The 67,622-nt window shown below is 39.0% G+C and overlaps 1 protein-coding gene across 6 annotated transcripts; it reads left to right on the top strand.

The window, feature by feature from the left end:
• The first annotated feature begins 25,638 nt into the window (after positions 1 to 25,638).
• On the top strand, positions 25,639 to 44,742 carry LOC143887680 (mitogen-activated protein kinase kinase SIPKK-like). 6 transcript variants are annotated; one of them, XR_013254335.1, is made up of 9 exons: positions 25,639 to 25,844; positions 25,934 to 26,018; positions 39,117 to 39,251; positions 40,683 to 40,907; positions 41,011 to 41,193; positions 41,646 to 41,865; positions 43,961 to 44,006; positions 44,130 to 44,227; positions 44,389 to 44,742. XR_013254335.1 is itself a non-coding variant. In XM_077391807.1 (9 exons), the coding sequence occupies exons 1-8, from the start codon at positions 25,771 to 25,773 to the stop codon at positions 44,211 to 44,213; spliced, it is 1,056 nt and encodes a 351-aa protein (XP_077247922.1). In that variant the 5' UTR covers positions 25,647 to 25,770; the 3' UTR covers positions 44,214 to 44,227; positions 44,321 to 44,742. The 6 variants fall into 6 exon arrangements, 3 of the variants coding, with proteins under 3 accessions (XP_077247922.1, XP_077247921.1, XP_077247920.1); XR_013254337.1 differs by lacking the exon at positions 44,389 to 44,742 and adding an exon at positions 44,321 to 44,338; XR_013254336.1 differs by lacking the exon at positions 44,389 to 44,742 and adding an exon at positions 44,311 to 44,329.
• The last annotated feature ends 22,880 nt before the right edge of the window (positions 44,743 to 67,622 follow it).

The following is a 67,622-nucleotide window of genomic DNA, read 5'->3' as shown; positions in this document are numbered from 1 at the left end:
ATCTCCAACAGGTATATAAATATAAACTTATGTCTAATTTGATTTCATGAGATATATGCCTACCAAAACATGATCGTGTTAAGTGTGAAATAATATTAACCTTGCCCTGTTTTAATATTTACACTACAGCCTAACATTCAACAAACTGTCAAGAGATTTTTATCCTAGCCATATTTCAGCTTTCATCAACCAGAGTTAACAAGATTAATCAAATTGGAATACCTAATCAAGAGTACTAAACATGTTCTCATCAATAATAGTTCAACAATTCAATCTGGATAAAGGAAGAAGGCCTTTTGTAGATTTTCTTGTAGACATAATTCACATGTAAAAGAGAACTGTGACCTAATCAAATACATGTCAAAAAAAAAATTTACAATATTCATCCAATTAAAAGGATTGATAAAAAAAAAAGAAAAAGAAAACAAGGGCTGAAACTAGGACTGTAGAAAACAGGGGTTGATTCAAAATTTTCACAGATTTGAACACTATACATGGGGTTCTATGTCATTTTGTTTAGATCAAAGCACTTGTACCACTTCATATCACCAAATTATATACCATAATTCTTTCTGTGGGCAAGCGTGCAATTCTAGATGGTGGAAACCATAAATTTTACATGTTGGTAATCATAATAAAATAAAAAGTGCTACCTAAATCATTGTAATAATATATCCCTGAATTTTCTTCAAATAAAAAAAATAGCCTCTTTTCTAGTTAAAAAGGGGTTAAAGAATGGAAATGCTTTTTTAAAAAATAAAACACCTAGAAAACATTATGGAAAAGATGCAAGACAAGGCTAACCAATTTGAAACAGTGAGTAAAAGTTTATAGGAGGCTAACTTGAAGCTCACTCAAGAACTAATCATATAAGATCAAAATAAAAGGGATTTCACTTTTTGTCCAAATTTCAATTGATGTAATAAAGCTAATGATTCTTTTAGCAGACCATTTCGAGCATAATCATCACTGATGCAATTCGATAAAACAATATCTTCGCTGGGGAACTCTACCAAAGAGGCGACAAGCATAGACCATAGATTTGGATTTCCCAAAGAGATTAGCAAAGACGATTACTATATTTGCATCTAAATCTAAATCATTCTTAATCTAATAATCATGAAGAGATTTTCCTCCTAAGAAATCCCCCAACTGGCCACAAGCCTATAGAGCACTTAAAACTATCTTGGAGCTGCTCTCAAAACCGCCCACATGCATTGTCTAAATAATTCCATTACACATATGAGCTGAATTATTACAAAATAAAAGTCTTCAAGTCAGTTCTTGGATTATTTTTTACCTCATGAAAGACAATTTCTAAAGGGTCCCAAAAGCAATGAAAAATGATCATGATAACATGTCTAACATATGGCACCAACACACAAACAGATAGCACATAGATAAGGACAATAAGATTAATGCATTCAAACAGCAAGAGATAGAAACACATTTTTTTTTAGGTATACAAACAAGTGATTCAATGAAGTCACACATGCAACTAAAATACCAAAAACACAACTGTAGCATTCAACGAATATATTCACAAGGCTTTTACAAATATAGAATCATTTTCTATGAATTCAGCTGACATACAGGGCAGCTCAATAATGAATTTAATACCCACTTGAAAAACACTATCCAAGTTAAAAAAAAATGAGCTAACTGCTTGATCAATAGCATGCACCTTCAATTGCATGCATCTTGAGAACTCAAGAAAGCTTAAACACAAGCCAATAGAAATACTATGATCTCCAGTTTAAATTAAAAAATTCAGCACAGAGCTCTTTTAATGTTGAAAAGTATTCCCTTACTTTCACTAAAGACATAAAACTGTGCTTGTCTTTTAGCTTTTTTTTTTCAAAAATGATCAAATGTTATAATAGTTTCCACAAACAAATTTTTTTTTTTTAAAAAAAAAGAGTATAACCACGGTCATCTTAGAAAATAATTAGAATAAGATAACAATTCATATTAATATGTTAGAGCACAAATATAGATACTATCAAAGAAAATCATCACTAAAGAAGTAACAAAAATAGTAAGACCAAATCAACTTTCTCAATGGGTCAGAAATTGGTTATCCTAGCTCAATTTCAAGGTCAACACTATTGAAACAACAAAATCAACATACATATACTAAGATCAAATATCATTCGTACAAACAAAATTCTAAATATAGAGGAATCAATTATCAAGACATGCTTTCCAAAGTCTAAACTGTAAAAAAAAATCTGAGAAATATATACATCATTCAACAAAAGAATTCTTAAATTTATTTGACATTATTTCAAGAATTTAAAAGCATAAGACATTAAAATACCTGTAATAATCTCTTCCTTTCTTCCTTTACCTGATTCTCTTGCAATTTGAGCGAAGATTCTTCAAATTTTCCTCAGATTTGAAATTGAGTTTCTTTACCTTGATAGATCTACTCTCTCAACTCAAACTCTCTGATCTGATTTTCCTTCTCCCTCATCTCCCTCTCTCTTGAAAAGAAACTGAAAAATTAGAACTGATAAGAAATGAAGTAGCTTAGGGAAGATTGTCGGCTGAATCTTGACCGGAACTCTACCGGATTTTGATCGGAGAAGAAAATCTGAACGGATTAGGGTTGGATCAGATGAGATCCGGTTTCTCTCTAAGGAAAAGAGCAGATTTGAAGTTTAGGGTTCTAGATCTACGGTTTAAAATTTAGGGATCTAAACTTCAAATGATAGCAGATGATAGTTATAGCAACATATCTGGTAAAAGTAAAGTAGGCTTTGAAGGAAGAAGATTGTTCGGAATCTCTGTCGGAGATCCGACGAGATCTAACGGAGAAGATGACTGGAAAACTAAGGTTTGAAGCTAGGATTCAAAATTTCTAGGGCTTATGCAATAGAGAGGTGAAGAAGTTAACAAACAAGAAAAACAAAGTCGTAGCTGGCCGGGGTTTGGCCGGAACTTGACCGGAGAAGGTGATCGGAAGAGGAGGGTTTCGGCGAGATCTGTTTTCTCTCACCTCAGATTTTCTCTCTCTTAAAAAATTAGAAAAAACCTTGATCCTCCCAAAATGAGAGCTTAAGCTGATATTTATATAAATTTGGGCAGTTGATATCGGCACTCCCATTTGATAAGCGCACACATGCGCGACCTCAGCTGGCTAATGCACCCTCCCCACGCTTGATAACTGCACTAACTCCACTTGTCTTTTTCGAATTTTTTCGACGGATCTTTCTGGAATTTTGCAGGGATTTTTCTGGGGTCTTAAGGTTTCCAAAAATGTATTTATGTGCACTTAAGGTCTTTAGATAACTTGAATTTTCCCTAAAATACAAGGTTTTTTTTAGGGTAAAATAAAAACCTAGTGGGCCACCTCCTATTACACTACACACCAATTCAGCCCGTTTGCTGGGCAAACGCGCTCAGATCAAGATGAAATTTTGCAGGGGGTTAAAAGAGACCCGAATCCAGCCTAGGGTGAAATTTGGGACCCTAATGCTCAGATTCGGATGGATGTGGTATGAGCCGGGAAGATTTAGGGCTTAGTCAAAATGGGGTGTCTACAGTAAGACTTTCTAATTTCTCCATAACTGTCTTATCAACCACGGACTGAGAAAGCCTACTGCGATCCTCGCTGTACTGCTCTTTTTCCAAATCTTCTTCGGTTTTATCAGTGATAGGGATGAATACTGGCTGAGCAGGTGCGGCTGAAGTAGCTGTATGGTGCATAGGCCCTTTATCTTTGGACAACGACGGCCCCAACTTCTTAGAAAGCTGAGCCTTGATAACTCGGTTCTCTTCTTTGAGCTCTTGAAGTTGATGGAGAATCAAGGTGAGAGTATCGGTAATAGCAGCGGGTGGAAGACTGTCTTGGTTGTCTGCCATTGGCGAGGATGAGGATAAGAAAGAAGGAGATGCTGGGGTTCTCAGAGAAGGTGGCGGGGATACAGATTTCCTTTCCAATCGTGAAGAGATCCGAACCCAAGGAGTAGTGGGGTTAGCTATGGTGTTTACTGTCCTGAAATATTTGAAAGACATATTTTAAAATCAGAAAGAAGTAGACAATGATGCACGCATAGACCAAGATAATGAGAGAGAAAGATGAACTTTATTGATCAATCATTAAAGCTTGAGTACAGGGTTCATTCTTTCAAAGATAAACGGATAAGATTAAACATGGAACTAAGCATTCTTTTTAGACTTCTTCTTCAGACGACAATCTTCCTCAGCTGACTCTTTTAAAGGTTTGATGATTCTGACATCCCAAGCAGATGAAAGGGCTTTGACAATCTTGGGCTTGAGATCCTCAGGCGGATAAAAATGATGAAGGGGAGGCACAATAGATTGCTCCCTTCCATACTGACGCAGGATCCTGGCAGGAACATAAAAGGAAGTCTTTTTTAGACCAAGAAGGCGAACGTAGTTAGCTTCTCCGGTGTTGAAGACAGCATCATGATGTCATTCACTGAAGGTGTATAACGTATGATCGAAATGGACAGGAGCTGCAATTTTTAGCTTGTGGCACAACCACACCTGGAGTAATGCAGGACATCCTGAGAAGGACGCAACGAAAGAGCGAACATAAGAGCCTGGACCTGAGCTGGCACGAAGGCGAGCCATATCATCCAATCCATTGAAGGTTCTGCAAGTATGGTAGGAATTGGATTGGCGCCCCGATCCATTTGATCCACGAGGTCCAAAAGAACAGCTGACGCGAAGCGAGAAGGCTGGACAGTGAGGAACCTGGCGAAGGAGCAGAATCTCACAGCTCGACGTCGGGCTTTTTGAATATCAACAGCACCAATGTGTCCAATAGGAGGGTAAATGTCAATCAGTTGTTGCATGGACACCTCTTGGCCTTTCATGAAAGAGTTCATGGATTCATCTGGATTATTTAGCGAAGGAACAAAGGACGATAATCTGGAACACAGGATGGCTTCACTAGAGGGCCATCCACAGGATATTCCAATAAGGCACACCATTCTTCAAAGGTGGGACACATTTCTTGGTTGCCAAAACGGAAGACATGATAATCGGGATCCCAACACTCTGATGCGGCATAGAGTAATCCCCAATCGAGTTTAATGGTTGCCACGTAGCCGAAGAGATTTTTCTCTTGCTCACTTATGGCATAGATGTGAGATTCTCTTAATGTACCACGGATCCAATCAAGAATTGTACGAGTAGACATGGTGCCTGTAAGCCAAGAGAAAGGATACAAGAATGATCAGGGTTATATGAACATGAGATTGGGATAAGTTCCTGCCAGTAAAAGAAAGTATGAATACATGATCGAATTACATGATAGAAGATTGAAAGGCGTACGATCAAAAGATGAGATGAGATAGCATAAGATTGCTTTTAACGGATAGATCATGAATGACTAATCCTATGAGATCTTCGAAAATGATGGGATTTATATCCTAACCCCAAAGGGAAAGTTTTTTTTAATCTTCATACATTTTAATAGTGTTACCTGAAGGCATCAAACCCTAATCCTAATCTAGCGGAGTGGAGAGAGGATCTCGACTCATGACTTTGTTTGTGCACTTAAGGACCGATCATAGCCATTGGAAGATGGACCACGGCCTAATCTAGACACAAATGGGTAGGATATCCTAAGCTAGGCTCACACACGTGATGCACATGTGTTCGTATACTACATGCATGTGTGGGTTAATCTAGGGGTAAGGCCAAGAGTTCCCTTAGCGCAAATCAGTGTTCAATATACTGTACCAGTGTTCGGCGTATCAGTACGTGAACAAGAGATCCTTTTACGTACCATAAAGGTACTAGGCTAAGAGTGGAATGCTTCTCTATCACAAAGGCACCAGGTGATGAAATCCCAGTCAACCATGCTAGATAACACTCCGGGTTCCTAAAATAGGATGTGTGTGCATGTGAGATGCAAGGGTTTAGATGCAAGTGATGTAAGTGTGTGCAAGAAGTTTGCGCAATCTATGATGCCTTCAGGTTTTGTTAGATTAAGTTTGAGTATTATGTGATGAGAAAGTAAACAAACTAATCTACCAAGCATATAAGATAGAATTTTCATGAGCCAATTAAAATAAATTCAAATGAATTATCCTTTAAAATTTTAATGAAGTTAGGTGGTCCCCAGCAGAGTCGTCAAACTGTGGGACCCGATCCCGCGAGAGGGGTGGGGCGCGAGCCGCCACGATCTCTCTTGGTCTCTCGTGCCCACGCGATTGGCGTGTGCTCTTTATTATTGATTTTAATTCATCTTTTATGTGAACTTGGGATCACTAAGGCAATCCGAATTCCACACAAAATAGACTGACAGAGTCGCCACCTAGATGTGGGATCTAGGACCCATAATTAACCAGAAATCTAGACTCGTTACCTGGTTACAAGAATGGAAGGTATGGGGAGTTATCCACCACATGCACCATTCATGCCCGATAATCGGTCTTCAATTCCAAAAGTTAAATCTTTTAAATTTATTTTAAATGGCTCATTCAACTCTTTGTTAATGTGCGAACTATGTGACATGCATCCTATGATCTAATTTCAATGTGAATCCTAAATGTGTATCTTGATTTATTAATTCGTCTGGATTCAATCTAAGTGAAAGTTCTCCTAAAATTCTAATTTCATGGAAAGTCCTAAGTGATTTAATTAAGAATTTACAAGAAAATTAATATACAAAATCCCACAATTTGTTGTGGAGCCGACTCGTGGTTGGTAGGCCATCAAGCATCCAAGCTGCCTACGTACCCAAGCCTTACTGGGATCAGAGTCGACGTAGTTCGGTGCACCTAAGCTAAGCTACTTATGCCTAATTCAACTAAGACACCGATCTAGACTAGATTGACTGTTTCAACAGTTTTAAGAGAAGTTATTTAATTCAAGTAGAAGATTTTATTATCCTATGACTTCATCTAAGATGCTATATGATCCTATCTAAGTGCAAGTTGTCCCTTAGACTAATGCAGGTTAACCTACATCCTAGGTAACTAGGCTTGTCCTAGGGAAAGATTGGGTGACTAGTGTAACTAGACCTATGGCACGGTTGCTATACATAGCAAACGCCCGTGATGAGGCTAGACTCCTAACTCTAGGACTACCTAAAACCTAGGACACGACATGATGTAAGTGTTCCTAAATAAGGCTCTAATGGTTCTTATGTCGGAAACCGTAATCCAACGGTTCCGAAAGACATGAGGTAAATTGAAGTAAATAAATTTCAGATTTCAAGGATTTTCGGTTTCTGAACATTTAAGGAATACCAAAGGTTCTATGGTTCACAAATTTCGGCCTCGAATAGCATCCACGGAAGGGACTCGTGCGCTCTTTCATTGTGCAATTTAATACTTAAGTTATAGCACCTTATTGCCTGGCATATCTCTCAGGATTTCCGTGGACAGTAAACCTCGGAGCCAACAACATGCTATAACTTAAATACTTGAATTGTCAAGGATCGATTGTAACTCGGATACGATTATGGATGCAATGGCTATTTTACAAGGGAAATCTAAGGCTCCTAAGATTTCTTGTAACTCGGATACGATTATGGATGCAATGGCTATTTTACAAGGGAAATCTAAGGCTCCTAAGATTTCTGTTTCAATGGATTAAAGAGTGAACATGTGACAGAAATTTAAGGTTCTTTAGAAATTTTCATAATGATTTTTGATTAATTTCAATTTTTAATGGATTTTATCAATTTCAGACCGCCTGAGTGATTTTACAAGTGAACTCATTGCAAACAAATTCTAAATAAATTGAAATTTTTACAGCAACACGATATGAAGGAATGTAGCTAACTAGAAAAAATTTACATTTTTTTATATTAAGCTCTTATTAATTCTTGATTTAATAACAATACGACCAGATTGTTAAAATAACACAAAAACCATTAGAAATAAAAATCCAAATTCATTGAAATTTCTACAGTAGTAAGATATAAGTAAACACAGTATCCTGTGAGAGTTTCACGAATTTTAGATACTATTTACTATCAATTTCGGATTTTTGAATTGTCAGACCAGATTATGAATTTAGACTATATCCCCTAGGAAAAAAATTCAAAATCAATTGAAAATTTTACAGCAGCATGAATTATGGAATATAAGACTATTGTAAAAAATCTGACACAATTTGGTTGTTTCCAAAGAAAGCATCAAATAATATACCAAATAAAATCCAAAACTCCTTAAAAAATCATGGTAGAATGTATCAGCATCATATTATGCTCCCACGAAATTTCATTAATTTTGGAACCTATTTAGTATATTTTCCATTTTTTCTTCTTCAAACAGATGTTTTTGAAGAGTTTTCTATTTTTAAAACATGCTTTTTGAGAAAATTACAACTTCGGAAAATGTCCTTTAACCTTGTTCTGTATGATGAACATAAAAAAATTTTAATATTCCAAAAAATAAATCATCCTGAGATAGCTATTTTTTTTAATTTCTCAATTTCTAAGTCATTATTTAAAATGAAATTCCATTCTTCACTCAAATTTTCGAAATCCTTTGGTCCAATGTCCGATCTGATCCGACAGTTCTTTTAGTGTATTCAAATAGATCAGCGTATTAAATTTTGAGACGGATCGGACTTGAAACACTCATGTAAAATACGATTTTTAGCACACACATATAATATTGACTTAAATACAATTAAATGTTAAAAACATGCAAAAATATATAAAAATATATAGAACAATTCTGGAAAAATATGAGAATAGTGCACCTACCTTTGATTGAAATCCTCGCCGAATCCAAGAGCCGAAGAATCCGAAAAATCCCGCCAACGCTTGATCCGATACCCTTTCTACTCTTTCTTTCTTTGTTTGTTTTTTTTTTCTTCTCACTGTGGATAGGGAGAGTGAGATAGGGAGAGATAGATGAGAGGGATAATAGAGAGAGTGAGAGAGATAGAGAGGGAGTGAGAGTAATAGAGAATGGGAGAAAAACAGAGTGGGAGAGAGGATGAGTGAGAGATTGACAGAGAGATGGAAACAGAGTGGGAGAGATGATGAGTGGGAGAGAGGATGGAGAGATCGAAGGGATAACTTGAGAGATGAGAGAGATAGATAGATTGAAAGGAGCTACTGTCCTTTTTTTATATAAAACGAGAGATGAGAGAGGCAGAGATACGGCACTCTGTTTTTTTTTTGGTTTATTATTTTTTTTTACTTTAAAAATGGAAATCTCGATGCCCTGTCTCGGGCGCCCTTGAAGCTAATTTTTGCAAGGGCACCCTTCATTCTATCAGTCCTAATTTTTTACTCAAAATCTATTTTCAAAATCCATAACAAAATTACCTTGTAGGTAATTGATTTTAATTAGCCCCTGAAAAGAAGGAGAGAATCGGTATGTGAATAATATAAAAAATAAAGGGAAAGTACCAAAATGTAACAAATTCTATCTACCTATCTATATTATAAACTTAACTTTCCAAGTGACATTCGTCTTTTCCAAGAAATTTTTTTAGAGATAACTTTTTCCATCCATTAAAATCATTTTTAATTGTTATGTTTTCTGCCCCTTTACAAAAATAAGTTTTGCCGATTTACCATGCGCCTATAAAATCTCTCTTGGTCCTGCCCACAAGAAAGTCGGTTTGGCCACTAATTTTGCTACTACTATTTTTAGTTCACTGCTCACTTTTAAATTTCATATGTGTTTTAACTATTCCTTCTAAACATCAATTTTACCCACTTTTAATTTTAGGTAGCAAATTTAATTTTGCAGTCATTCTCTCTAAAACTCAGTTTTGCCAACTTTTAATTATAGGCAACAAATTTAATTTTGCCCATTATCCCATACTAATTCGGGGTTCCACGGATGAGCAAGGCATGGGTTTCCTTTTTCATCGGCCTCTCTCTCTCTCATATTTGCTATTAAAGTTAGTGCCCTAAAAGCCAGTATATTTCTTATATCTTGTCACATTAAAATTAATAAAGGAAATATTTCATGACAATTATTGGGTATTAACTAATTGAATATGTGTGATGTGCTTATTATCTGACACATATTCATCCTTAGGTAGCAAAGTAGGAATGCCATATTCAAGGATTCACATATCCTAGGATGCAGGGAGATATGGTTTCCCGGTTCTTTGTAGACCTTAAATGTTCCTGGTTGGGGTTGAGAGTGGACATTCCTCCTGTACACAACCAGCACCAGTCTTGCGTACATGCACGTGTCGTGGAGTGGCTTATCTCAGTCACTTGGGTAGTGGACCCTAAGCAAGAAGAGTGGGTACAACGATGGGATCGTGCACTAAACATGATCAAACTAGAATAGCCTATGGACAGAAGTTAGTAAGGCTATTCTACCAGACAGGACCATTTACATGTCCTTAGACTTGAGGGATCATATTAGTCTGTGGGTCTAGCCTTGATTCTTGGTCCATCTAACTGTGGTCATTCTAGAGATCACCAGAGGGTAGTATTGGAGTCTTGGACAAATCCACAAGGCTAATAAGTATACCCGACATGGAATTCTTCACCCCAATTACGGGGATATTATCTATAGTTTCGGTTAGAGCAGTAGGCCTATAAAATAGCTTGGCCAAGCGGATTTGATAAATGGTTTATCAAATATTTTACAATCGCATGTTTTTGAAATGATTTTGCAAATTCATTTCCGGGCCTTAACTACTTGACTGGAACGTATATTGTGAGTAGGCCCAGGGGGTAGTATTTGTCCACTCCCCGTAGGACTCAACTCAGTAGATGTGGAATGGAGAAGGGACTTGCACATATTAGATGTGATTCGGGGTATGATGATTTGACGATCATCTTCATGGTTACGTCTCGATAGAAGCCACAAATTCAGTGTGATTGTAGTTGTTAACAACGGAGCAAGATCACAGTGGGGCCCATCATTGGGTTCTGCAAGATCGAGAGTCTGATCCCTGCAACGATCCCACTCATAACTCGAATGACCCATTTATATCCTTTGGATAAGGGTCCCGCATTTACTAGATTACACGTACGGACTAGATTCGTCACATTTGATGCGAGAAAAAAGATTTACGTAGTTCATTTGGTGTATACACACCGCATGACGCATTTGGAATACCCAAGGAGTTAAATGTTAACTTAAGGATATTTTGGGAATTATAGAATATTATAGATGAAACTTTTATCCCATTAGATTGGAGGAAATAAGTTTATTAGCCACGTAACCACCTTCATCAACTAAGCTTGTAATTTGCTTGAATTGTTGTAATTTGGAAAATGGGCATTGGCAATCGTGAGAAAATGAGGACATTGATAATAGGGAAATGATACGGTGGGCCCGTTTTCATCCCCAAGCCACCCTAGTGATAAATACACGAGAGTGGGTTGGCCTAGGGAAGAGAAGAGTGAGAATATATAACTTCCCTCATAAAATTTTGAAGAGAAAGTGAGTTCAGTCAATTTTTATTTTGATAAACATTTGAGAATCTTTTTCTCCATTTTTATCATTGGCCATATCAGTTTCCTTTGAAAAATATGTTAGAGTATATGCCCTGAAAAGCTAGTAGAATGACATTAAGTAATCAATAAAGATTTATTTCACGACATAAATGGGTAATACACTTATGAATGTGTGTGATGTGCTTATTTTATGACACATGTTCATCCTTAGGTAGAATAGTAGAAATTCCATGCTCAAAGGATTCACAAATCTAAGGGAGCAAGGAGATATGGCATTTCGGTTCTATGCAAGCCTTAATAGTTCGTACTTGGGAAAGAGACTGGACATCTATTTCTGTATACAACTAGCACCAGTCTTGCCTACATGCACGTGGCGTGAGGTGACTTATCTCGGTCATCTGGGTAATGGACCCTAAGCAAGAAGAGTGGGTGCAGCGATTGCATTGCACAGCCGAACCGGATCAAACAAAGAACAACTTGTGGACAAGAGAATGTAAAGTTGTTCTTCCAAACAAGACCCTTCACATGTCCTTAGACCTGAGGGATCTTATTGGTCTGTCGGCCCGTTCTAGGGTCTTAGTCTATCTCATATTGATTCTAGTTTAGAGTCACATTTGGATAGAGTTATATCCTAGAGCGAACCCTCGAAACAAATAGTGATACCCAACATGGGATTCTTCGCCCTAAAATTTAGGGATTGACATCTACAATTTTATCAGCGGTAGGCCTATTAAATAGCCTGGCCAGACGGACTTGATAAAAGGTTTATCATAATGTTTTATGAAACATTGAAATGTTTTCAAAAGATTTTACAAATGCATTTGGAGGCCGAACACCGCTTGACCAAAATGGTATACCATGAGTAGGCCAAAGGGATAAGAGGTGTCCACCTCTCGTATAACTCAACTCAGTAGATGTAGTCAAGAAGAAATGACTTGCGCATACATGATGTGATTAGGGGTAAGATGATCTGACAGTCATTTTCAGGATTACGTCTCGATGGAGGCCACTGACCTAATGGGAGTGTAGTTTAACTACAGAGCGAGATTGCAGTGGGGCCAACTATAGGGTTCTGCAGGATCGACCGTCAGATTCCTGCGACGATTCCACTCATAACTCGAATGACCCGGTAACATCCAAATGGATCAGGGTTCCGCATTTTATGTATTGCAAGGACGGATATGATCTGTTAGATTAATGTGGATATTAATTATATATATATATATGTTGATATATGCATCTATATATATACATGTCTTTGTTAAGTAAATAACAAGAGACATTAAGAGAATTTTTCGAGAGCGAAATTGGAGTCGTACAACTCCCATTGGATGCGGGTTAGTAATTAATTAAGTGAATAATTAATTATTAATTGATTATTCATTTATTATACATTATTAATGTAATTAATAATAAGTATAATAATGTGAAATCCAAATGAGGATAGTTATTCCCAAACCGGTTTTGTAGAAGTTGCGGAATTGGAACAGAATTGAGAATTGGGATAGTACTACACTTGATAAGGTTGGTGGGGCCCACCTGTAGACACCCCATTTTGACCTGATCCCCAATTTCCCCCAATTTCCAAAAAATTGAATATATCCCGAAATCGATCCCTGAAATCGAATTCAAAGTTCCTCAAATTCAACTTTCAAGTTCCTGAAACCGATTCCCCAAGTGTCTAAAACCGATTCTCAAAGTGCCCTGAAAACCAAGTTTGAAATTCTTGAAAAATCGAGGTCCAATTGCAAAGAAAAAAAAACCTGAAAAATTCGAAATTGCCCATTTGAAAATCATTTTTTGAAATATTCTGAAAGCCCGAGTGATCCCCGAATCCCATTGATGTTCCCCGTTCAACTGCCCCGACCGTCTCTTTCATGTGTGCAAAAATTAGAAAAACTTGTAAAATGCTCCACGGTATTGGTAATGGCACCCCCCCTATTTGAACCCCAGACTCCAATGTGTATCGGCACAGTTATATTTTTATATTTTCACTGGCCCGGCTTGTTTTGGAATTTAAAGGATTATCAAATGGTTTTTACATTTTAAACTACTCCATAAATAAGAAAAGACAAGCAGGGATAGTGTAATTATCAAAATATGGATGTGCCAATATCATTTTCCTAGAAGAAATAAATTAGAAAAAAATAATTCATTCTTCTCCTGTTCTTGCATAGACCACCCCCCTCTAGCGCAAAAAAATATGCTAAAGAGGGTTGTCCATGAAAGAAAAGGGAGGTAAATATGTTTTTTTTTTCTTTGTAAAAGTAGGGTGTAATGTAGGGCTGGCAATTTCACCCGGAAAAGCAGGGATCCGCCCCGCCCCGCTTGGGGAGGGGATTCCCCAATTTGAGTGGGGAAGGGGAAGGGGATTTAAAAAATTCCCCGGTGCGGGGAAGGGGAGGAGAAGGGGATGGAGTTCGCTCCGCCCCGCATTAATGCCATTTTTTTCTTGTATTTTTTTAAGTGTTTTTTTTTTTTTGGGAAAACTACTAGAAACCCCTTGGATCAAAACATATCTACAAGATTCCCCCAAAATTTTCATAATTTCCATTAGTACAGGTTTGTCCCTGAAATAGCTTTTTATGTTTTCTTTTACCCACAATCCATTGGGCATTGTCCCTCATTATATTAGTATATTACCCTTAGAAATCCCTAAAATCTCTCCATCGAACCATCACTATAAGGCAATATTAAATTCTTTGAAAATCTCCCTCCCCCAAATAAAGGCAACATCTCTCTGATGAGTGATGAGATTTTATATGGTGTGCGCTCGTATAGTCCATTATTTTTCAAAAAGTAATGTATGGACTACACCATAGGATGATCCAAACCGTCCATTTGATAGGCTACAATTTAAAAGTACTTTACAGGACACACAATAGATCATCCAAACCGTCCATTTGATGGGCCACAACGTAAATAGATTGCAGCCCAAAAATCATTTCCATAGGATGATTACACCCCTCCGATCTATAGAAGGTACCATAATATGCAATTCCTATATAGATCAGAGGGTTGGGATTATCCTATGGAAATGATTTTTGGGCCACAACCTATTTACGTTGTGGCCCATCAAATGGACAGTTTGGATTATCCTACAATGTGCCCATCAAGTGGAAGGTTTGGATCATCCTATGCCTATGGTAGTATGGTGTGCCACGGTTTGGATCTTCCTATGGTGTGGCACGTACAGTACTTTTTGGCAAGTGGGATTGGGAATTAGGGATCTGCTAGGGACTATTGATCAATTAAATGAATCTGAGAGCAACCACCTTTGTCCCCATGTTAATAAAATGAATAAGACAAAATCTTAGCCTATGTGGGTTGTGTGGCTACTCTCACATGCAACACCCAAGCCGCAACATGCCTGAAGTGATTGTCCCTAGCAAATCTTTAGTTTTAAACCTAACATTTAATAAAGTAAAGTGATTGTCCTCGAAGGATGCGGGGCGGGGAAGGGGAGGGGATGGGGATTAGATATTCCTTGTGAGGAGGGGAGGGGGATTCCCCACCATCCCCGCAGTGGGGAGGGGAAGGGGAGGGGGGAAATTCCACGCAGAGAGGAAGGAGTAGGGGACCCCAACATCTGGCCCCAACCCGCCCTGTTGCCAGCCCTAGTGTAATGGTAAGAGGGTAAAACACCTTGTCCATGGGGGTATTTTTGTAAAATAAGTATTACTTACTCTACAAGTAATGAACATGAGCTGTTGGACCAAAAGGGTGAGGTGTAGGGTTGGATTAGATTAGAACACTCTGGATCCTTAGGGTTTCTAAGATTGCATTAGGGCAAAGACAAAGATCAAGGGCTATGACCTACCCTGTGACCTTTTATCATATGATTATTCCAGTGTTTTGGGTTTATATCCGTGAGATTTCCTGATCTATTATCATCAGTTAGAGCTTGTTCATTCTTTCAGTTGTGGGTTTGGCCAATGGTTTTTGTCCATCACCTTTCATAGCCATGGTCCAGTCCTTGATTCCTTATTGTCCATTTCGTTCAAACTCTGTGATCCTGATCGCTCTTTGTGCTAGCCTGTTAGACCAGGGCCTGTCTGTCAGTGGAGTTTTCTGATCTAACTATCAGCTACATAGTTTCATTCTCCAGTCTTCAAATTGGTTTGTATTTTTCCTTGGTCGTTATCCTGACCATGGTCCATTTTCTATCTCTTGAGTGTACAGTTGTGTTGTTCCTTTGAACATGTCTTACTTGCTGAGTCGATGTACAGTTTTGCCATCTTCTTGTACCTTCCCTATTTGCCAAGTCGGTCATTCAGATCAAGACCCCTTTTGCAGTAGGTATTTCAGGTCTGATTCATCCTATTTACCTTCCTTCGATGCAGTCGATAGTATTTCTTTTACCATTGTTGGGACTATAATCTGTCATTTTGTCTTCAGATTGTACAAATCTCTTTTGCATATTCAGTTTTGTCGGTTGGTCAGATTAGAACCCTCTTTTCCAGTGAGGGATTCCTGGTTTAATCAATCATATGTACATTCTTTCAGAGTCACCTGATTAGTGGTCTATACTCGTCACTCTCATGGCCACGGTCTATTCATTGCCCTTTGATCGTGAGTTCATTCATGTTGGGTACATAGATCCTTACCGTATATGCATATTACCCTTCAACTGTGTACCCATTCTTTTGATGTGTCATAGATTTAGGCTGTGTCTATGTATTACCCATTAGGCTAGATTTTGATAGTTACCTGCTCTGTCTTAGATCTGGTTGATGGCTTGTCCGCTGTCTCTGTGACCATGCTCTATCATTATCGATCCTCTTGATCATACAGTTGTCGATGTTCATCGTCAGATTTGAGATCCAGTCTATGACCTATTTCTGTCATTTTGTGGTCGTGATCTACCTTTCTGATCTACCGATCATCCTTGATCATTGATGAAAGAAATTCAATGTCACCAGTTGTATCCTTTCCATATGATCGGTCAAGTTATCCCTATTATTTTGTTATTCAAGGTTATCTTCACTCTTTTCTGATCTTATCCTATCTATGATTAGGTTAAATCATGTCGAACAAGGTGATGAGGGATTGGATAATTGAGTCAACTAGAGCTCTCCCGCGTGAGCATGCAGAGTGGACCGTGGCCGACAGGTTTATTAGCACATTCAATCATTTGAGCGCATCCGGTGTGAATTGGCAATTTCTTCAAGCAGCTGCAAGGCTTTGGGATCACATCCTCCATGTTTTTCGATTTGGTCCCTTTGAAATCTGCCCAATATTCAAGGATTGGTGCGCCCTATTAGAACTCCCACCTGAGGGACTTTGGATCCAACCTTCGAGTGTAGAGTCTCCTTGTTCCCTTTTCTGTAAGCTTTTTAAAAACAAAACTGTTGATGCTATGCCCTATTTCAAAGACACATGCTTGCAATTTGATGACCTCATTAAGTGTTTTTCTAAAAACGTTGACCCTGCCGATTCCCATTTTCAAAGTTGTCGGCGCAGTGCCCTAATCTTTGGTGTCCTTGCACGTCACGTTATCCGTGAAGACTAGTATTGCCCCTGTGACCTTACTGAGTGTAGTCGATCAAATTAGCGAAGGAAGGAATCCTGTCCCAATCATGCTAGCGGAAACCTTCTCTGGGCTGGATCTTATTGCTCGACGAGAGGTTAAGGATAATTTCCATGGGTGTGTCAAACTGCTATATTTATGGCTTCGTGAAAAACTTACCATCCTTCGGCCACGGAGCTCCCTTCAGTACACCCTCAAGGATCACCTTTCATGGCAACCAATGGCCAATAAACCCCAATCCATTGATGAGTGGCATAATTGGTTGCAGCACATGGAGAAGGATCAATTTCACTGGGTGAGTCATTCATGCTTACAAGTTATCACTAGTACCTACCCGCATCCATTTGTGTATCTTATGGGTTTGGAAAAGTCGACCTTTTATGCACCCACTCATTTGCTTTACCAGATCACGGGAAATCCATGTCCTCCCAGATTTGTAACCCCTCCTCCTTGCGAAAGCTTACTCCCGGTCTCATAAAGTCTATTGTAGCTGCTTGGAGAAACAAGGTTACCGATAAGAGATTTGCTCTATCATCTAAAGTCCAACGGAAGGAGTTACCAGAAGAGCCTGCAGGGAAGAGAGCTCGGATCATGGAGCATTGAATACCATTTTCATACAATTGTCATTTTTAATTTCAAGTTTCATTATGCTCACTTGGTTTCATGTACTTGTAATTAAAAGTGACATGTTTTATCAATCGTAATTGCTGTTTGATTTGTGATCAATGAAAATGTGTTCTTTTCTATTTCTCTCATCTTGAATTTGTGTGAAGTATTCTATCTCAATTATCAAATGTGCAATCTAACTTATTAACTTCCATTCAGGAGTCTTAACTGAACACCATCGCTCCCAAGAAAGTCAATTCAAAACCGGCCTGGTCCCGTCAGTCTTCAGATTCAAGGCTGAGTAGACATTCTTCTTTCCCAGAATCCTTTACTTCTCCCGCGCCGCTTCTCTTTGGTCTTTCAGAAATACTTTCACCAATTCAAGTTACATCTGAATCAATGGAAGATACCGGAAACAACAGTCATTATATGAATGAGATGATGAAGGCTATTCTTCTTCAGCTGAATGCCATGAAGGATGATATAGCCCTCTTGAAAAATAACCGTCATTCTACGCCTAAAGAGCCTGCCCATCAGCAGCCTCCAATTATACCTTCCATCCCTCTTGTTTCTCCCAGGCCTGCTGTATTGCCTGAATTCGAAGACTTTGATGAGGACCAATACGCAAAAGAGAACTGTTTTCCTAACCTAGGAAATCCTAATAAAGCAAAAGGATTATCTGACCAAATTGAGAAGCTGACCCGGGATATGGAAACCATGAAATGCCAAGGTCCCAAAAAGTTAGATATGTCTGAATTTATGATAGCTTCAGGGGTCGTACTTCCGCCCAAGTTCAAAATGCCAGACTTTGACAAATACGATGGAATGGGGTGCCCTCGCAGCCATCTTAAGTTAGTCCTTCCTCTGTTGCAGCAACACGATTTATCCCCAGAGCAGATTGCTCTAGTGTTCCCTAGAACTTTGACTGGGACAGCCAAGAAGTGGTTTCTGCATCTGCAGCCAGAAGAGATCAGAACCCTTGAAGGTGTAGCTAACAAGTTTGTCCAACAATTCTTCATGGAAAAAGGGATTGACGTGACAAAAAGGGACCTAAAATCGCTGAAGTAAGGACCTAGTAAAACCTTTACTTCCTTCATTCGGCGATGGAGGAGAAAGGCAGCGCAAATGACCAACAAGTTGCCTGATGAAGATCTTATCAAAATTGCTGTCAAGAATCTTTCCCCTTTTTACTTTTCTCATATGTCAATCCAGTACTTCAATGACTTTGATCACCTGATCAAGACCGGGACGAGAATCGAAGATATATTGGCTAAGGGCGGTCTGAGAACTAGGACCTCCTCCTCAGATGTCAGAGAGGGAAAAAGGCCTATGGCGCCTCCGAAGGAAGTTAACAATGTAAATACTGCTTGTCCAGTTAAGAAAGAAGGTCCCGAAAGAGGTCGTCCGGAGAGGAATGAGCCCAGACACTTCACTCCTTTACCCTATTCCCTATCTATAGCTCTCAGAAAGCTGTTGAGGGACAAGATGAAATTCCAATGATAGGCCCAAGTGGCAACCTAAAAGGAGATTAGGTTTATAAAATTAAAATTTACCTTTTGAAATTTTAACCCAATTATTTAAACTCTCTAATGAAGGATTAAGAGATCAAAAAATAAAACAATTTAAGCAAGTAAGTTAAATCTAAAGTGCAATGCAAGAAAGGAGCAAGAGACAAGAAAGAGTGCACCTGAGATTTAAAGTGGTTCGGTCCTCAAACACACAAGGCCTACTCCACTCCACCAACCAAACTCGTTGATGGCTTCACTATGTTGATCTTCTTAACGTTGGCGAAGACCGGTGCCAATTACAATCGCTTTAACCTTGGTGGCAATCCTCACCACGGAAAGAGGGTTACGCTTCTCCGAACACTTGCCCAAATACAATGAAAGAAAATAGAAAATTACAACTTCCCTCTTCAAGGGTAGATAGCTCTCAAGCTCACACAAATTCCACTCTTGAAATGATGTACAAATTCAAGCCTAGGTTTAATCCCTTTAGATATCCCAAATTGAGGCACAAGGGTGATTACCACTCTCTAATATGTTTAGAACATGTTTAAGAATGAGAGAGCTATGTTCTAAGGCATAGAGAACACATATATATAGAGAAAACCCAAATATGACCGTTACAGGGGCATAGTCGTAATTCTGTGAATTTTCCCAACGGCTATAATTGTTTTTGCCGACACAGTGTTCTCGGAGTTCCGAGAGATTTTCTCAGAGTTCCGAGAAATTCTCGGAGTTCCGAGAATTTCTCTCGGAGTTCCGGGAATTGAAAGAAAAGTTGGAAAATAGTCCCTGGACAAAATCTTGGAGCCCCGAGTAATTTCTCGGAGCTCCGAGAATATTCTCGGAGTTCTAAGAAGCCTAAATCAGCAGATTTTCCAGATTTTTTATGCTGATAATTTTTGGGCTTCATGGGCTTCCAAATTACACATAGATGGGATTGTTATTCCAATTAGGGTCAGTTGTTTGGTGACTCCATTATGCCTCAAGGTGGGGTACCTAATAGGGATTAGATGTATAATCTAACACAAGACTTAAGCCTTCAAATCTTCTACTTTTGAAGCACATCTTCAAGTCTTGAACTCTTGCATGGATCACCTCCATTTCTTTGGCTCTTCAAGATCTCTCCTTGAATGCTCTAAGCTTTCATCATCTTTTGGCTTCAAATGGTATTCAAGGATGTACAAGCCTCGATCCATGCCGTTTTCCTTGATCTGAGTGTTTGAAATGCTTGAATCTTCAATACATGCACTTAACCATTAAACACGTTAGAAATACAACACATTTCAACTTGTGTTTAGAATCATCAAAATATAGAAGATTGCCAAGGTGAGAACCATTGGGCTTACACAAGAAGATCACTCTGCTAGAACCCCGGGAAGTTCTAAATCCTCTTCCGAAATATTGGAGGAAGGACCAATACTGCGAATATCACCAGAGTGTTGGGCATTTGACTGACAGATGTTTGGCACTAAAGCATAAGATTCAGAATAAGATTGAGGCAAAAGAAATTGCGGTGGAAGCTCTTCTTAATGTCGCCAGATATCCATTACCAAAGCATGCTATGCCTCCTCCAAATGTCTATGCTATTCTTACTGAAGAAGTTGTCTTGGATAATTCCCGTATATGTGCCGTTATTTCTGAAGAGCCGTACATCTTGAGATGGGATTCCGATGATGAGAAAGTTGAATGCGAGAACCCTTATGTCTTGTCCTCTAAGCAAGAAGTTGGGGAACCCTTCGAATGTCCTTATGTCCTCAGAAACGAGGAGGAAGAAGAGAAAAACCAAGTCCCATATGTCCTTAAGCTTGAAGATGAGGACTTGCTGCTATTGAACGATCCTTGTGATGAGGTTCGCCGTGTTACCCGTGGTGGACGTGTCTTTAAGCCTCCTGAAGTGAGAGCAGAGAATCCTGCTGAGATTGCCAGAGCAGTTGAAAACCAGAATCAGAGGTTGAGTCCTGACAAAGATGAAGATATTCTGTTGAAGTAGCTTAGGAAGACACAAGCTAATGTTTCCATCTGGGGTCTGCTGATGTCATCTCCTAAGCACCGTCACGTCATACTTCGTGAATTGAATGCGGCACAGGTGTCTGTTGATATAACCCCTGATGAGCTAGTGGGATTGGTATCTATGGCCAGAGTGGCTAAGACTGTGTCTTTTTTCGATGAAGATCTGACTCCAAAAGGTAAGAATCATACAAAATCTCTCCGAATTACAGTGTAGTGAAGAAGAAGGTTCCAGAGGTTTTGGTTGACAACGGGTCAGCGCTGAACGTGTGTCCTTTGACCACCGCTACCGCCTTGGGGTTTGGGCCGGATGACTTTATCCCGTTAGAGCAGGGGATACTAGCTTATGATGGAACCCGAAGGGACGTCATTAGGACTTTGGTCACCGAAATTGAGATTGGAGGTGAAATGTTTGATGTAGAATTCCAAGTTCTAGACATCAAGACCTCCTTCTTTCTCCTTCTCGGCCGACCTTGGCTTCATAGGGTCGGAGTTGTTCCTTCCACTATCCATCAGAAACTCGAGTTCATCAAGAATAACAGAATTATCACGGTTAGAGGGGATTCAGAACCAGAAGTTGGACAGATATCCCAAGAGCAGATCGGTTTGAGCACCAGAGATGTCAGTCTGACTGGGTTTTCACTCGAACTTTCACCATTACTATGGAGGAAGCTATGAGCGAAGAAATTCTGTTTCTGTCCAGCGCAAATGCGCAAGTAGCACGAATAATGCGCCGATATGGGTATAATCCTGGAATTGGTCTAGGGAGAAATCTGCAAGGTTTAACTGAGTGGCCGGAGCTTAACGTCGCAAATAATCTGTTTGGGCTAGGATATGAACCTACCAGAAAAGAGATCAGGGAAAGGAAGCAGTACATGCTGAAGTGGGCAGAGCTGCGTCGTCAGGACCTAGAGCTACCTATGGGACCGTTCAGTCTGATGATGAATGGTAAGTACAGGAAGGAAGGAGCTGATTGCCTGTTCTATGGTTTCCCCGAGCCGTGGTTTGATGAGTCTGGGAAAGAACTACAAGGTTTTGAAATTTTCTTCACTAAGGAATTACCAGATGAGTACTTCTATGGGCAGATTACAGCAGTTGAAAAACAGGAATCTGACTGGGCTGAGAACTTAGAGCCGCAGCTTCTAGGCTCCCTCTTCGAGGTTGAGGCACCGGTCATTGCCATGATTGGAGAAGATGCGCTCATCCTGAACCCTAAGGGCCGAATTACCCTAGCTGAGGTACCCCTTGATAACTGGACCTCTCAGGTCATTCCTCAAATAGTTCTTCAGTATGGTCATGTTCCTCCAAAAGAGTCTAAAGTTTCTAAGTATGTGTCTGTTTCCGAGTCGAATATAAAGTCTGTTATTTCTAACAATTCTTTGGATGCAGGTACCTTAGGAAGCTTATACATTCCTGGTGTAGATGGCAAGTCCTCCGGTATAGATGCTGTCTATGAAGATGAGTCCGTTATAGAATTTACCACAAAGTCTATAAATAGTCCAGTTGAGTCAGGTGTCAACATTTCAGTTGACGATACAAACATTTCTTTTAAACATACTGTAGAGCCTGCTATGGGCCAATTGATCAACGATGTAATTCTTTATTCTATGAATGAAATAAATGACTCATTTCAATATCTCCCTGTCTCTATTTCTGCTTCTCAAATTGATAAAACTAATAACACTGACCAAGACTCCCCTCTTATGAGGATGCCGACGAAACTCCCCCTGAGATCAAACACATGATTACTCAGGAGGAGCAGCGCCGAGCTAAACCACTTGAAGAAGAAATTGAAACTGTTAACATAGGTGATGAAACCTTAATCCGGAAAATACGGATTAGCAAAACATTATCCCCGGAGGAGCGTGAAGAATTAATCACTTTGCTTAAGGAATACAAAGAAGTTTTAGCTTGGTCCTATGATGACATGCCGGGATTAAGCGAAGATATCGTCCAGCATCGTCTTCTCCTAATCCCAGGTGCCAAGCCCAAAAAGCAAAAACTTCAAAAATTAAAACTAGAGTGGGAGTTGAAAGTCCATGATGAAGTCAAAAAGCTATTAGATGTGGGTTTCATTCAGGTGGTTGAATATCCAGAATGGCTGGCTAACATAGTACCGGTGCCCAAGAAGGACGGGAAAGTCAGAATGTGTGTGGATTTCAGAGATTTGAATAAGGCGAGTCCCAAGGATGACTTTCCTTTGCCGAACATTGATCTCCCGGTAGATAATACAGCTGGACATAGAAGAGAAGCAAAAACAAAAGCATGTGACGGGACTTTGAGAAGCGAGGTGGTGAGAAGGAGGCAGTTGAGAGCAGTGGAGTTTTCAGGAAGGGAATCCAGGGAATGCCAAACGGGCAGATAATAGGGTTTCGTTTGGAGTCTTTGGACAGACATGTAAGGTCATTGGAATTGACAAAAATAGCCATCAGAAATTAGATACACAGGGAACTTTTCCTAAAATACAATAGGATGTAAAAAGAATTTAATCGTTCCACAGGACAAACAACAGAGGTACTCATGATCTCTTTTGCCTCTCCTCTGTCTTCCAACTCCTCTTTTGGTTGCTAGTGTTCTCGTTACAATTGTGGATCTTGTAGGCAGAAAAAACATAAGCTTGATTTGTTTGGAAACAGCTCGATAAACTGAAGTCCCTGAAGTTTTGTGATTTGTGGGCTTTTTTCTTCTTCTCTTTTGGTTAATTATTTATGGTGGAATTAGGAAACCCCATCTATATTAGGTTTTCACATTGGTTGAGATTTGGGTGTATAGAGTAGGGGTGGACATGGTTCGGTTCGGTTATGAGGTAAACCGAACCGAACTGAACATTTTTATGCCGCCCCGTGCATCGCATGGGTCTGGAACTAGTTTCATTAAAGAGTACTTGCATAGAAATTTGTGCATTTCTATGAATGTTTTTTGTTTGTCCTTTACTTAAATAATTTCAAGAAAATACTTCTAAAAGGTAGTTTGTCGTGGAAAAGAAACTGATGACAAACTCTATCATCAATAAAGTCATCATAGTGACGGGATGCATCCAACAGTGATTAGAGTCTCTCTCCTTAGATAAGAAAGCCCGTTTCCAATAGTGATTAGAGTCTCTCTCCGTGAATAAGAAAGCCCGTTTTAGGATGAATTCACCCTGTATTTTTTCAAGATGAATTGCACAGCCCATACCATCGAATGATCCAAACTGTCCATTTGATGGGCCACAATATAAATCGGTTGTGCCCCAAAAATCATTTCCATAGGATGATCCCAACCGTCCGATCTATAGAAGTTTCCATAATATGAGGTCCCTCTTTAGATTGGAGGGTTAGAATCATCCGACCGAAATGATTTTTGGGGCACAACCTATATACATTGTGGCCCATCAAATGGGCGGTTTGAATCATCCAATGGTGTGGGCTGTACAGTCCATTTTGAAAAACAAGGGTGAATATACTTAGAAGGGGGTGAAATGCCCTTCCAACAATCATGAACTATATTGACCTGGTGGGGCAAATAGACTCTAATAGCAGTTGATTGTGATAGTTTGTTAGAGACATGTACCTATTATTTTAAATATTCACCTACTCCTTGGGTAGGGGGGATTTTGGTCATTTTGGTCACCTTAATTCGACGGTACTGTCGTATTTTTTGCCAGACGCGCGTTGACGTTCAAGGGAAGTGATATATTTCCCGGGCAAAGAGTGATAGTCTGCCTGAAATATATAGCTATTATTTGAAAGAGAAAACACAGTTACAGCCCCTCAAAGAGACGACGATTGTGATAGTCTGCCTGAAATATATAGCTATTATTTAAAAAAGAAAATACAGTTACACCCCCTCAACTTTGTGACACACAACCTATCGAAAAAAGAAAAAAAAACAAAAAACAAAAACTTTGTGACACATTCAACGATAACCTTATAGTTTCAAACTCATCACCCACACCCCCTGACTTTTCAATGCGTGTGAGGTAGAACCCTTTAGTTGACGGTCCGTCCACAAATCGAAGGGCTAGGATGATCCTATCGAGATGATTTTTGGGCACACCCTATCTATTTCAGGGCCCATCAAATGAATGCTTTGGATCATTCAAAACAATGTGGACCCACTTTGTTTTCGGTCGCCGGACTAGAGAAGGATCTCTACTCGACCGATTAGAGACGAGATCTTAATAATCATTGATATATTTTCAAAAGAAAGGGTCTACCTTATACACATTGAAAAGTCACAGGTGTAGTTGATGAGTTTGAAACTATAGGGTTATCTTTGAATGTGTCGGAAATTTGAGGAGGTGTAACCATAATTTTCTTCATTAAAAAAATCCACCTTGCCCTTGAGTATGGCATTTTGGTCATTTTTCTAAACTTTGGCCCCACGAACACGGTGCTCTCTGTCTTTTTTTTTCTTAGTCACGTGTCACCATTCCAAGCCACATTTTTAGGGACCTATGTATTCGTTCCTTTTGACAATTCCCACAGTTTAAAGTCAAACCTTTGCTTTCCCTTTACACCTTTTACTTTCCTGGGCCAGTCTTTTGGTTGGTGTATTGGGTGTATTTATGGCCATAAATTAGTAAATTACACCAGTGGGGCTGGCCCACGGAAGAAAAGGGGCCAAATAATATCACTCCCCAATTTTTCTTTCCCATGGGGCGTGCTGAATTTAAAGATAGGGAAATTCGATCGGCCACCACCAACCTCGCAAGTCTAATGTTCTTCCCAACTCAATAAGGGCGATTCTTGAGAGCAGCCATGAAAAAGAGAAGATGCTCAAACCCTAAGCTCAAGCTCTCTCTCCCTTCCACTGACTCCATTGAGAAATTTCTGTGTGTCATAAAATCTTCTCTTCCTCTTTCTCTATACGCTTTGATCTTCTTTTGTTAAATGCTGAAAAATTTCTCTCTACATTATCCAGGACTAAGACCGGTACATTCAAGGACGGAGATCTTTTGGTCAACAAGGATGGCTTGCGAATCGTTCCACAGGACGAACAGCATGAGGTACACATGATCTCTGTTGCCTCTCCTCTGTTTTCTAACTGCTCTTTTGGTTGCTAGTGTTCTTGTTACAATTGTGGATCTTGCTAGTGTTCTTGATTTGTTTGGAAACAGCTCAATAAACTGAAATCCCTGAAGTTTTGTGATTTGTGGGCTTTTTTCTTCTTCTCTTTTGGTTAATTATTTATGGTGGAATTAGAAAACCCCATCTATATTAGGTTTTCAAGTTGGTTGAGATTTGGGTGTATAGAGAGTGACACCTGAAGTGGAAATTATGAAAGAGCACTGTTCTATCAAAACAGAAATTAGAGAAGAAGATGATAGAGAAAGAGGGAAACAAAGAGTTAATTCGAGGAATCTCAACCTCCAATGTTCTGACTGCACCAATTGTGATTATTCCTTACCAAATAGCTATATGGCATCTACATTATATAGGAATTGCTGAAAACAAAATAGGAAACAGAAATCAGCAAGTAGGGAAAAGAAATTAAGGAAACCTAATATAATATGGAAATAATTTCAATAAGGAAAGCAATCTAAATAAGGAAATCTGGTTCTAACAAATTAGGTCCATAGTTAGCTCAAACCAACATAAAATGTGAGTGATATTTTAACGGATCAAACCAACATACAATGTGAGTCATATTTTAAGGGATCGGAGGACGATTATCATGGAGCATGGTGGGAAGCCTAAAATTTCCCCAAAGGGGTCTGTAGTAGGAAATATGTATATTAGGTAATGGTAAAAGAAATCTAATAGGAAGCAGGAACCTATTAGTCTGCCCCTCTACCTGGATCGATCAAGGTCAACTTTGACGGAAGTTCTAAAGGCAAACTGGGTTGGGCAGGGATTGAGGGAATCTGCTATGATTCTAATGAACAGAAGATTTTATCCTTTTCTGGATTTGTTGGCATATGTGATTCAAATGAAGCTGAAGCCCCGTGCCTTGCTATGGAGGCTGAATTGGTACTCAAAATCTAGATTGGATCCATTGATTATCGAAGGGATATAAAGAGAATCATTGACAAATTCATCTATTGGAAAGTTTCACATATTGAGAGAGAGAGAGAGAGAGAGAGAGAGAGAGAGAGAGAGAGAGAGAGAGAGCAACAAAATTAATTACAAAGGAGGCATTTCATTCATAACAATTAATTACAAATGAGGCATTTCATTCATAACCTATTTGCTAAGCCATTCTTCTCCCTGTGAATATGAATACATTAGTATTTAGCCAACATGGAAATGATATCATGCATCTCAAGAAAGAGTCTCCAAAATTTCCTAGGCAGAAAGGTTTGCTTGTTAAGCCACCAAATTATCACCCTTGATCCAAAGATTCTGAACTTTTACATGCTTAAGCAGTCTTAGACCGGTCCAGGCTGCCATGACTTCAACTTCAATTTCGTCGGCCTCACCCCAAGGGCCTGCAAAATCCGTAATCACTTCACTACCTTCATCTGTTTTGATTCCCCCAATACTTGCCAATTGCCATCCTAACTTCCGAAGACTTAACTTCAGTAACTTACTGCCGTCAAAATTAAGCTTGGGTTAGCCCATAAGTCTGGACGGGAAGGCGTGGGAAGGAAATCCTCACTAATCAGAACCCAAGCATTCATAATATCATTAAGATGAACGTTAGTGAAATGCTTAGAATTAGAAGTTCTTTTAGAGACTTAAAAAATAATCATGTTAATAAGCTGCGCAAGATTCCTTGATCCTTTCTTTCTTTCAAAATGAGCCTGACACACGATTGAAAAATAATTTTTCACACATATTGAATCCTCTTATTACCGACATAGTAGCCCTACAACTGCTAGAAATCAAGAATGTTGAAGGGTTCTGAGATAGGATAGACTTGGAACAAACCAAAGAAAAAACTCCGAAAGTGTAAGGTCCAAGGACATTGCAAAACAACATGGGTTGGAGTTTCATCTAGGAAGCTATAGAATGAGCAATCTCTAATCCGACAAATATGTCTTCTGATGAGTTGATCCCCAATTAGGATCTTACCGTGCATTAAACACCATAAAAATGCAAATGCTTTAGGCAAAGCAGCTGATTTCGAGATATTTGGAAAAATCTGAGAATAGGATCAGGGCAGACGATAGGGTCGTAAGATTTAACCAAGAAAGTTCTCGACTGGTCAGGGAGCCAAACAATCTAGTCCTTACAATTCGAGGATGGGATGTAGAAATGACAAAGCATATTAGTCTACTACTCATGTCAAGGAAGTTGCATAAATCACTAGGGGAATCTCCTTGTCTAAGAACACGGAGATGGAGGGAGAGTCGAAATGACCAAGCCTCATGTCAAGGAATTTACAGAAATAACTACAGGAATCTCCTTGTCTAAGAAAGGGGAGATCGAGGGATACACACTGTTTCTGCTCAGATAAGCGTTTAAACTAAAGCTTATTAATTTTATGGTTCTGTTGCAAAATAGGGTAGTAAGATTTAACCGAGAAGGTGCTCGACTCGTCAGGGAGCCAAACAATCTAGTCCATGCAACTTGAGGATGGGAGCATGGTTTTAAATTTCCACGGAAACTGATAGGAAATGAACAAAGTATTTTTGTTTTTATCCCCACCGAAAAAGAAATCTCAATGATCTTGTCCCACTTCATTATTTCTATCGCAATTTCGATCGAAATTCACAAAATTCAACCAAAATTTGACAAAAAAGTCTCGAAACATCGAAATGGTCGAAATGATAAAAAATGGAAAGATGTTATGAATTATGATTTACTGTATATAAAGCTATTATCGTATATAAAGCTATTTCTTCTCAAAAGTAAAAAAGTCCTGCTCAAATTTGCTGTAAATAAAAAAAACACTGCAAATCAAATAAACACGTTTTTCCTGCTTTCCATGGATTTTTTTTCTTAAAAATAATTTCTTTGATTTTTTTTTTCTTAAAAGTTCGGATATAAATGATGCAAATAATAGTGCCAATACCAATTGCAAAGGTAGAAAAACATTTAAGATTTTTAATCCGTGTCAACATACTTTGTGGGCCCATCCTAGTTGAATTGAAGGTGGGCCCACTTTTCATTTCAACGTAAGAATCACGGGAATTTCATATTTTAAGACCTAACCATCATCATACAAAAGATGAGTCCAGCTAAGTTCATAAAGGAGACATGTTTTTTTTAAAAGTCATTTTATTTTGCATTTCATTTCATTAATACAGAGAATGATATTTGGTAGGCAGCATCATTGAGCTGCACAACTAATGGTGCGTTCGCAACCATTCTATTGATTCTTATTCTTGAATCAAGAATGGGCATGCATTCTTTTGAGCGATCTTGGCAACAGAATCCCGTTTGGCAAACTCACATTCAAGAATCCATTTGCAATTCCTTTGAGTAGAATCACGTTCGGTTGTGACAAATGATGGATTCGATTTTTTTTTTAACCCAGAACATCAACCGTTGTCCAGAAATAGCCATGCAAACCTCACCTCCATCTAAAATAGCTCAAATCTTACGGAACCCAATTCAACCCTCTCCAAACCCATCAAACCCACCACCAATTCAACTAAAACAACCCTCTCCTAGCCATCAAACCCCCCACCAATTCAACAAAAACCCATCTCAGAAACCTCACCTCTATCTCAAATAGCTCAAACCCTACAAAACCTAACTCAACCATAGCGAGAAATCCCTAATATACTTAAAACCATCTTCCCCAATAGTAAAACCACAATTACCACCAAATAGTGGCAGTCATCCTCTAGGAACCCAACTCTCTGCCAAAAAAAAAAAAACAAACAAACATTGAGTTTGTTTCAGGAACCCACTTCTCTCTGCAAAAAGCCCTTGATTTCATTCCAGGTATGGCAAGAGGCAGAAAGAGAGAGAAAACTCAGAGGGATGGATAAGAAACCCCTTTTTTTCTTCATGGAGAGAGGGAGATGCTCAGGAAATGGAGTTTAGTTGCAGGTTGCTGGGTAGATGCTTCAGCTGGTCCGTTGAGTTGAAGGAGGAAGACGGAGAGACCTGTGGAGGAAGAGGAAAAGAGCTGTGGAGAGTTTACAGGAGAGGAGAGCGAGTGGGTTGTTATGGGACTTTCATGATAAACTCATTTAAGCAAATTTTGGAAGCGATAAATAGTGTCTCCATAAAATTTGGGTTTAGAATCGCCATGTCCGATTAAAATTGGGAGAAGAATGGTTGCCGAACGCGCTTCTTCGGGATTATTCAGTTTCTTTATTCTAGGCAACTAAAAAATCAGGTGAAGAATGGTTACCGAACGCGCCCTAAGTAACCTTATCTTTATGTGATAGGATGTCAGATCGGCATGTGGCCAATAATACCTCGTAACTCTATGTGGTATTGACATAGAGTTGGGGTCCTTGGAAGGAACACCGATCATTGTACTTTCTTATACTTCATTACATTCTTTTGAATGATTCATTACATTGTACTAATTTATTCACTTTAGTGTTCCAGACAACGCATGTCAGTAGGTGTTTGATGTGATTAAGCAATTATGTATGGATTTTTTTCTTGTGGTGGTTTCTAAGTTTGTATTTGTGCTTATTTTAGCATTTCCCAAAGTTTCATCTTAAAATTTCACCATTTGTATATGTTTCCATACGTTTCCATGATTTTATAAGATTTCTATCGAAATTTTCAATCATAACCAAAATTTTTCGTTTCCGTGCCGGCCAAAATCAAAACCGAAATTGAAATTTAGAACTTTTCCAAGGTTTGAAATTTTCACTGAAACCGACACAAAACAACCGAAATGTTTCTGTTTCCATGCCTATCGAAACGAAATCCCAATGGTTTCATTTCACTTTATTATTTCTGTCAAAATTTTAACTAAAAATTGATTTGTTTTTATTAAGACCCTGCATTTCTGTTTAGAACATTTTCAATTTTTACAAAGGCCATATTTTGCAACCTTTGATTTGTTGCATTTATAGATAAATTTCCATTCGTATATAAATGGTGCAAATAGTGGTGTCGATACCAGTTGCAAAGGTTGAAAAATATTTAAGATTTTTAATCTTTATCAACATGCTTTGTGGGCCATCCTAGTTGAATCGAATGTGAGCCCACTTTTCATTTCAATGTGATTAGTCGTGGGAATTTCATATTTCAAAACCTAAGCATAATACAAATGATGAATCTCTGAGTAAGCGTAGAAAGGAGAAATGTTTTTTAAGCCATTTTACCTTGCATTTCATTTCATTAATTTAGAGAAGGATATATGATAGGCTGCATCATTCAGCTGCACAACAAAGTAACCGTATATTGTGTATGGGTATGTCAGATCAGCATGTGACCAATAATACCTCTTAACTCTATGTAGTATTGACATAGAGTTGAGTCCTTTGAGGGGAGACCAGTCATTATACTTTCTTATACTTCATTAAATTGTATTTCTTTATTGACATAACTGTTCAAACATGTGCGACAACACATGTCACTAGGTGTTCGATGTGATTAAGCTATTTTGGATGGCCTTTTTTTTCCCTCGGGTGATGGTTTCTAAGTATGTATTTGTCCTTATCCTAACATTTCCCAAAAATTTTCATCTTAAAATTTCATCATTTGTATATGTTTCTGTTAAACTACATGATATATAGAGAGAGTGTGTGTGTGCATGTGAGAAGGTGAGAGAGATGAAGAAATGGAGGCGTGAATGTTAACTGTTCTCTCCCACACGCATAATATTATATAAATATGTAATAAATTACATATTCCTATTATACCTCTTATTACTTTAATATTTCTAACACTCCCCCTCAAGCTGGAATGTATATATCGTACATTCCGAGCTTGTTACAAGAATCTTTCAACTCCGCACACCCTAATGGTTTGGTAAACATGTCCGCAAGCTGCTCTATAGATCGAGTAAACATATGCAAATTTCACCACTCTGAATCCGATGATGAATGAAGTGACAATCTACTTCAATATGCTTGGTTCACTCATGGAATACTGGATTAGTTGCAATATGAATTGCAGCTCTATTATCACAATATAGCTGTGCTGGAGATGTCGTTGAAAACCGATCTCAGACAAGAAGGAACGAAGCTAGATCAACTCCCCACTAGTATCGGACATAGCCCTATACTCAGCCTCAGCACTAGACTTAGAGATAACATCTTGCATTTTACTCCTCCATGACACCAAGTTACCTCCTACAAACGTACAATATCCTGTGGTTGTTCTTCTGTCTGCAGGAGATCCTGCTTAGTCTGCATCACTGAACCCTTCTACCTTTTTATGCCCATATTTTCTAAAACATAAGCCTTTACCTGGAGTACCCTTCAGATACTTGATGATCTGAATGACAGCTGCCCAGTGGGAAGTACGTGGAGCACTCATAAAACGACTAACCATGCTCATTGCAAACGCTATGTCTGGCTTAGTGACAGTCAGATATATCAACTTACCAACCAGTCTTCTGTATCTACCAGGATCATCCAACAACTCTCCCTAATCAGGAAGAAGTTTCACATTTGGATCCATAGGAGTAGCTGTAGGTTTTACCCCCATTGATCCAGTCTCCAAAATGTCTAAGACATATTTTCTTTGTGATAGACAAAGGCCATGACGAGTGAGAGCTACCTCAATACCAAGAAAATATCTGAGCTGACCAAAATCTTTATTGGAAAATTCATTCTAAAGAAAGGATTTCAAATTTTGTCATCTCCTGTAATCACAATATCATCAACATACACTATCAGAAGGATATATCCAGCTGATGATCTGTGACTGAATGCGGAATGATCAACCGCACACTGCTTCAGCTCAGAACGCAGAACTGCACTACTGAATCGACCAAACCAAACCAAGCCCTTGGTGATTGCTTCAAACCATAAATTGCCTTCTGAAGACGATATACTGAGGTGCACATCTCCCCCTTAGCAACATACCCAGGAGGTTGCTCCATATAAACTTCCTCAGAAAGATCACTATGGAGGAAGGCATTTTGACATCCAGTTGAAACAAAGGCCATCCACGGTTCACAGGCAAAGAGATCCGTACAGAAGGAATTTTAGCCACTGGAGAAAACGTCTCCTGATAGTCAACACCAAAAGTCTGAGTATACCCTTTGGCAACAAGGCGAGCTTTGAGGCGCTCTACAAACCCATCTGGAAGATAATTTATAGCAAAGACCCAACAACACCCAACAACACCCAACATGTTTTGCACCAGAAGGGAGAGGAACCAACTGCCATGTTTTATTTGAATCAAGGGCAGCCATCTTTGCATCCATGGCAGCCCTCCATCCCGGATGATTGAGGGCATCTGTAACAGATTTAGGCAAAGTAACAGAAGACAGGCTTGAGACAAAGGAATGAAATGAAGGTAATAGATGCTCATAAGAAACAAATTTGGAAATAAGATGTGTAACAGTGCGAGATCTAGTACGAGTGGCAATTGGAGAATTAGGAGGAAAACAAATACCTGACGCCGGACACTCTGACTGCGGAGGAGGATCAGCTGGCTGAGATGGTGCCTCATTTGTAGAAGCCGGTGGAGATGATGTCTCATTCGTAGGAAAAACCACCTGTCGAGAACCCCGATTATAAGTTAACACCTCAGGGTCCTTTGGTCTCTCTCAAGGACCTGGAGGAGGATCAGGGGCTGCCGATGACATAGATTGGGTAGAACTTATCGCAAATGGGACTGGAACACTAGGTATGTCCACAGATACGGGTAGAGGAGGATCAGCCGAAAACGGTTGGTCCTCAAAAAAATTGACATCAGCAGAGATAAACGTTTTCCCAAGGCGAGGGCTGTAACACTTGTAACCTTTCTAGGTACAGGAATAACCCAGAAAGCCCCATTTTTCTGCCCTAGGTTCGAACTTGTCAAGATTAGGGGACAATTTCTGAACAAAGCACGTACACCCAAAAACACGCGGCAATAACGGAAACGGCTCTCCCAAAGGATACAAAACTGAGAAAGGTGTTTTCCCAGATAGAATAGAGGAAGGAAGACAGTTCCCGAGATAGCATGCCGTAAGAGCTGCATCTCCCTAGTGAAGCTTAGGAACTTTCATCTGAAACATAATTGTGCGAGTCATATCAAGCAGGAATGAATCTTCCTTTTTGCAATACCATTCTGTTGCGATGTATATCAGTATATGCACATGTTGATTGATAAATGATACCACGAGATGCAAGGAAATCATGAAATCCATTATCTACATAAAAATATTCCTTAGCATTTTCAGTGCGTAAACAATTAATGGAACATTTAAACTGATTAACCACTTCAAAATAAAAGGTACGAAAGGCATTAAAGACTTGAGATCTATCTTTAAGTAAAAACAACCAGGTGACGTTGTTGATTGGTGCTTGTTGATGTTGGTGGCGTTGTTGATGTTGGTGGCTTTATTAGTGCCTTAGCTAATTTGTGGTGGCTGATTTGGTAGTTACTACTGATTTGGTGATTTGTGACTTCCGTTTCTGATGTTGGTTTGCTCAATAGGGAGAGAGTGTGTGTGTGTGTGCATGTGAGAAGGTGAGAGAGATGAAGAAAGGGAGGCATGAATGGGAGAGAATGTTAACTGTTCTCTCCCACACGCATAATAATATATAAATATGTAATATATTACATATTCTGATTATGCCCCTTATTATTTTAATATTTCTAGTAGTTTCCACATGTTTTCGTGATTTTACAAGATTTCCACCAAAATTTCCAACCGAAACCGAAATGTTTTATATCTCTTCCAATCGAAACTGAAACCGAAATTTAAAACCTTGGATTGGAGGTAGAAATGACCAAGCCTATTACTCATACCAAGGAACTTACAAAAATCACTAGGGGAATCTTAAGAATAGGGGAGATGGAGGGAGAGGCGAAATGACCAAGTCTATTATTACTCATGTTAAGGAATTTTCAGAAATCTCTAGGGGAATCTCCTTGTCTAAGAATAAGGGTTATGGAGGGATATGCACTGTCGTTGCTCAGATAAGTAGTTAGGTTATGTTGTAGAATAATAATTTTTGTTAAAATGAACAAGAAAACTACAGACAAAGTGGATCTGAACATACAAAACAACTACACTGCAGGCATCTCATGCCTCACCACTAGATCTGAGCAAGATAATGATGAATACGAGAGAACATGCACTCAAACTTTAACAATATGCCCTTCATTTTTCTAAAATAAAGTCGGAATCTCCAAGGATGCGTGGAGTCCTCTTTGAAGCTACAGGTAGTGTTAAGTGAGTTGCCTTTAATATAGATCTTTGGCTGGTCTAAATTTGATGTTAATGGACTCCACTCCATACCACCTTTTTTTAAAAAGAACAAAAGAGTGTTTATTTTTACAAAGAACTCCAGACCACCTTCACTTTTGCACTTTTGCACTTTTGCCTCTGTTGCATCCAAATCACCCCAAGGGCTTGCATAAGGCATAAAAAATCTACCATTAGAGTCCGAGAAAGCCCTCCAATGCCAATAGACTAAGTAGTAGAATTATCTTTATAAGATAAACTACCTTGTGGATCTATGATATTCCTATGAATTGGCTCAAAAGTTGCTCTTTATACTTTTTTGAAGGGCAGTTGCTCTTTATATTTAGATCAAGTGATGTATTAAATAAAAGAATCAAATGCAAGAAGGGTGAGAAGATCTGGGTGGCCTACATTAGACAAATCTACAAAACAAACATTTCATTCCACGTCAACGAATCTAAAAGTGCCAAAATTAGCAAGATTTTCCACATGGTCGTTTCCTTCTTGATGGATATAGGAACACCAGTACACTAAGGTAGTCAACATATCTTTTGTTTCTCTAAATAGGCACCTCGAGCTCGAGAGAGGGCACAATTCCTTCTTAAGCCATCTGATTGTGTTCAAATTTGGTGCGAAACAGATCAAGTTTGCTATGGTTTGGTATCCAGAAGTAGACTGGGTTATTAATTACTGCACATAGGGGCAAATTTGTCATTTTTCTTTAAATAACTTGTGAAGCCACTTTACTAATTTTATTTATTCATTTGCACGAAAATTCACATAGGGAAGGTGTAATGACCCGGATTTGGGGCAAATTTTTAGATATAATTTTTTTTCTTTTCAAAATCCTAAAATCCGAATCGCTACCCTAAAGAGGGAAACAACAACTAAACAATTCTATTACATTAACTGAATGTCTATTACATAATTTATTACAACTGATAATATCAAACTATTAGCTTAAACAAAATAATAACTGAATCCATGACTAAAACTCAATTTCTAAAATGAATAAAAACAACTGAACTTTCATCTGGTATGATAACAAGTCACCCCCAAAAGAAATCCTATAAGTGCTCTCTCCCATCCTAAGTGCTACCTAGACCTGTTCATCGGCAAAGGCTCATTCACTTTCTTCACCTACAAAGTCTGAAAAATAATCTAAGTCAAACAGGAAGCTCATGTGACTGGTTGAACCGTTGAATAATAAAAGTGACAAGAATGAAAATCTGCATTATAAAGGTGTTTCTCATGGTATTCACATGTGATAAGGAAAAGCAATTAGAATTATAAGATTTATTGCTAAGGATAAAGAATATTAATAAGCATGTGAGAATGTCGAGGGAATATATTAAAGATGGCAAATCATGGAATCATATAAGAGAGCCTCAATCATACAGAGTACATATAAAGAGGTAAACTACGAGAAGTATAATGTCATCTCGACGGGGTATACGGGTCATATCTATCTCGTCATAAGTATATACATGATGGAAATCCTCACAAACTCGTCAGTAAGTGGCCACATGTAGCTCTATGGCCTTCCCGTACTATAGTATGAGGCGTAAACAAAAACACTGTATATATAGATTATGGCCAAAAAATAAAAAGTCCTACCACAGGAAATTCTACGGGGATAATCAGTTAATTCAATGACATAGGTGCAAAAAGAATGCAAATAATCATAAGAAACAGAGATATAATCACTGAAATCATAATTGTAACTAATATTATAAAAGTCAGTCATCACTTGCCTTGATATTGAAGCCTAGGTGCTCGTACCAAGTCCTAACACTGATCTGAAGATGAGGATCCTGAGGTCCAAATTTAATAATTAGCTTGGTGTCAATTTCTTCTATCGGCCTTATGTTAAAGTTATTTAACCTATGCCTATTATTGTCCTATGATATGCCTTTTTATTTATTTGCTCAACTACTCTCTATGTGGTCCCCCAAAATCATATTTTTCTTTGCTCTAAAATATATATTTTCATCAAAATACTCTGAAATTTTGCAACTAAATCAGCCCTAATAACTATAAAAAATCTGTGACTAATCACGTAATAAAACTACGAAAATCAGCACTTAATCATGTGTTAAAAACCTTGGAAATTTGCACTTATTATGCCCTAAAGACTGAAAAATCAGAATCTATTTATGTGCTTAAATACTCAAAATCAGCACCTATTTAGGGGTATAAAACTATCAAAATCAGCAACTAATTAGGGGTATAAAATAATCAAAATCAGCAACTAATTAGGGATATAAAACAGTCAAAATCAGTAGTTTTCATGATACAAAAACTCTGCAAAATCAACAGTTTTCATACCTTAAAAACTGAGAAAATAAATATGTAAAGAGGGGACAAATTTATAAAAATCAGCGTATAATTAGGGTTTAATTAGGGCTTAAAAACTGAGAAACCTTAGTAATTAAATATGGAAAAACATGCGTATATGGAAACCCTAATTGATTAAACAAGAACAAATAAGTATATTATATTTTTCATGAAGTATAGAGAAGAAATCTAGTTTTTGGCAGTTACATAAAATCAATCCAATGAAACCCTAACTCTCTCCTCTTCTTTTCTCTCTCTCTTTTCTTTCTGTCTTTTCCTCTCTCTCTCTCTCTCTCTCCTTCAATTTTTTGGTGATTAAAAATAACCCTGGATGAGTTTATTTATAAACTTAGCCTAGAGTCTTATTTCAAGAAGGTTTCTAATTATTAGATTCCTAATTATAATCTAATACGAACTTAAGAGGGGTGGAAATATAAATATTGGATTTCATAGCTTATACTAATATGTTATTAGTATTTAGGTTATATTATGTTACTTTTAGATTTTATCTTTTTTAAATAAAACAACCTAAAAGTTGTCTATTAAGACAAAACTCGTAACTATGCCTAACCCTAACAGAAAAATGGTCATAACTTACTTAAATCACGTGCAAATCACTAAATCTTGTGTCCGTTTGATAGATATTCGAAATAACCATCTACCGGGACCAAAATCATGTCGAACGGACACGATTTGATGCCCCCAAAATAGGCTATACTGAAAGTGACGAAAGTACACTATGACCGTCGATTTTTAAGATCTTTTAATCTATTGCGAGATAGGAAATACACAAGAATCTTAAAGACTGGGGATGGATCCAATATCTAATTTACAGATTCTACGGTCCGAAAACTCAAAATCGAAGATCTAGCCGTTAATATTTGATCGAAAGATCTACGGCTTAGATTTAATTAGGATTTGTATCTATATAGGCCCTTGGTGGGACCGGGTCATTAACGAAGGGGCATCAAACCTACGGTTTTCATATATGAGAGAGAGTGAAAATGGGTTTCTCTTTGCTATTGTTTTCTTTTCTATTGAGTTTCTTGGGGTTTACGCTATTTATCTTCCTCATTGATATATTTTTCACAGAACGAATATTTACAAAAAATTCCAAAACACTATGACGGGTCAAATATTTACAAATGTTTCCAAAAGATTGATGGGTCCTATTCTACCTACTTTGCTAATGTCAAAAAACATACAAAAAGACTGAATACATAAACTTTTTTTTGAATGATTGAATGCTTTTAACTCTCGAACTTCTTCTATTAAAACATGTCATTATCACTTACAAAAAGACTTAAGTTTATTTTGAGCAGAAGAAAATCAATGTCTGTGTACAACACAAAGTACTACTAATCAAATTCTATAGTTTTACCAAAAGTCAGATTCTGCTTTTCATTTTTTTCTCATCAATGGTTTAATTTATAATATTACTTCTGTATGCACACTATCATAACCATGTTCTGCAGTACAATTTATGCTCTTGTATTACATAGCTTTCCAAATTAGATTTTAATTTCTTTCTTGCAAATGCCATGCTTGCGTACAGCCACGTCTTATAAATCCATCAGACAACCAGTTGACGTTAGCCGACATAGACACAATTAAAGTGATTGGAAAGGGTAGTGGCGGGATTGTGCAACTGGTGCGCCACAAATGGACTGGGCAGTTTTTTGCTCTTAAGGTATTGTTTGAATATAAAATTTTAACTTGCTTTATTGGCCCAGAATTTCATTCTTTCATAATCTCTTATCACATTAGGCATCATAAAGTGATTTGTTCTTGTCCCTAGAAAGCAATAATTTCACGGAAGTCACTTTATAGGGGAGTTCTTTTGTAGTCATGGGCTTTTGACATTGAGCATTTAAACTTTTAATTAAAATTACAAACCACCCTGAGTGGTGTAGAGAAATCTGCCCAAGCTGTAAGAATGGAAGCAACGCCCACAGAGAAGACAGCTCTCGAGGAAAAAGAACAACATACGAATACAAATGACTCTTTTTATGGTAATTCTGTAAATACCTCAGGCTGCATTTTATGCCAAAAAGAAAAAAAAAAACCTCCTTTACTAACCAACCACCAAAATCACAATTTTACAGTTTCTTTTCATTCACTAGATCCACATAATAACCATGCTCCAAACTGGATCGGTTTATCTTGGGCATTTATACCTAAATAAAGAAAAAAGACAGACAGAGGAAGGAAAAGAATGAAAAATGGGAATCAGAGAAAAGAAGAAAATCCAAAATATAGTAGCTTAAAACTTAAAGTGCCAATGATGTTGTCCTGAATCAAAGTAAAGAAGAAAACCCATAATATAACGACTTAAGCTCAAATTGCCAAAGATGATGTTTTTTTGTCAGAATTCACCTTCTTTATTCCAAACAATCTCTATTCAACCTTCCACCATAGTTTGGGTGGAAAAGAATCTCTCAAATAAGCTAGAACCTGACTTTCGACGATCCTTGAAAACTTTTCCGAAAAAAATCAATGATATTTCACTCCAATAAATTTTACTGACTTGTAAACAAAGTGTTTTAAGTCATCATTTTAGAGCGTCAGGAATGAAAGCCCTTGGCAATTTACCTTCTTGAGAGGAGAAAATTTTATTTTGTATTGACTTGAAGTAGTAATTTCCACCCTAAGTCGCAGGCAATCTCTAGGCGCCAAGGAGATTGACTAGTAAATATAAACAAATGCCTGAAATTTCCCTAGCAACTACACAGACATTTTTATTTTGTATTGACTTGAAGTGGTAATTTCCACTCTAAGTCGCAGGCAATCACTAGGCGCCAAGGGGATTGACTAGTAAATGTAGACAAAGGGCTGAAATTTCCCTAGCAACTACACAGACTTTTTTCCTCCGTCAATAAAATCACACGTGCTTGCATGTATGAGAGACAGACATCTCTAGTTCAGCTAGATATTTGTTCTTTTGTTCCCTTGGCATATATCACTTTGGAAAATGTCAGAAAGGAGAAAGATAATGAGGATTGTGCCTTTTGCGAAGTGATCTCTTTAAAATGAATATTACAGGCTTTTCATTGTTTATAGGCCTATCACTGTTATTCACTTTTAGAGAAATAGTTCTAACATATTCTCCTTGAACATGCAGGTTATTCAAATGAATATCTTGGACAGTGTTCGCAAACAGATTGCACAGGAACTGAAGATCAATCAATCTTCACAGTGTCCATATGTTGTTGTGTGTTACCAGTCCTTCTATGATAATGGTGTCATTTCTATAGTCTTGGAGTACATGGATGGTGGCTCTCTTGCAGATTTTCTCAAGAAAGTCAAATCAATTCCAGAGCCATATCTTGCTGCCATCAGTAAGCAGGTCAGTGTTTTAAGGCAGAATCAATTCTTATTCCATTGTTTTCCTTGAGAGTTGCTGTACTTCACATGTAAATTATTTCTTTCCCATTTTTTCTTCTATGCAGGTGCTCAAGGGTTTGATATATCTTCATCACGGAAAACACATAATTCACAGGGATTTAAAACCATCCAATTTATTAATCAATCATAGAGGAGAAGTCAAGATAACTGACTTTGGTGTGAGTGCCGTATTGACAAGTACCTCCGGCCAGCGAGACACTTTTGTTGGCACTTACAACTATATGTCTGTGAGTAGATCTTTTAGTAACTGTAAACAGCCCATAATTTCATCTCAAGTCATATGAAGAATCTATATGTTTCTCTAGGGTTGAGTGCCTGTGAAATAACCAATTACTCCAAAAGCTTAAGCTGTTGGAAAAGGCATTATTTAATCTTTTATACTTTAACACTCCCCCACATGTGAGGCCCCTCCTTTTAGGGTTAGCCTACACATGGCACATGTGGCCCCTCTTTTGGGTTGGCCATTACATGTGGATTTTTAATATCAAGGAGTTTTGCTCCCAGGACCTTTGGCTCTGATACCATGTGAAATAACCAATTACTCCAAAGCTTAAGCTGTTGGAGAAGGCGTTATAAAATCTTTTATACTTCAACAGTGCACAAGCAACCTTTTCCATATTGTATTCATATTTGAAGCATAAGTATAGTTGTTTATATTGAATTTGTGTTGAATAGCCAGAACGAATCAGTGGAAAAACATATGGCTATAAAAGTGATATTTGGAGCTTGGGAATACTTTTGCTGGAGTGTGCAACAGGATGCTTTCCTTATTCACCACCTAACAAAAAGGATGGATGGATCAACTTTTATGAGCTTCTGGAAACAATTGTTGAGCAACCGCCACCATCTGCACCTTCTGATCAATTTTCTCCCGAGTTCGGCTCATTTATTTCAGCATGGTAAACATCATACTCTTTATATTTCACGCAATAATATGTCAGGATTACAGATAGTAACTTTCATAATCTTTTTTTGATGAGATTTCACTATGATTGAAGTTGGGCCTTTGCTCGAGTGGTGATACTAGGTTGAGGTCACAGTGCAAACTTCATCCTTCCAACCAGAAAAATAGATTCCATTAGAATTTATTTCACCGTATTCTTTATGCTGAAACCGATCTAATGCTATTCTTCTTTAAGCATTTGTCGTACCCTTCATCAAGTGATTTCAGCATTTGGTATTTCAATCATAGTTTTAAAACTCCCCGTGTCATCGTGGACTCCCCCGAGTTGACTCCATTTTGCCTTGGCCGTGTTCTGTGTTTTGCCCTACAGAGCCAATAAAAACTCCTTTGACTGTCACGAAGTATGACTGTGTCAACTGAGTAATAGACTGCGTCGTGCCAAGTCAACTAGAATATTCTTAGGCCGTGTTCCGATGCGCATCCGTGTTTTTAAACACTTTCAATATCTCACACACGCACACTTGATTGCATTCATTAGTAGTATAGGCAGATTTCCTAAATCATATATTTATTTATTTTCATTGGTTTTGCATCTGGCCGTGGGTTGCTCTGTTTTTTCAGTGGAATACCCGTATCATTTTTATTTAGTTTTTTTGGGAATCACATCTAGTGGGCAAACATTAATGAATTACTCCCAGTTGATTGTTTAGGCAATTTAGTTTAAGTTCAGTTGCATCTCTAGGTGGCTAGCTCTGTTTCATTTAAGTATACCAGTAAATGAGTCATATTGGAGAAGAACGCTTCACGTAGAAATATTAGTTGACTTTGTTTCCTGCTTCCCTTTCGTGTCTGGCTCAATGGATTGAAGAAGTGATGTATAGGACACCTAAATGGTGAGCAAGCTTGGTTATCTATCACATCTATCTCGGCAGGTTTATGTTTCCATCTTTACAAATTCAAACTTCTGATTTGGCAGACTTGTGTTCCCATCCCAACCAATTTGTGTCCTTGCCCCAACAAGTTCACATCTCTTAACATTAACAGATTGTGCCACTTTCTCAACAGAATTGCTTGTTAGCATATTAATGAAACAATATCAACCTTTACAGAATCTAAAATAATTGAACGATGACAATGAATTTTGCCTCTATATTCTTTCCAAAAATAAATAAATTATGCCTATATTAACTGATTTGTGAATGATGTTTTGATAATTTCTACAACTGATTTGAGCAGAACGGCCAGTTGACGTCAACAACTTAGCTGCAAGTTTTCTAGATGTCTTCGGTCAGTATACATGTGATGTCAATTTATTGGCTTTGATACCAAGTTGAAAACACTAATAGATCTAGGGTTTGGAAGAGTAGAAGAAAAAAATACCCCTACATCTCAAAATGATAAATTTATTATAAGCAGAAATAGATAAGTCTTCCCTTAAGTTATGAGTGATATTTGATATTTGCATGGGAGCCATTTCTATCAATATGTTTTGCAATAATAGCCTGGGGCTTTACTATATTTTTAAATATGGTGGGACAGTGTTTCGTGATGGTGGTCCCTAGTCCCAACACCGTTTATTAAGTTAGAGGAAAGTAGGATCCCCTTTCCGACATTGAATCGTATCTTTATGGAAGGTGAATCCAGTTATGGGATTGAGCAGAGTTTCATTCCCCGAGGCCCAAGGACACATCTGAGGTCTGATATATGGTGTACAAAATTCTTGTCCACGGGTCATCTGGATTGGAGAAAATCCTACACCGCCAATTAGCTAAGAGGGCAATATTTTGGGATCTAAATTTTACCAAATGAATGTCACAACTAGTAGCTGATGGTTGAATTTTACTGACATTTTGTGCAAATTTTATAGCTTTTAGTCTGATACATTCAGATTATCTCAAACTTGACATGGTCCACTACTGCTTCAATTCTTTGTTGTTGAGTTTTGCATTGGTGGAGCCAAATTATTTTTATCTTCTTGCAATGTAGACACTCTTTCCCTCATCAGAAATTTTTTCAAAGCCTAATATGTTGTTTTAGATTTTGGAAGTGTACATCACTAAAATGATATGGGTGTTCTGTATTTATTTCAGTGCCCAAAAGGACCCGAACGACAGAAAGTCAGCACAGGAACTTTTGGTAAGTCTACAATCTCTACATGTGACTTTGCTGATTCCATAGCATTCCTATTCTGTGTGAAATTGGGTACTTTTCATGTCACAATCTATTTCATATGATAATATATTTGTTCATATGAATCAGAAATATCCTTTTGTCAGCAAGTATGAAGATGTTGATCTTCCGTCTTACTTCACCAGTGCTGGACCTCCATTAGCCACTTTCTGAATATTTTCTATCTGGTATGTTCCAAAATTTACTTGTGGGTATGCCATTTAGCTTTACTTTATAGTTTTATTTGGTAATCAATCTGATTTTCACATAGTATGGGCCAGTACATCTTCTGGGTGTCAGCGGACAATTATTCAACATTGATTTTTTGTGATTTGGGAACACATGGCAGACTCAACATCCAACGAAGAGCATACTGAATTATACAGAAGCCAAGGGGTGGAACCCAAGCGACTTCATTCTACAGATGCAACGATCCAATCAATAGTTACAAGTCAAAGCTGGCGCCTGTGACCTAGAAATTTTAGACAAGTTTGACAAAAAGCCATGATTGATATTTGGTTAACTTCACGTCTAAGCTAATATAAAAAGCAGGGTAAAGAGTAGGAAATAAAAGAGAAAATTCAGAAAGATTTGTATGCTCTTCCAATTGATTAGTAGTAAAAGAGGCCTCTTCGAATCTCTGTAAACAACCTTTTACCCAATCATCAGGGATTTATAAATTTCAAGAGAAGTGTTGCTTAAAGTGTCTCAATTGAATTGAGGAAGTGCCATGTCGCTGAACAATCAGGTGACCGGTTTTTACCTCATACGGTGGCTGTTTTTAACACTGTAGGTATTCAGTAACTGTCTGATTGGCTTCTGCTAGTGACATGATACAACTGAAATTCCAAAAAATCACGAATAATTTGAAAATTTCAAGCAAATGTCTTCCCTCCTGAAATATTAGTTTTTTTTTTTTTGTTTAAAGTTTACACATAATTCATGGATTATTCAGGATTTCACAAATGCTCACTATTAGGCCACGTTTGGATACCAGCAAGATTTAGATTTGGATTTAGTTGATATTTTGAACTAGATCAGATCCTTAGAATTTCCAAATCAGTTACAACAGTGCAAAAATTATGATTTTCAAATCTTTTCTGCGAGACATTATTTGGAAATCAATATTTGTGGCAACTTCCGTCACCATCGTTGCTCCTCGACGTTGCTCCGGCAGCAGCGAGAGATCCCTCCCTCCCTCCGTCTTCTCTCTCTCACTGTCTTAAAACATGATCATGAAGATGATTGATGTGTTTTGTATCCAAAACTCAAATCCAAATCAAAATACAAATGCATGAGGTATCCAAACGGGCCCTTACATTATTTTGATGTCAACCATATTTCAGGAGAATGACATTTTTGATTCATTTCTTGTTGCTTGGTAACACATTATTAGGGCTGCTACATCTTTCTCCAAAAGAAACAGGGATATGCAACTGAATGTAGTTTATGTCGAGACATTTGCTGCAATCTGACTTGATATAAAAGGTCACTCTATAGGCTTGCTTGTGCTACCACCGATAGAAGGTCTAGCATATTATTGAGAGGAGGAATTAGAATTTTTAGTTGATCTAGCATATTATTGAGATGGCTTAGTGAGATGTGTCTTGAACAGATTCAAAGTGATTTTTTCCTTAAAACTACTCTGATCACCATGGTGGATGATCCTTTGATTGAAAATCTTTACACTATTTTCCCGACAGTTATTCACAACTCATCTAAATAACTTTGTTACCTTTAACCACACCATTCTTTGTTGTTGGAAATGCTTTTCAGCCTTAAATTAATCTTTCTCACCTTCTCCGTGTAATAAGGGCCAAAAAGATACACAAATCACGTGCTTACACATGGCAGTAGGACATGCCCGTAATAACTCGCTGGGCAAAGGATAACAAGGTAATAACGGTCCTTAATCAAAGGGTCTTAACCCAACTCCTATCCAATCACAGGCCAACACCTGTAAAAGGGTAAATGAAGCAGATAAAGATCAAACCAAATAAAAGAGTAGCACTTGTCCCCAAGGGCAAATGGATAAAACAACGCGAATCCTTGCTATAAATAGCCAGTGACAATCCCAAGGAAAAGGACCAAGAAATTTTACTGTTCATAGCTAGTACATAATATTTTTATTTAAAACTCTTCCAAAGCCACTTCAATAAATTACCATTTTCCGACCACAACATCGTGGATTTTTTTTTATGTTAAATTAAGTTACCATAGACTCCAAATGCTTCCTTAATCTTTAAATTTTTCTTTATTAGCCCCTTTGAGCTTTTCTACAGTTCTACTTACATAAATCATTTCTTAAGCTTCACTTTCACCCTTTACATCCTTTAATTTGAGATTCCATAGAAATTTGTTTATCTTTCACCTTACAAGACTTGTTTGCCTCCAGTTTGGTGGAACTTTGAAGGGCCGGTTTGGCAAACACGAAACAAATTATTTCTTGGAATGTTCATTGGTTTAATTGTGAGATAGTAGCTGAGAAGGAGTGAGGGGGAGGGACTTGAGAGGGAAGGAGTAGAGAGAGCATGAGAAATCCATTAAGAAACAGTGAAAAAATATTCACTACTTCAAATTGGGATTTTTTTTATTCCTGTTTATGCTCCCCTCACTCGCATCCTCTTAAGTCTCTCCCTCTTCACGCATATCTGACAACTAGCCCCGCTAATATTCCATGGTTGCCAAACATGCCCTTAGAGGATTTTTTGGCCAATCCTCATGGTCCTAATCATGTTCAAAGGCTCATAGTGATCACGACACCCACATTAATTGGGCAGTGATAAATCTACCCCAAAATATCTTTGCATCAGGTGTTCGATTTCTTTGGGGGTCGATTTATCACTCCCCTAATTGTTATATTTGCGCAAGGTGTTCGATTTCTTTCATCTCTGTCATCAAATGGAGGGTTGAATGAATATATCATTACATCTGCCTCGGCTTCGTTTAGGACCTGTTGATTTTGGATTTTGAGAATTGATTTTGGAAGCAAGGTAGACTTCAGGCCATGGAATTGAGATTTCATTAACAGGATAACCGATAATGGGACTAGCAATGGAATGGGATCACAATTCTGATTCCTGAGAGAGGAGCAAAACTAAAAACAAGGGGCTTGTTCGGGGAAGAAAAGCTGGTGAATTTATCACTTCCCCATAATTAAATAAATGTTGGAAAAGGGATTGACAAAGACAAAGCATACTAGGTGAAGGGGAGTGATATATCTACTTCCATATATCTTAAATCGACCCCAATGTGTCTCTCTCTCTCTCTTTCTCTCTCTCTAACCCAGAGGAGAGAGAAAGACATATAGCCATATAGGGGGTCGATTTAAGTGTTTGGGAGTCGATTTATGACTGCGTGGTGAAAGGGGATTTTTTTTAATACCCGCGTGTATATTTTTTTTTGGTACAAAAGAGTCTAAGATTTGACTTACATTGAGTTTGGAGGAATCACTTGTCATGCAGCACACAAAATTGGATTTCTCGTCTCCACTTGATTTGTTATCTGATGTGTCGCTCAGCCCATCCCAATTAGCACTAAAACTCTTCTTCTTCTTGTCATCTCTTCATTTTCTTCTATCTTCCTTCTTCTTTAATGATAGACAATGAGTACGAATATGTCCCTCTTTACAACATTCGAAAGATCGAATAGGATCATCTTCATTTTCTCTTCTTCTTCTGTCTTTATCTCTCTTTGGGGAGGTGCTTCTTCTTGAGCTCCTATTTTTCCGATTGAACTTCCCAAACCTCGAGATCCGTTTGGAGAGGAGAGCCATTTCCGAAGTTATATTTTCCATACTTAGCTCTCTCTCACTGTCATCTTCTTCGCTTTCCACCCTGGCTTTGAAAGCCACATCCTTCTTCCTAGATTCTTCCTTTCTTTCCTTTTCTTTTGCTTTCCCTCTTCTTCATCTTCATCTCATGAGTGATGAGGTTACCCATGAGGTCATTTAGTTCAAGGGTATCCGAGTCTTTTGATTGCTCTACTGCCGTGATCATTGGATCCCATGATTCAGGAAAGCATCTTAGGAGCCTTTGGACCAGTTCATAATTTGTATAGGTTTTTCCTAAAGCATTCAACTCATTCACAATATTAGTAAACCTTGTGAACATGTTGGAGATAGATTCTCCTTCATCCATCTCAAAGGCTTCAAAATCACTAATAAGCATATTTACTTTAGATTTCTTCACTTGAGTTGTCTCTTCATGGGTTGTCTCAAGTGAGGTCCAAATTTTCCTCGCCATCTTACAAGTCGAGACTCTATTGAATTCCTCAGGAGAAAGAGCACAAAATAGTAGTGTTACTCCCTTGGCATCCAATGTAGCCTTTCTCTTGTCGGCAGGACTCCATTCCCTCCTATCTGTTGTGGGTTCAATGTACCCATCTTGAACTAACTCCCAAATTTCAAAATCTACGAATTTTAAATAAAAGGTCATTCTAATTTTTCAATACCTGTAGTTTAGTCCATTAAAATACGGAGGTCTATTTGAGGCATGACCCTCAATATACCCCGAGGGAGCTACCGGAGGAGGAAGGGGATTAGATGAGGATAGAGGAGGATCGTTTGCCATGGATCTTTCCCTTCTAGATTTTAGGATATAAAATCTCTATTAAGAGCCTTTAGCTCTGATACCAAGTGAAATCCCAACGGGCAACAACCAAGAGGGGGGTGAATTGGTGTTTTCAAATTTTTCTATTTGAAAAGCTAGGGCAAGTGAGTTTAGCCTAATTAGTTCTAACCCTTGTTCAAGTTATATTAAAAATAAAAGGGAAAGAAATTACCAACTCCACAAGAGAGATGAGGAAGAGTAAGGAGACCACACGATGATTTATAGTGGTTCGGTCACAACTTGACCTACTCCACTACCCAAGTACTTCACCTTTTCCTGGGATTTTCTCCACTATGGTGAGACTCCTTGACGCCGTCTCACAAAGCGTATACACATTCAGCACCTCAACAAGGGGACACACTCTTGTATTACAAATTCACCTCCAAAGATGTTCTTCTTCGTTGCACTCCGACCTTGAAGCAAGAAAGTCCTCTTTGCAATCTCAAATACACATGAAAGGAAGAAGAAGGGAAAATGAAAAACACTCAAGCCTCTTATAGGCGTATACAACTCTCAAAGCTCACAAGACTCCCAATGATTAAAACTAAAAGCTTAGGAAAAACCTCTTGGCAAGAAATGAATGCAAGTTTAAAATGCTCAAGAGATTTGAAGAAGAATCCTTTTGATTTTCAAGAGAAAGCTCTAAGTTTGATATTCAAATATTCAAAAGGTATTAGAGAAGGTCTTTAATGGGGTATAAAAAACCCTAGTTCATTTGGGAAATAACAAGGGCAAAACTGTAATAAAACTGGGTGATTGCACTTACCCAGTGCAGACCCTAATGGCTAATTCGCGATATCATTACGGTCGACCAAGCCACGGCAGTTGCCCGCCTTGATCAGGCGCCCTTTTTATTTTCAAAATCTTTATCGTTGCGGTCGACCGAGGTAATCGCGGTCGCCCTCAGAGGGCTTACTGTTTAAAAATATTTTGGCTTAAAAAAGGCTTATGCGGTTGATCGGACCTTCGCGGTCGGCCTCCATGGGCACACTGTTTCTAAAAATTATTTTGCCTTAAAACTTTTCGCGGTCGACCGAGGCGTTGGCGGTCGACCTCTGATACCCATCTGGATGTTTTCTGAATTTTCAGAAAACGCATCCGCGGTCGACCGAATTGTCCCAGTCGACCGGCCTGATAAATTTCGATATGCCTTGGAATTCCAGTAAGCATCTCGCAGTCGCCCGGTCTATCCCAGTCGACCGACCCTGAGTGAAAATCTATTTTTAACTTTAAGATCCAGGAGCTTTTGGGCTATGGTCTTTGGGCTTTAAACATGTGTTTTCAAATACATTTTTGCACTTAGAAAAATAGTTTTAAAGATGATTTGAAAACACCAAAACATGCAAACACAAAATGCCAAGAGGACTCCCATGCATTCTAAGAACTATAACCTTGGGTCTTCTTGATCTTCAATCTTATTGGGCGATTGTATGATCTTCTCCTTGTCTTGAGATAGTCTTCGAACATGTTCTTGCACTTGTGGTTCCCTTGATTCTTCAACACACCATACGACTTGAAGGGAGACCACCAAGACTTGACTTTCCCCAAGACTAGCCCTTCGTTTTTCTTGCTTCAAGTGTTGACATGAATGAACCATGTCTTAATCACAACACTGGAGCAACCATTAGCAGACTACCATCAATTTGGGTTTGTTGATCATCAAAACAAGAGAGGGATGTACCCTTGGGCTTACACTTTTTTCATTTGATTTACGGAGAGGGGGCCTACTTTGGGATCAGTTTACAATTCCCTCTCAGGGTTTGTGATATACGGTCTCAAACAGGATCAAACCGAACCGCGCCTTTTTTTTCTATTTTTTGTAAATTCATTACATTTACATCGCAAAATAAGCGTAACCTAACAAGGGATAAAAAGATCAATTATCTTCTTTCAAATCTTTCAAAAAGGCCAATTCAAGTTAAGAAACCGGGTTAATCCGGACAAGAAGGGTGCTTAACACCTTCCCCAATTGTAACCACAACCCTTACCCAGATATTTGCAAGGACCACGCCTTAAAAACAGAGCAAAATATAAGGTTCACATGCCCAGAGCAAAAGACTCTTTCAACGAAATTCGAGCCCCAATGCTCATTTCCTTAAAAGAATAGACACGGGTCCTAGGCCCTATCCTAGGTGGCGACGGACTTCTGTCCCGAGTTCGTAAGATACGCAGATCAAATAACACCCCCTGAAAACTCAATTGTGGTGATCCCTTGCCATCCTGCTCAACGAGGGTAAAAACCGGCTCCCACAACTATCTCCAGTTAGCAGCCCTTAACGCCCAACTCAACACCCTCTATTTCTTCTCCAACCCCACATCACTCTCAATCTCCTTCCTTGCTCGTCCACCCTCCTTTGTTCATCCTCTTTATTTCATTTGTTATTTTTGTTGGTGCCCAAATACCACTCGGTGGCTGAGCATTTCCTTTCTGAAGTTGTGTCTCCAAGAGCTCCTTCTTTTTGCCAAGACTTTGGCGTGCAGTATCTTGTGGCCGAATCTTGCTGGTGGAGAAAAATTTCATGGAAGTTCTACCTTGTGGGCCTAATTCATCATCTCAAGCTTAGTCGAATTTTCCAAAGAGGTATGTCAAGATTTCTTGTTTTCTTTAATTGTAGAGCTGCATGTTCTAGGGATTTTGTTTCTTATGGTCTTCATATTGTAGTTTGTTTTTATGATTCAACTTTGGTTTCTGTTTATATTTTGCCATGATTTATATTCAATAAAAATTGTAGAACCTATTAGGACTTTCTAATTAGGATGGAGTTTTGAAATTTTGAAAAATTGATTTTGTTTAACTTAAAAGATCATAAATTGGACAGCCCACCTTCAATTTGTCACACACACACTTCCAATTGATATTCACAGCCCTTTCTTAATTGACATTAACAGCCCCATTCCACTTTGATAACAACAGCCCCTGCTTCAATTTTATAACCGTAGACCAATCCAATTCTTCCATACAAACTGCCCACCACTTCAATTGATAAACACAACCCAATGCCATTTGATATCCATAGCCCACCTTTTCAATTGATAACCACAACTCTTCAAATGATAACTACAGCCCCTTTTCCAATCATCCCCAAACATCCCATCAGAATCCAATCTCAACAATAAGCCCATTCAAGCCCCTTTTGATAATAACAGCCCATTGATCACAAAGATGACAAGAAATATAGGACAAAATGTGGTGGTGCCAATATCATTTTTGTCATAGTGTTAGTTGCTCGTCTTTGAAAAACAAATTGGCTTCTAAATGTAGGAATCGTGGAAAATGGTTAACTACAAAGTCGTAGATATTTTCGTTCTGTTTCCAAAGAGTATTCGCGCTTGATCAGAGGACGAGCGGTTAACTAGTTATGGCTAAAATGGTGAAGTGTACCCTTATGCGATCACATTTCCAAGTGTTGCTGACCTTATTTATAACACTATTTCGAACCATTAAACTATAGATTCACGGAAAATGGTAAACTACAAAGTTTTAGCCCTTTAATATATCTTTCTGACGCATATTTATGCTTTACATTTGGCCAAGCGGTTAAAGAATTATAATAGTTTTAGTGGGTTTTAGTGGGTTGTGTTCGTTAGATCTTTAAATGGTCAAGGTTTTGTCGAGTTTGTGCAATTGTCAAAACATGGTTGTGTTAATGTCGTTCTCTAAACCAAACCTAAAAGCCACCAATCTAAAATACACCCAACCTAAAAGTCACAAATCCAAAATTCACCCATTTAAAAACCACCGATCTAAATCCGTTAAAAGCCATTAACCAAAACACCACTAAAATGCACATGTGAAATTAAAGACAAATATGAATAAACAACCTAATAAGACAAAATTTTACTAAACAATCTAAAAGAGAAAAGCAACCAAATCAATAAAAGGCTCTAGTGATATTTTCAAAAATAAAAAGATTCAAAACAACTTAAAAGCTACAAAACACATTAGATTTCCAAGATAACTAAAAGCTTTAAGAAAATTCTAAAAAACTCAACAAACCCAAAAGAATTCAAAATTCCTAAGACCCTTTGGATTCGAAATCCCTTTAGGAACCCTTAGTCATTAAGCTAGTCCAACCTTAGCTATAGGTCGCTTGCGAACCCTCAAATCCCTCAGTTCAAGCCTAGTTGCACCTAGAACGTTAGGTCCCTTGCATTAGTTACATGTAGAGATCCTAGATGGAACCGTTAAGCACACATAGTCAATCACCAGTCCTAATCCCAGTCTGATAAGTTAGGCATTTAAGCATGTAGTTTAGGCGCCTTCGAACGTTGAACTACGAGCGACTTGATCCCCAGTGGTTGGGGTATGTAGGCAGCTTGGGTGGCCTCCAAGTTCAGACGCACACTTTTTCTTTTCTTTTCTTTCTCTTCTTGTATATATTATTTCATTGCTTTCTATCTTGTATATATTATCCCCTAGGTCATGTGGTCAATTGCTTTTTATTTTCTTCGTTTGTTTCTTGCTATCTGTATACATAAATTAAATTAAATGCTAGGTCTCACATCTAAATTAGATCTCTAGGTTGCATGTTTTTACAGAATTTAACAAGCTTTTTAAAATTAATTTAAGTGAATTATCTTTTGAAATTGAAGACCGGTTTACCAGGCGAGAATGGTGCCTAACACCTTCCATTCTTGTAATCAGGTAACAGACCTAGACATATGGGATCGCAGACTATTTTGCAGTGTCACTTATGGGTCATAGGTCCCTTACCTTGGTGGCGACTCTGGTCTTTTCTTTTGTGTGAAATTTGGATTGCCTTTGTAGTCCCAAGTTCACAGAAAAGAAAGCATTAATAAAAATTCATAAATCAGTAAAAAGCAATTCAAATCCAAGTTACCCTCATGGGTCATGAAGGAGTTTCCTCCTGGATCGGGTACCACAAAAGGTCACGGGGGGATTGACGTTCAAGGAGACTTTCATGTTACGGTCTCAAATGGCATGACGAAGAGAGGCGCGGACCATGTCGAAGTTGGGCTCCTTGATCTGGTGAAGCTCTGAACGAAACCGACTGATGAATTTCCAGAGTGTTTCATCTCGCCCTTACCTTAGAGCCAAAAGAGTGTCGGCGGCCTTCTGTCGGGGGCGACTATTCACAAAATAGGTGCCAAATTCCTTCCCAAGTTCATGAAATGTCTCAATGGAGTTGGGCTTCCATCGGCTGTACCAGTTGCTCGCGTCCTTCTTTAAATATGTGGAGAAGGCCTTGCACACGTAGCTTCTGACGCATTTCTGAGTACCATTGCTCGGTGATAAGTTCGGAGAAATTCCAAGGGGTCGGTTGCTCCGTCATACAAATCTAGGCGGGGCATGTCGAAGTTCTTTGCGATGACAGCATCGGCGATCCTTGGAACAAACGGGGAGGCGATCTCGCTGTCCCACTCTGCCAGGAGGTCTAGGTTGCACGACGCCTTCATTTGTTGTTGAAGTTCCTTTATCTGACGCTGGAGATCAGTAACAATGGTGAAGTTCTCTAGTCGATGGTCTTCTATAGACAGAGTCTTTTCATGAATGCGGCGCTCCTGCGAGTGAAAGTCGCAACTGTCGGTTCCGCCTGTTCATCACGCTTCCTTGGATGATTCGTTTGGGGGAGATTCGGTGGCTGGTTGGTGATCGATGCAAAACCTTGACGACGGCGGTGAGACCTCCGATTCTGGGGGTTACAACCTTCGGAGGATCCTCGTTCCTCCTCAACATCAGGAGGAGGGGCATCATTAGCGAGGGGAGCAACGATCGGAGGCGTGGCTGTAGCCGGCGAAGGGAGTCTTTGCAGAATCTGTTGGAGGGCGTTAGCAACATCTCCAAACTGTTGGGCGAGTTGATCATATGTCATCATGATGACGAGAGCATCCCTGGAGACAACCATCTCTTCTGTTTCCAAAGGGTGTGACCTCCGATTTTGGGGGTTGCAACCTGTCTAGTTTGTTTGGCTCCTCATTGTCACCCTATCGTTGGGATGAGTATTGGAGGGAGCCTTTGAGGCTTTTGATTTTGGTATCGAGGTCCCACGGATGGCGCCAATCTGATGGTGCCCAAAATCTGACTGCTCACATTAGCTTGGTGGAGCATGTGATTCTGCACTCACAGAAAAAGCGTCAGTGGGCCCGGAGTTGTGTCTTCGGACGGCCACTTCGACACTCAAGTCAGAGATGGGCAACACAAACAAAGAACGATGAATGGGAGGAGGGCCAAGACGAGTTACCAGACAGGTGGAGGAGAATTGGATTCTATCTTTTTGCTTGAGTGCCTAGATGCCCTTTTATAGGGAAAGAGACCTACGATGTCTATGACGCAAATCATGCCCTTGATTTTGCCCACGTGGGGCATAATAGGCGGCGGTTACAATCGTGATGGCGTGATTTCCTAGAATTCTGGGCGGAGATGGAGAGTTGTGGCCTTTGCGGGAACTTTCAAATTCATATGGAGGGTATTGGGTGCAACAGTTGCCCGGATTTGTCGTTTGGTGGCGGGATTACCGCAATCGTGTCTGATTCCTTTTAAGAGTCGGCGCCAGTCTTGGAGAATGTCACATGAGTGGCTCGTTGAGGTACGGATCGGGTAAGACGTTTGGGTCGGCACCGATAATCCCCTCATGTGAGTTTTTATTGAACCGGCTGTGTACCAAGGTTTGGTATGAGGGTCAGTACCAGGTATACCGATTTTACCCCTAACACCCTTACTTTCTTTATAGGCGAGGCTTTAAGGAAAGGTTCATAAACATCCTATGTAATTTATTCGATGATCCAAAACATGGGATTTGCCACGCAATTTAGTGGAAACCCATTTCGCAGCTGGTTTTTGCATGAGAGAACAGCCAGACATGCTCATTTTTCAGCAGATTTTGTCTTATTCAATTAATTCATCTGAGGTGGCTGTTCTCTCATGCAAAAGCCAGCTGCAAAATAGCTTTCCCCAAAATAGCCTCGCAAATCCCCCAAAACATTCATTTTTTGAGTCTCAACTTAAATAGGCGTGCCCCGAAATCTAGCTCCATGGGATGAAATTAACCCTCTATCTGTAGAGAGACAACACATTATACAAACGTTTTGACAGATTGGAGGGTTAGGGTCATCTTGTGGAAATCATTTTAGGGGGAGCATCCTATTTAAGTTTGAGCTCAACAAATGAATGGTTCGGATCATTGAATAATGTGGGCCAAAGTAGTGATAGTGATAATAGAAGTGGTAGTGAAAGTGATAATGAAAATGAACAACCTACCATGACTGAATTAATTGATACCTGTCAAAAAGTCAACAAGGCACTACTTCTTGAAGTTTTCAAGAACAAAAAATTAAAGAAGGCACTTGAAAATATAACCAAGGACTTTGGAAACTTGAAAAATGAGCTTGATGAAAAATCTTCTCTAAATGAAAAACTCTTCATGAAAAACACATTGCTTAAAGAAAAATATGAAAACTTGAAGTGTAAGTTTGATCATTTGAAAGAAGAAAATGAAAAATTGTATATTGATATTGAAAAAATATGTGATGAGAGCAAGAAACTCAAATATGAAAATGATAAACTTGTTCTTATACATTGTTATGGCAAGCAAGGTTTCTATTGGGAAGTAAGGTCTTGGTTACCAAGATTCCCAAAAGAAGGTTGCTCATAAAATCAAGTTTGTTAAGTCCAAAACCCCTTACAAGAAATTTAATACTTTCTCTCCGACATGTTATTATTGTGAAAAATTAGGACATTATAATTATCAATGTAGATTGAGAAAATCATCTAACTTTGTTTGGGTAAGAAAGGATAAGCCTATTGATACTAACAATGGAGGACCCAACATAGCTTGGGTACCTAAGGGCAAGACTTAAATCCTTTTTGTAGGGGTGCTTGAGCTCAAGAGCTACAACGGATAGATGGTACCTGGACAGTGGATGCTCAAGGCACATGACCGGAGACCCCACCAAATTCTCAAGCATTGTTATTGGAAATCAAAGACATGTCACCTTTGGAGACAATGGCAAAGGAAAAATCATTGGGGAAGGTACTATTAAATTCAAAGATCTTAGTATAAAAAATATTTTTCTTGTTGAAGGCCTATATCAAAATTTGTTAAGTATTAGCCAACTATGCGATGTTAATTGTGAAGTTTTGTTTAAAAATAACAAGTGCATAGTTAAGAAAGAAAATGAGAGTAAAATTAAATTTACAGTGGCTAGAGACGGAAGCCTATATTCATTGGTCCTAGAAGAGCTAAATGACCAAGACGTGAAATGTCTTTTCTCTGCGGAAGACAATTCATGAATTTGGCACAAAAGGCCAAGACATGCGAATATGGATCTAATGTCGAGGCTTGCCTCAAAAGAAATTGTGAAAGGTTTACCCAAGTTGAAATATGAGAATGATATTGTATATATAGGTTGTCAACTTGGTAAACAACACAAGGATTCATTTAAACCCAAGCATATCATATCTACTTCTAGACCATTACAATTATTGCATACGGATTTGTTTGGTCCCATGAAAACATGTAGTCTTAATGGTAGAAGATATATGTTTGTGATTGTTGATGATTTCTCTCAATTTACTTGGGTTTATTTTCTTGCATCCAAAGATGAAACGTTTGAAAATTTTTGTACTTTATGCAATAAATTACAAGTTGAAAAAAGTTGCAAGATTTTAAAAATTAGGAGTGATCATGGAACTGAATTTGAAAACATTCACTTTCGTTCATATTGCAAAGAACATGGAATTGATCACAATTTTTCAACACCTAGAACCCCACAACAGCATGGTGTAGTGAAGAGGAAAAATAGGGTTCTTCAGGAAATGGCTAGGTCCAAGCTTCATGATGAAAATGTGCCTAGAATTTTTTGGGCAGAACTCGTTAACACGGCTTGCTATGTCATTAATAGAGTCATGATTAGGCCTCACACTCACAAAACACCTTATGAGCTTTGGAATGATAGAAAGCATAATATTAAATATTTTAAGGTGTTTGGATGTAAGTGTTATATCTTGAATATAAAAGATAACCTTCATAAATTTGATGCCAAATCTGATGAAGGTATTTTCCTTGGATACTTACTAGAAGTAAATCATATAGAGTATTCAATAGAAGAACACTATGTGTTGAAGAAGTCATTCATGTGAAATTTGATGAACTTAGTGAAGAAATGAAAAGATCACATGATGATGAAGATTATGAGGTTACTCCCCAAAACACATGAAATTGAAAATGAAGTGCCTGTTGATAATATTAGCGAAACCCTAGAGACACTAGAGCTAAAAAGTCCTCCTAAAGAGGTTGATGATCAAGAAAAAGAGAAACGGATTCTATCAGGTCACCCAAGTACTCAAATCATCGGTGATACCTCTCAAGGAGTCAAAACAAGGTCTCAGTATAGAAATGTATGTGGGTTTGCTGCATTCTTGTCACATATAGAGCTTAAGAGTATAGATGAGGAGGAGAAAGATGATTTTCGGATTATTACCATGCAAGAGGAGCTAAATCAATTCAAAAGAAATAAAGTTTGAAAATTAGTTCCTAGATCTAGAGACCATCCTGTGATCGGCACTAGATGGGTCTAAAGAAATAAGTTGGATGAACAAGGGGAGATTCAAATGAACAAAGCTCGATTGGTAGCCCAAGGTTACAATCAAGAAGAAGGAATCGACTATGATGAAACATTTGTACCCGTAGCCCGGTTAGAGGCCATTACGATGCTTCTTACAAGTATATATTGATGATACCATCTTTGGATCAACAAATGAGAATATGTGTAAAGAGTTTGCTCAATGTATGCAAGATGAATTTGAAATGAGCATGATGGGAGAACTCAAATATTTCCTAGGTCTACAAATTCAGCAATTAAAAAATGGCATATTCATTAATAAAGAAAAATAAACAAGAGAATTGATTAAAAAGTTTGAGATGGATAGCTCTCCAACAAAGCCTACTCCTATGAGTACATCCACCAAACTAAGCAAAGATGATCTTGGCCCATCTATTGATCAAAAGAAATATAGGGGTATGATAGGGAGTCTATTATATTTGACTGCTAGCCGATCGGACATTATGTTTAGTGTTTGTCTATGTGCTAGATTTCAGTCAGATCATAAGGAATCCCATTTGCAAGGTGTTAAGAGAATATTAAAATATCTCAAGGGGACTCCTAGCCTAGGTTTATGGTATGAAAATTTCAATGATTTAAACCTAGTAGGGTATTCGGATGCTGACTTTGCTGGATGTAGAGTGGATCGAAAAAGTACAAGCAGCACTTGTCAGTTTCTAGGTAGATCCCTTGTTTCTTGGTTTAGTAAGAAGCAAAATTCGGTCGTCTTATCCACTACAGAGGCCGAATATATTGTTGTAGGAGCTTATTGTGCACAAGTCCTTTGGATGAAGAACACCTTGGAAGACTATTGTCTCAACTTTAAATGTGTTCCAATCCATTGTGATAACACTAGTGCGATCAATCTAACCAAGAACCCTATTCAACACTCTAGGACAAAGCATATAGAGATAAGACATCATTTTCTTAGAGATCATTCACAGAAAGGTGACATATCAATTGAGTACATTCACACTGATGCTCAACTTGCTGACATATTCACCAAACCCCTAAGTCAAGAGAGATTTTGTGATCTTAGGAGTGGTTTGAATATGTGGTCACTTCAACAGGTAAAAGAATTTTGATCTGGCATGCATATACATATATTCTATATATTTGAATGATTATGTGTTATAGAAAGTATGGTCATGATGTCAACTTAAACTTAAAAGCTACTCAATTTGTACTCTTAGTTCTTTTACCCGTAAGATGGAGAGTGTACACTCACATTCTAATTAAGACATCTAATCATTAGGCTTCATGCCTCATCAAGGCTATGATCATGTCTATTTGCTCTCTAAGTACTATATGTATCTAAGCATGTATTCTACAAAAAAAGGGGGAGAAAACAGTTTTTACAAAAAAAAAACCAAAAAGGGGGATTTTCACTTATTTTATCCTTCCCCATTCTTTTTGATGTGACAAAAGGGGGAGAAGAATGGTAACTTGCTTATGTATGCATGTGTGCTCTCACTTGTTTGCTCTCACACTTTTGTGTTCCATGGATATGATTTCCCTAGTCACCATGTTAGCTCTACCTATGCTTATCGTGGACTCATGGTCATTTATTCTAAATTGTGTCATAAATCTTTGAATCTACATATGTATGATAAGCATATATTGAGGGGGAGGCAAAATGTACATAAATATTTTATTAAGGGGGAGCCTCCAACCCCATAATCAATTTAGGTTTGTCATCATCAAAAAGAGAGAGAATACATCCCTCTCTTGTTTTGATGATCAACAAACCCAAATTGATAATAGTTTGCTAATGGTTGCTCCAGTGTTGTGATTAAGACAGGGTTAGTTCACGTCAACACTTGAAGCAAGAAAAACAAGGGCTGTTCTTAGAGAAAGTCAAGTCTTGGTGGTCTCCCTTCAAGTCGTATGGTGTATTGAAGAATCAAGGGAACCACAAGAGCAAGAATATGTTCGAAGACTATCTCAAGACAAGGAGAAGATCATGCAAGCGCCCAACATGATTGAAGATCAAGAAGACCCAAGGTTATAGTTCTTAGAATGCATGAGAGTCCTCTTGGCATTTTGTGTTTGCATGTTTTGGTATTTTCAAATCATCTTTAAAACCATTTTTCTAAGTGCATAAATGTATTTGAAAACACATGTTTAAAGTCCAAAGACCATGGCCCAGAAGCCCTTGAATCTTAAAGTTAAAAATAGATTTTCACTCAGGGACGGTCGACCGGGATAGGTCGGGCGACCGCTAGATACTTACTGGAATTCCAAGGCATATTGAAATTTATCGGGCCGGTCGACCGGGACAATTCGATCGACCGCAGATGCGTTTTCTGGGAATTCAGAAAACATCCAGATGGGTATCAGAGGTCGACCACCAACCCCTCGGTCGACCGCGGAAAGTTTTAAGGCAAAATAATTTTTAGAAACAGTGTGCCAATGGAGGCCGACCGCAAAGGTTCGGTCAACCACGTAAGCCTTTTTCAAGCCAAAATATTTTTAAACAGTAAGCCCTCTGAGGGTGACTGCGATTACCTCGGTCGACCGCGGCGATAAAAATTTTGAATATAAAAAGGGCGCCCGATAAGGGCGCCCGATAAGGGCGGGCGACTGCCGTGGCTCGGTCGACCATGACGGTATCACGAATTAGCCGTTGGGGTCTGCAGTGCGTAGGTGCAACTACCAATTTTTATTACAGTTTTGCCCTTGTTCTTTCCCAAATGAACGAGGGCTATTTAAACCCCATCAAAGACCTTCTCTAATTCCTTTTGAATATTTGAATATCAAACTTAGAGCTTTCTCTTGAAAATAAAAATGATTCTTCTTCAAATCTCTTGAGCATTTTAAACTTGCATTAATTTACTTCCAAGAGGTTCTCCCTAAGCTTTTAGTTTTAATCATTGAGAGTCTTGTGAGCTTTGAGAATTGTATATGCCTATAAGAGGCTTGAGTGTTCTTCATTTTCCCTTCTTCTTCCTTTCATGTGTATTTGAGATTGCAAAGAGGAGTTTCTTGCTTCAAGGCCGGAGTGCAACGGAGAAGAACATCTTTGGAGGTGGATTTGTAATACAAGGGTGTGTCCCCTTGTTGAGGTGGTGAATGTGTATACGCTTTGTGAGACGGCGTCAAGGAGTCTCACCATAGTGGAGAAAATCCCAAGGAAAGGCGAAGTACTTGGGTAGTAGGGTAGGTCAAGTTGTACCGAACCACTATAAATCATCATGTGGTCTCCTTACTCTTCTTCCTCTCTCTTGTGGTGTTGGTAATCTCTTTCCCTTTTATTTGTAATATAACTTGAACAAGGGTTAGAACTAATTAGGCCAAACTCACTTGCCCTAGCTTTTCAAATAGAAAATTTTAAAAACACCAATTCACCCCCCTCTTGGTTGTTGCCCTTTGGGATTTCAAAAAAGACAATACAAAAAGTAAAAAGAAAGGCATAGGGGTTTATATCATAATTTGCCTGAGCTGAGCCCGTGGATTTTATGATGTCACCACCTCGTACCCTCCTTTGTAAAGGGAATTGCATTTGAAAAGTTTTATACTTTACCAGAAAATTGGGTAGCGTAACGGTGCTGTCTTTGAGGAAGATGTCTCGATTTTGCCAAAAATTTGGCGGCGTAACGACGGTGTATAGCTAAGAACCTCCGCGTTTGTCGAGATTTCTGCAGAACAACGGCTGCTATTAAGAAGCAGCTCATAGTTCTGCGAAATTCGATAGAAAAATGACGCAAAATGTAGTTGTCGCTCTGAACCTTCGGAATTTCGGCGTAATGCCGACGCCCAGTGGGAGCTACCTAGTGTTTCTCTGCTTTTCTCTCTTCTAAAGCAAGCTAACTGGGGGTTTTCTGAATTTCTGCAGGGGTTTGGGGATTGGATTTCACCAAAAGGGGGAGAAATACACCGAAGGAGCGTGTATGGTCCAAAGGGGGAGAGAGAGGGAAAGGAAGTTCTTTTAAACTCTTAGCCTGGGTAAAAATATCTGGTCGAGCCCCCAATTCGTCCCAGACGAATTTGGAATTCGTCTGGGGCGAATTTGGGGATGACATTAGCCATAAATATCTGGGTGATGTCGTCCCCGGTCGCAGCGATAGTTCGTTTTTTTCCTGTTTTGTTCCGTAGTGGTTTTCATCTTTTATCGGTAGTTTCGATCGTCCATCTCTTCTGATTGGACTCCGATTTGCACGAGGTCAGGTCCGTTGGATTCTTTGTTCCATGAGCTTTTCATTGAACCTAATATCAGGTGCTTTTGGGAAACGAATTGCCCTTTGGGTGCAAAAAGAGAGTTTCAGACCCAAAGTTGACCTCCGAATTTAGAATGCCATGTGCAGACGGGCTTACCGACGGATGCCATAAATGGAGGGTGTTGTGTAAACAGGCTATTGGTTTGCCAAAAAAAGGCGGGTGTTGTGTTAAAACAGCCTTTCGATGGTTAAAATTGGCTTTCAAAAATCATTTGGTACCCTAAAGAGAGATTGAGAGAAACACAACTGGTGCTCTGGGACTCGTCATAAGGTTCTTCCTCGCGACACCTATCATTAATACTGTCTTGACAAAATTGGGTGTTTACAGATGCCCCTCTTTGGTAGAGGGTGCATGGCACCTGAATGCCAAAGTAAGGAGACAACAACATTTTGTCACTGGAGAATAATGATAAGCTTGTAAAACTCACATCGAGTCCTTGGGCGTGCAACCCTCTCTGAGGAATCTTACTGTCAGGTCATTGAGTGGAAACCTCTCGCTGACAGTTTTTTGGGGTTTTTGAAAATACAACTGTTAGAACGAGAATTTGGATGAACGTTGTAAGCCCAATGGTTCCCTTGGCATTCCCATCTTCTTTTGATGATTCCAAACTCAAGTGATTTTATATCACTAATGTGTTTGATTGTCTTAAGTTGTAGATCATGATTGTTTTATATCAAGGTTGCTTGGATTGAGGCCAAGAAGCTCTCATTGGACCACATTCGGAAGGCTAAAGTCATTGGCGATCGAAGAAGTAAGAAGACTCGAAGCAATGCAAGTGAAGACCATATCTTTGAAGTCTTTTTAGATTGTAAAGATCCAATCCTAATTTAGGTTTTAAGAAGCATAAATAAAGAAATCACACACCCCTAAAATGGACTAATTGATTAAGTGATTGTCCTTGTGGTGTTCCAACACTTTGGAACCCTCATAACAATCCCATCTATGTATAGAATTGGAAACCCTTGAAGCCCTAAACAAATCAGCAATTCAAACTTGAAATCCTGCTGGTAATAGGCTTCTCGGAGCTTCGAGAAATGGTCCAAGGACTATTTTCCAACTTCTGTTTCAATTCCCGGAACTCCAAGTGAATTTCTCGGAACTCCGAGAAAGTCTCTCGGAACTCTGAGAACACTATATCGAGACAAAATTATATCCGTTGGAGTTTTCAACAGAATTATGACTATGCCCTCAAATGGTCATATTTGGGTTTTCTATATATATGTGTATTCTAAACTTCACCATTATGAATCCTAACACTCTAAAACACCATTGGAACATCCTAAGAGTGAATCAAGCTTATTTATGCCTCTCATCCTCTACATTTAGGATTTGGATCATAGGCTCTCATTTGTTCATCTTCTTCAAGATTGTAACCCTTTGGAAGGGATTTCTCTTTGTTCTTTCTTTCTTGACAATCGTTGTATTTGGGTGAGTGTTCGGAGAAGTGTAGCGCTCTCTCTGTGGTGAGGATTGCCACCGAGGTTAAAGCATTTGGACATTGTAATTGGCACCGGTCTTCGCCAAGGTTAAGAAGATCAACATAGTGAAGCCATCAACGTGTTTGGTTGGTGGAGTGGAGTAGGCCTCGTGTATGATGACCGAACCACTTTAAATCTCGGGTGCACTCCTTCTTGTCTCTTGCTCTTTTATTTGAATTTGCACTTTAGATTTAACTTAGTTGCTTAAATTGTGTTTTGATCTCTTAATCTTTAATTGGGTTAACACGTTTTCAAAATGTTAAATTTTGTTTTTATAAAAACCTAATCTCCCTCCTCCTAAGTTGCCAATAAGAATACTTGGGCCTATCGTTGGAATTTCAGATGTCGTTTACTAACTGCTGCGAGGGTCATCGGGAATCAGGTTAAGGACACCTGACTCAGGGAGGGACCTTTGGGGATGTCATTTTGACATTCAGTGCGGACACTGATAACAGAAATGTCGAAATGACACTTGTTGATTGATACGACAGATCGTACGCAAGATTTCGATATGACACTGTGTTTTAAACGGTGTCTGATCTCTACAAGTTACCGTGTATGAACAGACTTACTCGGGATTTGATTTGATTTGCAGGATCATTGTAAGGGAGCAGAACAATTTTGGTTTGAGGGATTACCGTGTGGGAACGGACTTACCCTGGGAAGGCTAACACGTGGGAACGAGTTTGGCCCGGGAGAGCTAACGTACCATTACGGGTTCGCTCAGATTAAATACCGAGCCTTTTTTGCTCAACCAGGCTCTTTTTCCATCTAAGTGGAATGGTAGTAGGGTGGCTGGACCCTTGTAATGGGGTCTGAGCCCTTTTTCTCAACCAGGCTTTTTCTCCATCTAAGTGGAATGGTAGTAATGCGGCTGGACCCTTGTCCTGAGGTTCGAGCCTTTTTTGCTTAACCAGGTTCTTTTTTCATCTAAGTGGAATGGTAGTAGGGTGGCCGGACCCTTGTTTTGAGGTCCGACCATTTTTTGCTCAACCAGGCTCTTTTTCCATCTAAGTGGAATGGTAGTAGTGCGACTGGACCCTTGTCCTGAGGTACGAGCCTTTTTTGCTCAACCATGCTCTTTTTCTATCTAAGTGGAATGGTAGTAGGATAGTCGGACCCTTGCTCTGAGGTCCGAACCTTTTTTGCTCAACCAGGCTTTTTTTCCATCTAAGTGGAACGGTAGTAATGCGTCTGGACCCTTGTTCTGAGGTCCGAGCCTTTTTTGCTCAACCAAGCTCATTTTCCATCTAAGTGAAATGGTAGTAGGGTGGCCAGACCCTTGCTCTGAGGTCCGAGCCTTTTTTGCTCAACCAGGCTCTTTTTCCATCTAAGTGGAATGGTAGTAGTGCGGCTGGACCCTTGTCCTGAGGTCCGAGCCTTTTTTTGGTCAACCAGTCTTTTTTTCCATCTAAGTGTAATGGTAGTAGGGTGGCCTTGCTCTAAGGTTCGAGCCTTTTTTTCTTAACTAGGCTTTTCTTCCATCTAAGTGAAATGGTAGTAGGGTGGCTGGACCCTTATCCTGACGTCCGAGCCTTTTTTGCTCAACCAGGCTCTTTTTCCATTTAAGTGGAATGGTAGTAGGGTGGCTGGACCCTTGCTCTGAGGTCCGAGCCTTTTTTGCTCAACCAGACTCTTTTTCCATCTAAGTGGAATGGTAGTAGTGCAGCCGGACCCTTGTCCTGAGGTCCGATCCTTTTTTGCTCAACGAGGCTCTTTTTCCATCTAAGTGGAGTGGTAGTAGGGTGGTCGGACTCTTGCTCTAAGGTCCGAGCCTTTTTTGCTCAACCAAACTCTTTTTCTATCTAAGTGGAATGGTAGTAGTGCGGTTGGACCCTTGTCCTGAGGTCCGAGCCTGTTTTGCTCAACTAGGCTCTTTTTCCATCTAAGTGGAATTGTAGTAGTGCGTCTGGACCCTTGTTCTGAGGTCTGAGCCCTTTTCGCTCAACCAGGCTCTTTTTCCATTTAAGTGGAAAGGTAGTAGTGCGGCTGGACCCTTGTCCTAAGCTCCCAGCCTTTTTTGCTCAACTAGGCTCTTTTTCCATCTAAGTAGAATGGTAGTAGGGTGGCCGGATCCTTGCTCTGAGGTCCAAGACTTTTTTGCTCAACCAGGCTCTTTTTCCATCTAAGTGGAATGGTAGTAGTGCGGTTGGACCCTTGTCCTGAGGTCCGAGCCTTTTTTGCTCAACCAGGCTCTTGTTGCATCTAAGTGGAATGGTAGAAGGGTGGCTGGACCCTTGTACTGGGGTCCGAGCCCTTTTAGTTTGTGTATGAATGTCCGTCCGTATGTTTCATTATCAATTTCTGAGGAACCGCTCGGTTGCCTTTCCTAGTGTAGAGAATGTCGAGCCCATCTCTAGATGGTTGTACGAGAGAAAGGATACCTATACCACGCCGTCGTGGGTGCGGTGTTTGGGTATTCCTTTTATATGACGGTCATCTTTCTCTCGAGTGATCAGCTCGGAGTCGACAGACCCGCCTGTCCTTTGTAGGGACAGGTCTTTTACATGGGAAGCGTTTTGGGTGTTATTCGGATGATCATTCCCAATTTCACTTCTTCACTACCTGTGCCCTTCCAGGCTAGCGAATGGCTTGGACCGGAGGATGGAGATCCAAATTTCACTGATATCGTCAGCGGTATCTCCGACCGTATAAGGTTGGATCAGGGTTCCGTTGATGTCGTGCCTCGGTATCTCCGACCGTATAAGGTGGGATCCTGGTTTCGTTGATGTAGTGCCTCGGCATCTCCGACCATATAAGGTGGGATTCGGGTTTCGTTGATGTCGTGCCCTGGTATCTCCAACTGGATAAGGTGGGATCCAGGTTCCGTTGATGTCGTGCCTCGGTATCTCCGGCCGCATAAGGTGGGATCCGGGTTCCATTGATGTCGTGCCTCGGTATCTCCGACCGCATAAGGTGGGATCCGGGTTCCGTTGATGTTGTGCCTCGTTATCTCCAACCATATAACGTGGGATCCGGGTTCCGTTGATGTCATGCCTCGGAGGGGTCTTTTGGAGACGCTTAGCCTTGGGGAGGGTTTTTGATTTCAACCTAGAACTTTATAGCCCATCCTTGGCAGAACTCTTTAAGCTCGACCTAAAGGAAGAACTTCAACACAAATGTTAATCGTGCAAATGACATTTTTTTAAAGCGAACATAAAATTTCAACAAGATAAAACTGTGACGAAGATAGCCTGCGGAGAACACAGCTTTACGTATAGTTTAGAAACCTCAATAGTGAGCATTTACTTGATGACTTGAAATACTCTGTTGTTTACAATGATCTTACCCGTAGATGGTTAGTCTGTAACATTTCCGTATAAGCTCCCATTAAATAAATTGCCCGGGTTTTTCAAGCCATTCCAATAGCTGATTAAAAGAATTTGGGTAGTGATTTTTATTTTGAGTGGCGAGTCCTGGACCTTGTTCCAAGTCTTAAAGCTTTCAAGGGCCATCCTTTCTGGCCACGCGCGGGTGTTGTTTTTCAAATTCGAGAGATCCAAACACTGGCCCATCTAAGGGATGGTTAGGATCAATTTAAGGTGCTACCCACTTTTTGTAGCAAGCTTGCTATGGATAGAAAAAGAAATATAATAAACAATTTAACTTTGGGCTCCAAATATGATGGAAGCATATATACTAGAGCACTCAACTCCGTAAATCAATAAATAACCAGGTAGAGAACTGATGATAATAACCATAGTAGCCTCTATGAT

This window comes from Tasmannia lanceolata, unplaced genomic scaffold (assembly GCF_043159265.1).
Source record: "Tasmannia lanceolata isolate RefF3 unplaced genomic scaffold, GAP_Taslan_0.1 ptg000012l, whole genome shotgun sequence".
NCBI lineage: Eukaryota > Viridiplantae > Streptophyta > Magnoliopsida > Canellales > Winteraceae > Tasmannia > Tasmannia lanceolata.
The sequence above is the reverse complement of the archived record's forward strand: the minus strand, read 5'-3'. Positions and strand labels throughout refer to the sequence as shown.

Excerpts from the sequence above, each read along its gene's own strand:
- LOC143887680 (XM_077391807.1), top strand. The coding sequence starts at position 25,771 with ATGAAAAAGAGAAGATGCTCAAACCCTAAGCTCAAGCTCTCTCTCCCT. Across the intron at positions 25,845-25,933 it reads GACTCCATTGAGAAATTTCT|GACTAAGACCGGTACATTCA; the intron begins GTGTGTCATAAA and ends TACATTATCCAG. Across the intron at positions 41,194-41,641 it reads GCACTTACAACTATATGTCT|CCAGAACGAATCAGTGGAAA; the intron begins GTGAGTAGATCT and ends TGTGTTGAATAG.